This window comes from Eurosta solidaginis, chromosome 2 (assembly GCF_040869045.1).
Source record: "Eurosta solidaginis isolate ZX-2024a chromosome 2, ASM4086904v1, whole genome shotgun sequence".
NCBI classification, from domain to species: Eukaryota; Metazoa; Arthropoda; class Insecta; order Diptera; family Tephritidae; genus Eurosta; species Eurosta solidaginis.
In genome coordinates this window covers 148,874,164-148,946,252 of record NC_090320.1, presented here as the reverse complement: position 1 = coordinate 148,946,252, position 72,089 = coordinate 148,874,164, and the positions used below count along the sequence as shown (strand labels likewise).

The window sequence follows — 72,089 nt, the reverse complement described above, 5'->3', positions numbered from 1 at the left end:
TTTACCTACTATTAATTTTTTTGATACTGTTTTCTCATTTTTTGTTTTCATCACTCACACAACTTGAATTGGAATTCTGTTTTACATACATATACATATATTCACGCAAACATATTCGAATCTAATTTTTGTTCTAATCATTTTAATACTTTATTTTTTTTGTTACATATATTGACATAAGCTTCATTTCCTTATTATTTTTTTTAATATTTTTTTTTTTCTTAGATCCTAATAGGCGCCTAACTAGGAGCCGTGCGCGAGCCCTAGAAAACCAGATCGCTGGTTCCGTGTTCAATCAAATCGACACTGGTATTCCCAGGGCTGTTGACTTTGTGCCTACAGATTACTTCAATAGGTGCGCGTCGCGGATTTTCGGATCGTTGGCCCTGAACGTCCAATTAGGGTCTCTTTCGCGAACGGAGTGTCGTTTAAGGAGACAGGGGACAGTTTGAACTTCTCGCAGAAAATCGATTTGGTGTGCCAAATGTCCGATAGCGAGAACGTGGGTGCACAGGGGGCGATGTTCATTCGCGAAACGCACCAGCAATGGTTCACGGCGGCCTAAATGCTCCTCGCACCGACGCCAGTGAGCACGCAACCAATGTTGAACAGCTGAGCCGCATGATGGCGATGATGGCGCAACAACAGGATTTTGTGGTGCAAATGGCGGGTGAAGTGCGGAGCATCAAGACCAACGTCGATCATCTTGGTGGTCGCGTGGCAGAGATGGAGGCATCCAGTCACGCGGTGGGACATCGGTCCGCTGTGGCATCCACGCCAGAGCCTCAGAACCGTAGGGGGGAAACTACTGCTCGTGACGGTACGCCGAATACCAATCGGACTGCCGATCGAGACGGTGGTAACCCTCCCAGGTGGAAAAAACTAGACTTAGAAAAGTGGCACATCAAATTCGATGGGACCAATAAAGGCATAAGCGTTGAAAGCTTCATCTTTCGGGTAGAGAGGATGCGCGAGCAGCATAATATTTCCTTCTTCCAGCTTTTCACGGACTTTCATTGTCTGGTTTCCGGCGGTGCCTTGAAGTGGTATTGGCAGGTCCTTGAAGACCATGCGGAGGATCCGAACTTTGGCTACTTTGAGCTAAAGTCCGAGCTGCTGAGCCATTTCAAGACTGCCGAGTCCGACTATGAAATCATCCGTGAAATCATGGAGAGGAAACAGCTGCCCGCGGAAGCTTTCGACGACTTTTATGCCGAAGTCCATAACATGACATTCCGTTTGCGGAAGAGAATCCCTGAGAGAGAATTGGTTGGCATAATTAGGGGAAATCTTAAACCGTACCTGGCCAACTTGACCTTCGCCATAAAAATGGACTCGTTGGCGGAGCTCAAGTCGGAATGCAAGAGAGCCGAAAAACTCATAAAAGAAAATAAGAGCAGGTCTAAAGTAGTCAGTGAGGTAGGCTTCGAGCTTCCAGAACTGTTAGAGGAAGCAAAAATAAAAGCATTTAATGGGAAACCTCAACACCAATCCCGACACCAATCTCAACATCAATCCCAACCTCAACATCAACACCCAACCATATCCCATCCCAATAGTGTTCGTCCTTCTGTCAATACGTCCGCGTCCAAGTCCACCGTAAATTCCTTTTGTGCTTCTCCCTTCCACTTAATGTTGTGTTTTTCGTGTGGTATGCCGGTGGATCACTTTGTGAAAAACCCGGCAGAAGCACAAAAACCAAATAAATGTTCGTCCTCTTTCCACAATATGGTATGTTTTGCATGTGGGAGTGATTCGTCCTTTTGTGTATTCAAATCCAAATCGGGAAACCCGAGACTGGCGGAGTTGACCGGGGACTCCAGCCAGGAGACACGCAACCCGGCAACCCATCAGTAACGATTTTGAGGAAGGAAAAGAAGGATAATGTAATTAGAATAGAGGGAAGGGTGACCGGAAGGCAGGAAATGAAGAGCTTACACCAACGGAAATTAGAATATGAGGAAGCTAGGCGAAGAATATTTTGTGAGTCGATGAACAAGGACAGGAAGGAGAAGAGAAATTTCAAGAAAATAGAAAAGATGAGGGAGAAAAGGAAATTTTGTAAGAGACTAAAGAAGAAATTGGCGGCCACCGTGGTGTGATGGTAGCGTGCTCCGCCTATCACACCGTATGCCCTGGGTTCAACTCCCGGGCAAAGCAACATCAAAAATTTTAGAAATAAGGTTTTTCAATTAGAAGAAAATTTTTCTAAGCGGGGTCGCCCCTCGGCAGTGTTTGGCAAGCGCTCCGGGTGTATTTCTGCCATGAAAAGCTCTCAGTGAAAACTCATCTGCCTTGCAGATGCCGTTCGGAGTCGGCATAAAACATGTAGGTCCCGTCCGGCCAATTTGTAGGGAAAATCAAGAGGAGCACGACGCAAATTGGAAGAGAAGCTCGGCCTTAGATCTCTTCGGAGGTTATCGCGCCTTACATTTATTTATATTTTTTTAAAGAAGAAATTGTTTCAACCATAGTCACCGTGAAAGGTGATAACAGGTTTTTTGCTAAAACTAATATAGGAGGTCACGAGGTCCTGGCTCTCTTGGACTCAGGGGCGAGTGCCAGCTGCTCAGGCAAAGACTCAGCTGCACTCCTTCGGGGAAAGGAAGCCTTGATTGTGCCAATCAGGGGCCAAAATATCCGAACCGCGAACGGGGAGGAAACCGCCGTGGTAGGGGTCATAAAGTTACCAGTCGTGTGGGATAATACGACCAGGGAATTAGAATTTTTGATAGTTCCTGATCTGCAACAGGAAGTATATTTTGGGATAGATTTTTGGCAGGCTTTCGGTATGAGTGTTGTGAGTAAGGTTGTGAGTGGTAGTGTGAATGGTGCCAGTGTGGTGGAGCTCGTGCCCGCCGAGGGTGACTTGTCTTTCGATGCTGTGCAGCACGTTTTGACGCCGGAGCAAAATAATAGGTTGGAGCGTGTAAAAGCCCAATTCCCGTCCTTCGCGGTATTAGGGTTAGGCCAAACAGATAAGGAGGAACACGTCATCGAGGTGGTTTACGAGAATCTGCCAGTAAAGCAGCGCCATTACCCGATTTCACCAGCTATTCAAAAACTCATATACGCAGAGTTAGATCGAATGTTGGACATGGGAGTCAACGAGGAGTCCAACAGCAGCTGGATTTCGCCGGTATCGCTGGTAATAAAAGGGACAAAAAACCGCTTGTGCCTGGACGCTCGCAAAGTCAACGAACGAACAATTAAGGATGCCTTCCTCTTACCCCACATTGATGGAATCCTCGGCCGACTACAAAATACCAAGTTTATCTCCGCCATAGATTTAAAGGACGCTTTCTGGCAGATTTCTCTGGAGAAGAAGTCAAGAGAAAATACTGCTTTTACTGTCCCTGGCCGACCCCTTTACCAATTTACTGTCATGCCTTTCGGGTTGTGCAATGCAGCACAACGAATGTGTCGTCTCATGGACAAGGTCATTCCGGCCGCTTTACGGGAATGTGTTTTTGTTTATTTGGATGATTTGTTAGTGTCTTCTGAAGATTTTATGTCCCATATGTGTCTGTTGGAAAAGGTTGCTCGGTGTCTTCGTGAGGCTAAGTTAACTATAAATGTAGAAAAGAGCAAGTTCTGTTTCAAAGAAGTTCGATATCTAGGATACGTAGTCGGGGATGGTTGCATTAGAACAGACGCCAATAAGGTGGTAGCTGTGAGGGACTTTCCGGTTCCGAAAACCCCGAAGCAACTACGACGGTTCCTGGGTATGTCGGGCTGGTACCGACGTTTCATACAGGAGTATGCGACTATTGCAGCTCCGCTGCACGACTGCCTCAAGAAAGAAAAAATTAAGAAATTCGCTATGACTGACGAAGCGATGAAATCTTTTGAAATTTTAAAGCAAAGGTTGATTTCGGCACCGGTGCTTACGCACCCGGATTTCAATCGAAAGTTTTACATACAATGCGATGCATCGACAGACGGAGTGGGAGGGGTTTTGTTTCAGTTGGACGATGACCAGAACGAAAAACCGATTGCCTACGTTTCGGCAAAACTAAAAGGAGCGCAGAAGAACTACAGCATAACAGAACTAGAATGCTATGCTGCCATCGTGCGTGTCAAGAGATTCCGACCTTACGTGGAGGGAACCCCGTTCACCATCATAACTGATCATGCCAGCCTCAAATGGCTCATGAATCAGAAAGACCTTTCTGGGAGGTTGGCAAGGTGGAGTTTGAAGCTCCACGGTTATGATTTCGATATCCAACATCGAAAAGGTGCGCAAAACGTGGTTCCCGACACATTCTCACGAATGCACATGGACGAAATACTGACGAACGACAGAGCCCTAGACGTGTTAAAAAAGACGGTGACCGAGAACAAAGATAAGTTGCCAGACTTATGCATATCGGACGGTTACGTTTATAAACGGACGCAATTCGACAGAGGGGACGATCTTCTAGCGGACCAGACCTGGAAGCTCTGGGTTCCGTCGGAACTGCGACCGGGGCTGGTAGAGTCGTCTCATAGCTCACCGTCCGCTGATCATGGTGGCATCCACAAGACACTGTCCCGACTACGTCAAAAATATTATTGGCCAGGAATGGTCACCGACGTATGCGCCCATGTAAAAGACTGCGAAACCTGCAAAACTAACAAAACTCAAAAAGTTTTTAAATAACCCATGATGGGAAAGCAAAAGCTCACAGAGCGACCTTTCCAACGTTTGTTTATTGATTTTATGGGTCCGTATCCGCGTACTGTATATGGTAATGTATATGTCTTTGTTTGTCTTGATCATTTCTCGAAGTTTGTGTTTTTAAAACCGATGAGAAGGGCAATTTCAGCTGAAGTCATAAAATATTTAGAGAGGGATGTTTTCCACACATTCGGCGTGCCCGAATATGTCCATTCGGACAACGGAAAACAGTTTGTATCTGAGATCTTCAACAACTTTTTAGAAAAATATGGCACCAAACATATAAAAACTGCATTTTACTCGCCACAAAGCGCTGCGGAGAGGGTAAATATATCTGTCTTGCAAATCATAAGATCCTTTATAAAGGACAATCAAAAGAATTGGGTCAAGTGCGTCAGTGATGCCGCATTTGCACTCCGCAGCGTCACACATTCTGCAATCAACATGTCGCCATATTTTGCCACTTTCGGTATGCCTATGATACAGCATGCTGCATCATATGAGCTATACCGATAGCTGGCGGCGGTAAAGGATGTTGATTGTGAGGTAGAGGCAACAAGCGATAGAATGCAAATGATTAGGAACAAGATTATGAAAGAGCTGAAGTTGGCCCATGATAGGAGTAAAAAGATATATGACACTAGAAGTAGAGATGTAAAGTTTCAGACAAGTGGTATACCGCAGAAACTTTAAGCAAAGTTCCCAGGTCGATAACTACAACGCCAAGCTAGCTCCGAAACAAGTAAAATGTATCGTACTTAATTCTATAGGTAATTCAATGTACGAGCTTGGCGATAGTAGTGGGAAAAAGATCGGCGTATACCATGCTAAAGACATTTTTGGCAAAATAGTTTAATGTTTTTCGTAGAGCTAGTACTTTTGTTCTGTGTTATTTATTTATTTATCGACGTATTTTATTTATTTATTTATTTATTGACGTATTGTAGTCATTAGATTATTAACGTATGTGATTATATTATTAAATTATTTTTATTTATTTTTTTTTTTGACCTTTTTATTTATTTGATTATTTTTGCAGTTATTTATTTTTTTTAATTTTATTTATGTATTTATTTTACCTACCTGACTATTTGATCTGTGATATCTTTTTTTTATACATTTTTTTTTTTGCCATCTGTGATATTTTATTTTATAAATTTTTTATATAATTGTTCTGCTAACTGTGATATGTTTTTTTTATTTATTTTTTTTTTATCTGTGATATTTTATTTACTATTAGATATGTAGAGTAGTATCTGTGATATAGGTTTAGGTAGTAGCATTAGCCCAGTGATTTAGTTTGTAAGTAAACAGAACAAAAGTTTAAAGGCGTGAAAAAATAGGCCCGGCATTGAGTCGTGGGTCGAGGCCACAGGTTGGACGCGGGAAATGATACTCGTCAGGCCGCGTTGAAAACCCTTTACGCACACGCTCCATAGTGCAGGCACCATCGGCGGTTGCGAGCCTGTAACGACATCCTGTCTCCATACTGACTTGAATGAGTGGCAGCGTGTATATGTGACTATGTGTTTAGGTGTTTTGTGTCCAGGCAGTGCCTTAGCCGCAATGTTGCTATCAACATAATATTAACATAATAACATTAACATTGACAACATTGTACCGATAGTGAACACAATGTTGCAGCGGAAGTAAGATGTTGCGCTTGGCATCATGCTGTTATAATAAATAAAATGTCACCATGCTGCTAATAACTTAGCAACATTGATGAATGCCATGCACCTATGTGTTTGTTTTGTTCTGTATTATGTATGTGGATATGTATTTGTGCAAGGCTATGAGCGTGTGAATGCATCAGTGTGAGCGGTCAAGGCACGAACCAAATGTATATGTGTAGGTGTTCGTTGTGTGGAGCGGTAAGCGTATGAATGTATGAGTGCATGATTGTATAGATGGAAAATACGGGAAAGCCGAAAAGAAAGTTTGGCATGTATAGGTAAAAATTTTCCGCTCCTGGCTAACGTTCCTGATCACGGCGGTGGTTATAAAAAGAGGAAAAATAAGTCAACGGGCCAAAGTCTTGTTTCAACAGTGCCCAGTGTAGTTAAGAAAAAGTTGTAAAAAAATAAATAAAAAGTGAAGTACGCGTTTTCAGCCGTAATTGCCAAAGGTAGTAAATGTTGTAGTGCGCGAATTAACACTAGTCGCAAAAAAAAATAAAAAATATATAAATAAAATTTGAAGCGCACGTTGGATGTGTCCGCGATCCGTTTTAAGGGAGTTCCAAGCAGTTTCCAGCAGAGCATGGAGTACCAGAGGTAAGAGAAGATGTACCTTGTTTTTATCTTTCCCCAGGCATGCTTGACGGGAGCTAGGTCTTCAACCTGGCCTATCTCCCAAGCAAGACGAAAGAAAACGTGCATCAACCTATACACCTCGGCGTATATGGCCATACAGACATGGAATCTATAGAAAAATGTAGCTATAGATGCCTAGACACGCCTACTCTTTTGAATTTGTCTTCATAGATTTTCTTTTATATTTAATTACAGCACACTTCACACTTGTTGTTTTTCCTGGGAAGGATCAACTGGGCACAGCCTTAGTACCGGCGACAGACCGGTCAACAACAACAACAAGAACTTGGGGACGTACTTTCATTGGCGGGATAGAACACAGCGGTAACAAAAACCATAGCCACCTCATATTTTGTACATTGGCAACATACAACAACAACAACCACACATCCACAAACACCACTCTACGTTTTTGTTTGGCCGACGGCACACAGCTTCCACAACAACACAACACATTTTTCTTTTCAATGGCACACCAGTTGCTTTCACCAGCAAGGAATCGTTATTCCCTTATTTGGTCATCAGCGGCGCAACGCCAACAACAAGTACGTCACCTTTTCTACTGGCAATAACAACTCCCACCTGCGGCCACATATGTTGGTATCGGCAATATATTGTCACAACTACCACGCACTACACGACATTTTTAATTTGGTGGCGCACACTACAACAACAATCCCAACAGCATCTGTTTTATATTGGCGACGTACCGCTCTACAACAACGGTTTTATATTGGCGGCATAACGCTCAACAACAACTACACCATTTTTGCTATATTGGCGGCAACACCAACCACAACCGGTATTTACTTTTTTTCTTGGCGACATACCGCCCAACAATACTACAACAACGTTTGTAAATTGGCGACAAGTACCACACACACCCACAAGCACTACACGGTATTCCTATTTGCCGGCGCACACCACAATAACAACCACGACAATACCAGGGCTTGGTGACATCGGAAATAACATTGGTCACCAAAGGCGTTGGGCTGCAACAACCCCAGTCACGACATCAAATATAACAAAAATCGAATACAATTTTAACAAAGCGGACAACCCCAGCAACTACGAGTATAAAAACGGTGGCAATAACCACAACCAAGTTTACGGCAACACTCATAAATTTATTTGGGTGGCTCAGCTGACTCTGATAACAAAAGCAACTATCAACACCAGCAGAGGGAGGAGCTTTCCGGCAACACTTAAGTTTTGGCATTATTTTTTTAGCATATTTCTATATATTATTATATTTTTTATTTAAATACCGTCGTAAAGGGCACGATTTTGATAGGGAATGGGCCAAAGGGTCATTAAGTTTCCGTAGACGAACATTCTGTGTGGTGATAGCATATAGTTGTTGGGTCCACCTTAACTGCAGTCTCAGGAGTTAATGGTGGCATTTTCACATCCCACCTTTATTTTTTTTGGCTGCCTCGTTTATTCGTTTTTTCGTTTTTTTTCACTTATTTTCTGTTTGACATTCGTATTTTTTTTGATCCTTTTAGATCTTTCTTTGCGATATAGGTACACATTTTTTTTGGCACATGTTTTCCGCTACCTATGGTAGTCGTACGATCTCAAAAGTATCGAATTTTGAGCTTTAACTCTTTTTACAGGTTTAAAGTTTTATTTATTATTGGCAAATTAAATTCCTGCCAACCTACCCATCTATTATCAGCATAACACTTGATCGCGTGTGCACAGTGGCCCTCAGCCCCAAAACAGTGTTTAGTTGTCGAATATACATTTTTTTACTTCACGTTTTACCACCACGTTGGTAGAATTACTACTAGTAAAACTTAACTCAATGTCCAAGATCACAAGCGAGTGATCTGGCTGAGTATTGAGAAAAAAAGTAGTGTGCCGGATAAATGTATGTGCATTGAGCATATATGTTTTGAGTGTTTTTCTCTTTACAGCTCGCGAGCTCAGCTTCATGCAGGCGCCTTCAACGGAGTGAGTGACACGGTGAGTGATAATATTTAACATTTGGAAGAGTATATATGCACGTATGTATGTATGCACATATATTGCCAGGCAATTCCTAGTCTTGCAAAAGTAGAAAAGGAATTGGCGGTGACAAAAGAAATCAAAATAATATATGTGCATCCATAATAATTTTTTTCAAACATACAATTGCACCTACATACTTTTTCTATTCCTTTGATGACCTACTTCTGCTTTGTAGAAAATTTATTTCGGATTTGTTTTGATTATTGAGATAGGTCAGGAAATAGGGTTTCACCTCTTTCGCGTTTTATGTTTTTGTGCTTTGGCTTGCCGACCTTAGGATTTTGAATTGACCCCTAGTAGCAGCGGTATATTAGGGTGGGTCAGAAACCAAGTGGGATTTGTACTTTTAAGCAATTATAGGATTTCATATCTGCTCCTATAGCTAATTTATAATTGAAATTGAACTTGAATTACTTCTAGTTATAAGTTAACTTAGACTAAGTTTTTGGATTCTCTGTAAATTTTTTTATTTTAGCCAATCGATAGTAAGGATAGGGGCATTAGTATTAGGGAGAATTACTGAAAAATTAAACCTAGGCTATTTGAATTTTCTTGGAGTCATAGTTTATCTATACATTTTTCTTTTCGTTATCTGTACTGATTGCCTTAAACATAGCTGAGCCTCTACTCGGAAATATCGGAATTGTTAATAAATTATAAGAATTATGTTTGGATGAAAAATTTTAGATCTTTTCATAATGCAGGGCTAAAGTTTTAAGTTTGGTGTTGGTGCTGCGCTTGTGCGCGGAGAGGTTAGGTGAAGGTGAGTGTTTAGGGAAAATGACTGATTGACAGGAGATAGACTAGTGTCAGGCTTGGGGGCACTGTAGGTAAATAGGAGCCAGTACAGTGCCCACGGTGCGGTGCAGGTTGCACTGCAGAGGGAGGGTAGACTCCACCTGACAGGACAGGCCTCCAGCTTTCTCTGTCCCTTATGCTTTCCCCTTCTAACTTTGCCCCTCACGTTTATTTCTATCTTTTTCAGCTTTTCTCTCCTTTCTATACACATGCAGGTATGAACCCTCTTTTTTTCATGTGGCTGCGAGTGAGGTCGGTGGTGCAATACCCCGCCCAAGACGACGAGCTAGCCTGGGCCCGCAAGCATACCTGCTTACCGCCGCTCCTCACCACCCAAACGGTCAGCCACGTAACAACATTTATGTGTACAAAAAAAAATAACATTAAGGTGTGCAAAAAAATTATTATAAATTGAGAAATCAAAAATTAAAAAAAAAAAATTTTACATACAAATTCAACACAAAAGTGAACATAACATCTGAAATACGAAAAAAAGAAGGAAAAGGAAAATTTTAGAAAAAGTAAAACCTAGAAGGAAAAATTTTTTAAGAAAAATTGAGAAATCAAAAAAAAAAAATTTTTAAATTAATACAGAAAAGAAGCAAATATTAGGGTGGTGAAAAAAAAGCGCAAATTTACACAAAAAGTCCTAACAACAAAAAGTGTTACAAACAAAAACTGTTTCAAATAAATTGGACAAAACATACAACATACAAGAAAAAGAAAAAATTTTACCTTAAGGAAAAGTGAAGTAAGAAGGAAAATAATATCCTGGAAAAAAACAAAAGAAAAGATAAAAACTGAAAATTTTCAAAAAAAAAAACCAAAGGAAGATAAAAGTGAAAATTTTTGAAAAAACATATAAAATTTATTTCACGAGAACATAAAAAAGAAAGAAAAAGTTGGGAAAACCGGAAACTCAAGTAAAAAGGATACAGTTTTGAGAAAAAAAATTATAAATAATAATAATAGAAAAAGAAAAAAAAAATAAATACAATTGAGAAAAAATTTCTTTTGGTTGGAAAACTTAAGTGGAAAAAAGGCACACAACACCAAAGAAGATACAACAACACATCAACCACGAGGAGCACATTACATTAAAGGAGCACAAACTACATACTTTCACAAACTACTTTTACGGAAAAATTTCTGAGTAAGTACTCTTGTTACCCAAATATATTCCCCGTATATATTCCCTCCGTCTAAAGTACGGACCCGAAATCAAAAATCCCCCAATTTTAGACCCTCCGATCTAAAGATTTGGACCCTGGTGATATACCAATATCATAAAGCCTAAACGGAAAAATATTTCATTTGTCTATCCACTGGTACCAAAAGGTACAGTCCCGTCAAAAACCATAATTTTTTCTATAAATAAAATTTCATTCCCGTACTAACGGAAAATCCACTGCCCGGTACCCAAAAAGTTCGTTGCGCTAAATACCTACTTAATTATAAAATTATATACGTATATATGTAATATATGTATATACCCACTTAGTTCGGTAATCATCCACGAGCTATATATATTTTTCCAGCGTGAAATTCGCCGCTGCCCAAGTTACCCATATATACATATATTACATAAAATATATTTTACAAAAAAACCCATATCAACGAACTTTGCCAAATTTAGTCACTTTTCCTAAAGTTTATTTTACCGGTGCACCCAAGATTAAATTTGCATACAAATCTACAAGTATATGCACCCATAAAACCCACACGCACTTGCATATCTTTTTGCATAAGCCAAAAACCCACCCTCAACAAAGTAATTGCATGACCATATGTAACTACATAATAGAAGGAAGCAACAAAGAAGATCATCGATCACATATTGGCATACATTTACTTTGTTAACAATAGATCAAGTGCATTGGCACGGCAACAAAAGGTATTGTTGGTACACCACAGTTTACCGGCAAATATATTTTACCCACTTATATATATACATACATACGTACTATATACCCATATTACTTGTGCTCAGACGCGCTGAGACAAGTACATATAACAAAGCAAAAAGCCGGTACACATTAGGCCGGTCTCAAAAAATAAAAAATAAAGTCCCAGTGAACACAAATATTATAATATTTACATTATTATATACCCACATTACTTGTACTCAGAAGCGCTGAGACAAGCCCGTATAAAGATCCAAGCGTACATTAGGCTGGTTTCAAAAAAAAAATTATTTTTTTGCCCTTTTGACAACATTTTTTTCGATTTTCACAGCTTAATAAAAGCTCCCATTTCTGAGTAAACCAAACTAATTTATAATGCCGAAATCGTCGGACGAAACCCAAAAATTGGCCACTGCAGACCAATGCCTGCAGAAATTCATATATGACGGCAACCAAGTAGAAGTTTACTGCTCAAGATGGTCACCCTCCCAAGCTACCGATTTATCAGAGTGTATGCTTAAGGTCAAATTAGAAGACCTAGATAAAATATGGGCAAAGGTGCTAGAGTCCCATCGAGATGTAAGTTTCTCTGATAATTATACAGATGTCAGCGGCTCGGTAAGCAAAAATTTGCTAAATGCATGGAAACGTACCAAACATGCAAATCAGAAATTTTAGAAGCCTTACAGCTTTTTAATACTGCTAGCACCAACCAACAACAAATACCCGCCCACCCAATAAACAATTCAAACGCAAACGGTTTTTATTTAAAAGTACCACCATGCGACACCGAAGTATTTCATGGTGGATACGAAGACTGGCCATCTTTTTGAGATATGTTCACGGCAGTCTATAAAAACCACCCTAAATTATCACCCGCTCAAAAATTATACCACCTGCGCCTGAAAACGAAAAGTCAAGCAGGACTTATTGTAAAGCAATACCCACTGAGCGATGATAATTTCGAGCTTGCCTGGGAAGCGCTCAGATCTAGGTACGAGAACAAAAGGATACTCGTCGACAACCAACTGAAGACGCTGTTCAACCTACCCACAATATTCGCAGAAAACGGAGAACAAATACAGAAGATGCAGACAACAATCAACAACTGCATGTGAACCCTTAACACCCAAGGAATCCCGACAACGGACTGGGACCCAATCCTCATTTACCTCTGCTCATCCAAGCTGCCAAGTGAAAGCCTTTCACTATGGGAACAATCCCTCAGCTCCCGGAAGGAGCTGCCCCTTTGGGAGGACATGAATAAATTCCTCACCAGTAGATAGGAGGTAGTAGAAAGACTAAGTACCTATAGACCAGGCAAGGCGAAACCTCAATTTTCGAGTTTTACGCCACGAATGGTGAATCAAATCTCGACCCAACCCAATAATAATAAAACCCATGCATATCACACCGAGTTCAATAAAACGGCTTCGTGTAGATTATGCAACCAATACCACGCAGTAAAATCTTGCGTCAGGTTTAGGAATTTATCGGTATCAGACCGAATCAAATTTGTGAGAGAAAATAGTTACTGTGAAAACTGTTTATCAACGTCACACCCCAAGAACGAATGTAAAAGTAGTTTCACGTGCGTTTATTACCAAAAGCGTCATCATTCGCTACTGCATTTGCAGCCCAAACCCCAACAATCACAACCAAACCCCAGAGCTCAAAATGCCCAAGCCGGGACCCCTAGGAGAACGGACGACGAGCGAGCCTCAACATCGAAAGCCGCCGCAAGAGCCACCTCCTCCCTACAGTCTCAAGACAAAAACCCGGCTTCTTCACTCTTCTCTAGTAATCATGGTACCACCCTACTACCCACAGCAATAGTATCAGTATACTTTGCTGGTGAATTTCATAAAATTCGTGCCCTAGTAGACCAAGGTTCACAAAAAAACCTTTGTATCATCCCGTATACAAAAGGTTCTTGGTCTACCCACAAAAGAGTCTCTCCACCAGATATCTGGAATGGGTGGAACGGTTGTGAAAAATGCCAATAAAGTCTGCCAGATAACATTCTGTTCAGCAGACTTAACCCAAATGATAGACGCACAAGCAATAATTTTGCCGAAACTAACTAAGTTCTTGCCCACAGTCAGAGTTTCAAGCATCGATCTCGAAGAACTGTCCCATTTACCCTTAGCCGATCCACAGTATTCGATACCATCTAAAATCGATGTGGTAATCGGCAGCGATATCACCCCGCAAATCCTCACCGAAGGGGCCTACGAAATGTGAGTGGAACATTACTTGCCCAAAACACAATATGCGGATGGATATTAAGCGGCCCTGTAGCTGAAAAGGTATCAACCTTCAGCACTCATGTCACGGAATGCACCGATGACCCCATCAATCAACTTTTGAGACAATTTTGGGAACAGGAAGAAGTTCACCAAACCCAACAACGATCAGCAGATGATGAATACTGCGAAGCACTCTACCGGACAACCACAATTCGCGAGGAAGATGGACGCTACAGAGTCAAACTACCCTTCAAATCGGAATTTCCAGCCAATCTGGCACTCGGTCATTCACGACCCGCAGCACAACAGCAGTATATCAGCATCGAACGAACCCTCGAAAGAAAACCCGCATTAAGAGACCAATATTTTGAAGTCCTTAATGAATATTTAACCATGGATCACATGGAACCCGCCTCCCAACAAGAGATAATTAGAGATGGTAAATATCTATCGTTTTATCTACCCCATCATGCTGTCATAAAACCCGACAGCAAAACCACAAAAGTGCAAGTCGTCTTCAACGCATCAAAAATGTCGCATTCTGGCAACTCGTTGAACGACGTGCTTCAAACAGGCTCCATTCTACAAAATGACTTGATGCTCGTCATACTTAAATGGCGACTTTATAAGTTTGTTTTCAACGGCGATATTGAGAAAATGTATCGCCAAATACTCATCCATGAAGAAGATAAAGATTTTCATCGAATCGTTTTTCGGAAACACCCAACTCTGCCGATACAAGATTTTCGACTAAAAACAGTTACCTTTGGTGTAAATTGCGCGCCATATTTGGCGATTCGAACCCTACACCAACTCGCCCACGACTGTCAAGGCGAATATCCGCTCGCTAAAAATATTTTATTGAATGAAACTTATGTTGACGATATTTTGTCCGGCGGTCATAATATACAGTCCACTTTGAACTGTATGACTCAAGTTATCGAAGCCTTAAAATCAGCAGGGTTCCCTTTGAGGAAGATGTCGGCAAATCACCCTGAAATTTTAAAACCCGTTCCCGACCCTGATTTGCTAGACGTCGACTTCCTTAAATTCCATGATTCGAGTTCCACAAAAACCCTTGGAATTCAGTGGAACGCGCTAACCGACACCTTCACCTACACGTATGATCCACCATCAGCAGAAAACACGACTACAAAAAGGCAGATTTTATCAGCAGTTGCAAAACTGTTTGACCCCGCAGGATGGCTTTCACCAATAATGATTCTTGCAAAAATGTTGCTGGAAAAACTCTGGATGGAAGGAACGGATTGGGACGAAGACGTGAAGCCCAGAGCTCTCCAAAAAAAGGCCGCAATTTATGAAAATTTACCTCATATCAGAGACATTAAAATCCCTAGGTGGGTACAGTATTCCCCCGATAAACTAATCCAGCTGCATGGATTCTCAGATGCTTCAGAAAAAGCATTTTGTGCCTGTATATATTTACGAGTACAAACCCATGAAACTAGTTATTCATCCCATTTGCTAGCTGCTAAAAGCAAAGTAGCACCCCTCCAAACCGTGAGTCTTCCACGGTTGGAACTCTGTGGAGCAGTTTTACTCTCCAAGTTAGTGAAACAGCTGCGAAGTGAGCTGAATCTACCCCAACACGAACTCATTTTCTGGTGCGATTCTGCCATCGTACTGGCCTGGTTAGAAAAACCACCCCATACCTGGAAAACGTATGTCACCAACAGAACCTCTGAAATTCTTAAGAACGTCGACAACGCCACTTGGAGGCACGTTTCCAGTAAGGATAACCCAGCGGATTTGGGCACTCGAGGCTGCAAGCCTCAGGATTTAGTCCAATGTCCATTATGGTGGGAAGGACCTAATTAGCTTATCAATCCATCAACTTCGTGGCCAAAGGATATTTCTCACCACCCAACTCCCCCCGAACAACGACATGTGGAAGTATTCCACACCCTGCAGGAAGAAAATATAGACATACTCGACCGTTTTTCGTCATTTTCTCGAGCGCTTAGAGTCGTGGCCTATATGTTGCGGTTTATCCGAAAAGCAAGAAAACTAGAAGTTCCAGCCACGCTCAACCTCACCCATGCCGAAGTGAATGATGCCAAAATCAAAATCATCACTCAAACTCAACGAAAATATTACGGATATACGATAGAGCTGCTTCAAACGTCAGGACCCTTACCCAAAAAGAACACCCTTCTGACATTAAACCCCATGCTAGATGACTCAGGAATCATGCGAGTTTCTGGAAGATTAGCATATGCCACTTATAGCTTTAATGAGCGGCACCCAATTATAATACCCGAAAAATTTCGATTTTGTTCTCTTCTGTTGGACTTCCTCCATTCGAACCTGCTGCACGCCGACAAATAGCTGATGATCCGAATGGTACAGCAACAGTACTACATTCCACGTTTGAAGCAAAAGGTCAAAAAGCTCATCTTCGACTGCAAAACCTGCACCATCTACAAACAGCAGATGAAAACGCAGATAATGGCACCCTTGCCACCCGCGAGGTCAACATATTCTCTACCCTTCCATACAATAGGAGTCGACTTTGCCGGACCATTTTTGGTAAAAACTTCCTACCTTCGCCGAGCTTCGTATGTGAAAGCTTACGTTTGTGTGTTCGTCTGGTTTTCCACAAAGGCTGTTCATTTAGAAGTGTGCTCTGATCTCACCACGAATGCCTTCAGCTCAGCCTTTGCCCGATTCACTGGCCGCCGTGGCCTAGCCCACCAGATATATTCTGACAACGGAAAGACGTTCGTCGGCGCACAACGCGGATTACAAAGAGAATTCACCACATTCCTCAAGGAAGTCGCTACAGACGTCGCCGAAAAGTATGCAACTCACGGATTCTCATGGAAATTCATCCCATCATACGCTCCCCACATGGGTGGTCTATGGGAAGCGGCCGTGAAAAGCTTCAAGATACACTTTATGAAAGTAGCAGGAAACCAGAAGTTCTCCTTCGAAGAGCTTACTACCCTCTTAGTACGCATAGAGGCGGTCCTCAACTCCCGACCGCTCTCCCCTATGTCCGAAGATCCCCTAGTCCTAACCCCAGGGCATTTCCTACGTGGCGCGCCGCTCTTGTCGTTACCGGAGCCAATTGCAGAGCATCTCACCTTGGTCAACAAATGGCAGAAACTGAAAGTGCTTCACCACCAGTTCAGCACACGATGGAAGAACGAGTACCTCAAGGAACTGCATAAGCGGTACAAATGGAAATGCCCTCAACGCAATATTCAAGTTGGAGATTTAGTCGTGGTAAAGGATGATTTACTACCCCCGAACGAATGGCGTTTGGGACGGGTAATCACTTTACACCCTGGATCGGATAGCCATGTTCGAGTTGTGGAACTCAAAACCCAAAACGGAATAATAACCCGAAATATTGCCAAACTGTGCGTGCTACCAACTGCCTAGTAGTGCCAACCCTACCTCTGGTACCCTCTGCTTCATGCCCCTAGCAATCTGGAAAGATATCTAAGCTACCCTCACCAACGTATTTTTCTAACCCATTTTTTTGAAAAATACGTATTTTTCTTTTCTTGTCTTTACAGGACCCGCAGATGTACGGAGATGCCAAAATGTCGGCTGTGTGGCCAGCGACACGCGCTAAGGCAGTGCCGGGCGTTCCTCCGGATGAAGCCGGAGGAGCGCTACGAGTGCGCGAGGAACCACCGGTACTGCATCAACTGTCTGGCAGTGTCGCACAGCACCGGGGCATGTGACTCAAAATCAAGCTGCCGCAAATGCTCCCTCGGCCATCACACGGTCCTACACCGAGCTCGACCCACGCCCACCAACCCGCGTCGCACCGACAGCGGACCACAGCGCGCAACAGCCCAACATCGCCAACGGGCAATTCAAAGCCGGTCGGCTAGACAGCGCGACGACCGAATACGACAATTAGTAGCCGAGGCACGGGCGGCCCTGGACAGGGTTGATGCCGCCCTTAACCCATCAACGCGTCGGGCGGGGGCGGGGGGGGGGACATGTTGAAGACATGATCGAGTTTTCGGAATAAGTCCGCCCCCTCCGTCTGGCAACACCCGGCCAGTGCGGCCAAGCGCAGGCAGTGCAGCTCAGCTGTGGCTTGCCAACCACCACCGCGCTCACTCTCAATTGTTTTTAAGTTTACAATAAACTAACCGCCCACCCGCATCGTCAAAAACAGTTGTCGTGATTATTTTATCGCCCGCACGCCGTCTCGCAAAGCTTTTAAATATTTAGTTGTACCATCTAAATTAAATTCCCTTGTGCATTTAAATTTTGGTTTATTCCTTTTAATAGTAATAATCATCTTTCTATTTAACTCAAACCCGTGTCCTATTTTTAATTGGGAAACAGTTCATAGAGCTAGTGCATAGTGCAAGAGTTTTTAAACACGTTTTTAATTTTGTACGTGGTAAAAGCATACGTGTTTCTTGTTTGTTTAAAATAAATAGTTTTATAAAAATTCGAGTTCAGAATGTTCAATTTTAATTCAGAACAACATGATTAAATCGGATAAACTGTTCTCGCATACATGAAATTCCGTTGAGAATTATGTATCTGTCTCACATGCATAATGGTATCTGCTGTATGTTCTTTTGTTCTGTACCAGGTGTCCGAAGCTTCCCCAGTTTGAGTCCTTTTTAATGATTATAGGCTGTCGTCGGGAACATGCGGACACGCGTGAGCGAACAAAGGAACATACATAAATTTGAGTATCAATGTTTACGTCATCGCAGGATCAGCATTGTCAATTACAAGTCTGAGTGTATTAGTAAAACTATCAGCGTTTCTTAACTTTTATAAATGTTTTGTGGCTCCTTGCTGTTCACGCCAAAGGGCGTCCCGTAGTCTACGCCTCAGTGCCCCCACTACCTCCCAGCAGCTCTGCTCCTCAGCAAACCACAACAAGTACCAGTTGCTGCTCGCGCCCTACGGCGCCACCAGCTCATACGGCGCTTCCACTCAAAACTACAATCTCCGTAGTAGAGTCGGTAGCAATGTCGAGCATCAACCCCGCCCCGCCTTCTTCTCCCCTCTTTTCCGGTAGCAATCGTGTAGGTCGGGGAAACAGACTCTTAGTCCCTACCACCTTTTGCACCGTTTGCCAGCACAGAATATATACGTTCGCAACATCCACCCAATGCAGTTCCTGCCTTGGACGGTGCCACTTTCCTAGATGTTCTGGTCTCCGCGACGACAGTCTCCCGACGGGTTTCATTGCACCATGTTGTCAGGCCGCAAAGCCAACTACACCGGGACCCCAATTGAATCCTGGCTTCCCTCAACTCAGGCATAGTCACCCGTCTCTTACCCCTATAGTGACGACGTCTCCCCCATTGCGCATCAGAATTCTGCAATTAAACTGTAATGGATTAACTGGAAAGATCATGGATATAGTCGATTTCATGAAGCGGCAAAACATCGGCTTCGCTGCGATTGAAGAGACTAACTCACAGCACAATCTGCTCTGCATAATGTATAATGTCCACAGATGAGACAGGGACAGTGTCCTAGAACGTCACGGCTTATCTGTCCGGTCAGGCGATGTAAACCTAGAAATGATCAACATCTACATCCCTCCTGCCACCTGTTGCCCCAGTCGATACCGCTTTATTATCAGAGCACTATTCACTGGTTTTAATCGCATTATATAGGCGATTTCAATGTCCACCACGATCTATGGCATTCAAAGTTGCAGGCGGACAGCAGGGGTGAGATGTTGGCGGATCAAATAGAAGAAACGACGATCTGCACAATAAACGGAGACACCTCCACTCGTATGGTAGGAAGCTGTCACAGTTCGCCAGATCTGTCCATGGTGATTGCAGGTCTGATAAGGTGTAACGGCCCAGAAGGTTTCATGTGGTCATACCAAAATCCTTGCCGAGATGGTCGGGTTAATACTTTAATGGTGCTTGTTACCGGAGCGTACCGCATCTGCATCCGGCAAAGGACCATCAACATTGATAACATTCCCCAGGGCCTTCGGGAGTGCCCTTATCGCTACAACAACAACATAACACTACCCAAAACCTTCCGGGAGTGTCTTTGTCGTTGAAACAACAACAGCAACAAGGGCAATATTCCGTACATGGACACAAAGGAACAGCTAGCCGACATATATATACACCAAGTCAATAAGCAAAGAAAAGTTGCTTCGTCTTGTCAATAAGTATGTTCAGTCATGCCAATAAAAAAAATTACGTATTACTGATGAAACTCAAATCTTTAAGTATTCCATAACATACCGCCATAACCATGCCTATTACGATATCCGAAGGATGCCATTTACTCGAATGTCATTCGATTCGCACTCTTCTCACTTCCCTAAAAGAAACGCTGATAGTTTTACTAATACACCCACACTTGTAATTCACAATGCTGATCCTGCGATGACGTAAACATTTGCCGTCTTTCAGTGAGTTTTACAGCTCCGGCTCACGCTCAATTCTCACGGGAATGCTCTGGATCATTGAGAGACTTGAGAAGCAGATGTCGTGAAATTTACGCACACGTGAAATGTGATAGGCAGATGTCGCCGCTGTTTTTCATTTAACTTATACGGCGAAAGGCTAAGCAGCGACATCTATTTTTGAAAAAATAGGTATATTAAAGGCCGCGTTGCCAACCTAAAAAGAAGTGATTAACAAATTATCTGGCTCACAAATTGAACCAGACTTCTATCTGGATTTATCTGGCTCAAATCGTTGTTGTTGTATTTACATGCAAAATTATTTATCTGGCTCAGGATTTTGCCACCGGATGATAGCTATTGATACTCAAATTTATGTATGTTCCTTTGTTCGCACACGCATGTCCGCATGTACCCAACGACAGCCTATAATCATGAAAAACGACTCAAACTGGGAAAGCTTCGGACACCTGGTACAGAACAAAAGAACATACATCAGATAACAGCAGATATAAGGAGACAAAAACTCACACGTACACAGTTGTTTACATCACATTTGGGCAAGTCCCCTTAAGTTTGTGATAGAAAGTTTGTATGAGGCGCTGATCGGTAGGTTGACATTGCTGACCATCAGATGATAGTCATATGATAGTCAGTATTCTTGTAGGGTTGTTGAAATTTATACCATTCTCATAAACGCCGAATGATTGCTTTACCGACTTAACTAGCGGAATGTGTCAAAAGCTGTTGGGCATTTCTTTAAATAAATCAAAATTGTTTGTTGTGATTAAATTGTGCTTGGAAAAAATAAAATAGTAAATGTATGGATTCAGTTGCTTTTTATTTTGACACCCATGAAGCAGAAAACAACACGGCATGCGTTAGAAAGTTTGAGAGGAATAGGGCACCGGACATTCTCGAGCTGACCGACATGGAGTTAGTAGGTAAATTAAGAAAATTTAAATACACTTGTATATGTGTACATGTTTTATTTAAAGGTTCGTTTCACAATTTCGAATTAAAAAAAACGCTTATAGGCATCTTTTAAGCATAATTTGCAGTGATATTCCTCCTGTGATTAAATCCACAGCAATAAGTCGCCAACAAAAGCGTCCTTATTCTTGCGAATCTTAGCCAAAAGAAGATACCAAAATGCAGTCGGTAAAGACTAAATGCTAGGAATGGCTCAACCAACAGTTGTGAAGGTGTTTTCAGAGGTTGTTAATGTTACAGTATTTTCTCGGCAAGAAAAAGAAGATTGCTTAGTCCAATTGAAGTGGCTGTTTATTTCTTACTTAGTAATTATTACTGTTTTACAAAAGACTTTTATTTAGCTGACTTAGCAAAAGCAAAAATACTAAAAGATTATTAACAGCGCGCTGCATAGCTGATTTGCAAAATTATATTGTATGAAGAAAAAAAAAACCGAGTGTAACGGCATGGGCCGAAAAGTATGATGTACATACATATACACATTTCAGTGTCGTCTACTTGCTAAATTTTATATACAGGCTAATTTAACTTGGATTAACATTATTTTATTCAACACTTTCCCTTGTTAATTAAAATTAAATAAACGTATAATATTACATAAATAACAACGCTTCTTTCATTTCATATAAGTCCCATCTTCAGTGAAAGAATCTTCAATCGTGTCTTTGGCAACGATTTAGTCATAATATCTGCTAATTGGTGGTCTGTAGAAATTTGTTTAATATCCAATTTGCCTTCTGTCACCTTTTCTCTTATGAAAAAGTGCTTCATCGATATGTGTTTCGTTCTACGATGATATTCCGGGTTTTGAGCCAGTCTTACTGCTGCAGAGTTGTCAACTAGGATGACGGGGACATCTATCAGCTTCAACATACCTTTAAAGAGCCTGCTCAACCAAATTGCTTCTTTGGCTCCCTCGTTTGCTGCGATAATTTCTGCTTCAGTTGTGGAAGTGGCCACAATAGCTTGACGTTGACTCATCCAGGAAATTGCTCCTCCTGCATATTTCACAATGACTCCGGAGGTTGAGCGACGTGTCTTCATGCATCCTCCAAAATCAGCATCACTAAAGACTTCCAAAAGTCCTACATCTTCATTATGCCGATAGACTATTCCAAGATACAGAGTGCCTGCTATGTACCGAAGAACTCTCTTGACACGTACGATGTCGTCCTGAGTGGGATTTTCTAAGACTCTGGAAAGAAACCCCACACTGTACGCCATGTCAGGTCTTGTGCCAAGCATCAAGTACATCATTGCTCCAACAGCTTGTCTGTAAGGAAATTTTGTTGCTTTGTCATCTTTCCCTGGTCTGGAAGTTTCTGTGTCTTTGATCATTGGAGTTGAAACTGGTTTGCAATCTGAAAAATTAAAACGTTCTAAAATTTTCTTTGCATATGATTTTTGACTTATTTTAATAAAATTTTCTTTATGTTCAATTTCAAGCCCCAAAAAGTAGTTTGCAGTAGACTATTTTAGACTCTGTTTTCAACTCTCCAATGAAAGTATCCATCTCACGTGGATCTGTTGCGGCTAGGAGACCATCATCTACGTAAATCACAAGTATGAGTTTTTGACCACGTCTTTCTCGAACATTCAAACATGGATCAGCGCAACTACCTTTGAATCCATACTTTTCAGGAAAAGCTCCGAAACGTTTGTTCCAGCATCTAGGTGCTTGCTTGAGACCATATAGGCTTCTGTGCAACTTACATAGCTTGTTGGTTCCGTCCTCATACCCCTCTGGCTGATTTATAAACACGGTCTCTTCGAGCTCACTTTATAACAAGTAAGGAAGGCTAAGTTCGGGTGTAACCGAACATTACATACTCAGTTGAGAGATGTGGAGACAAAGTAAGGGAAAATCACCATGTTGTAAAAAGAACCTAGGGTAACCCTGGGATGTGTTTGTATAACATGTGTATCAAATGGAAGTGGGCCATAGTTTTATAGATGGACGCCATTTAGGGATATCGCCATAAAGGTGGACCAGGCCTGACTCTAGAATTTGTTTGTACGATATGGGTATCAAATGAAATGTGTTAATGATACTTTTAAAAGGGAATGGGCCTAAGTTCTATAGGTGGACGCCTTTTCGAGATATCGCCATAAAGGTGGACCAGGGGTGACTCTAGAATTTATTTTGTACGATATGGGTATCAAATGAAAGGTATTAATGAGTATTTTAAAAGGGCGTGGGCCTAAGTTCTATAGATGGAAGCCTTTTCGAGATATCGCCATAAAGATGGACCAGGGGTGACTCTAGAATTTGTTTGTACGATATGAGTATCAAATGAAAGGTGTTAATGAGTATTTTAAGAGGGAGTGGGCCTTAGTTCTATATGTGGACGCCTTTTCGAGATATCGCCATAAAGGTGGACATGGGGTGACTCTAGAATTTGTTTGTACTATATGGGTATCAAATGAAAGGCGGTAATGAGTATTTTAAAAGAGAGTGGGCCTTAGTTCTATAGGTGGACGCCTTTTCGGAATATCGTTATAAAAGTGGACCAGGGTTGACTCTAGAATGCTTTTGTACAATATGGGTATCAAACGAAAGGTGTTAATGAGTATTTTAAAGGGGAGTGGGCCTTAGTTCTATGGGTGGACGCCTTTTCGGGATATCGCCATAAACATGGACCAGGGGTGACTCTAGAATGCGTTTGTACAGTATGGGTATCAAATGAAAGGTGTTAATGAGTATTTTAAAAGAGCGTGGGCCTTAGTTCTATAGGTGGACGCCTTTTCGAGATATCGCCATAAAGGTGGACCAGGGGTGACTCTAGAATTTGTTTGTACGATATGGGTATCAAATGAAAGGTATTAATGAGTATTTTAAAAGGGAGTGGGCCTTAGTTCTATAGGTGGATGCCTTTTCGAGATATCGCCTTAAAGGTGGGCCAAGGGTGACTCTAGAATTTTTTTGTACGATATGGGTATCAAATGAAAGGTGTTAATGAGTATTTTAAAAAGGAGTGGGCCTTAGTTCTATATGTGGACGCCTTTTCGAGATATCCAGGGGTGACTCTAGAATGTGTTTTTACGATATGGGTATCAAATTAAAGGTATTAATGATGGTTTTAAAAGGGAGTGGCCCTTAGTTGTATATGTGAAGGCGTTTTCGAGATATCGACCAAAATGTGGACCAGGGTGATCCAGAACACCATATGTCGGGTACCGCTAATTTATTTATATATGTTATACCACGAACAGTATTCCTTCCAAGATTCCAAGGGCTTTTGATTTCGCCCTGCAAAACTTTTTCATTTTCTTCTACTTAATATGGTAGGTGTCACAACTATTTTACCAAGTTTTTTCTAAAGTTATATTTTGCGTCAATAGACCAATACAATTACCATGTTTCAACCCTTTTTTTCGTATTTGGTATATAATTATGGCATTTTTTTCATTTTTCGTAATTTTCGATATCGAAAAAGTGGGCGTGGTCATAGTCGGATTTCGGCCATTTTTTACACCAAAACAAAGTGAGGTCAGATAAGTACGTGAACTGAGTTTAGTAAAGATATATCGATTTTTGCTCAAGTTATCGTGTTAACGGCCGAGCGGAAGGACAGACGGTCGACTGTGTATAAAACTGGGCGTGGCTTCAACCGATTTCGCCCTTTTTCACAGAAAATAGTTATCGTCCTAGAATCTAAGCCTCTACCAAATTTCACAAGGATTGGTAAATTTTTGTTCGACTTATGACATTAAAAATATCCTAGACAAATTAAATGAAAAAGGGCGGAGCCAAGCCCATTTTAAAATTTTCTTTTATTTTTGTATTTTGTTGCAACATATCGTTACTGGGGTTGAATGTTGACATAATTTACTTATATACTGTAAAGATATTAACTTTTCTTTTAAAATTTTAATTTAAAAAATTTTTTTTTTAAAAAGTGGGCGTGGTCGTTCTCCGATTTTGCTAATTTTTATTAAGCAGACATATAGTAACAAGAGTAACGTTCCTGCCAAATTTCACCATGATATCTTCAACGACTGCCAAATTACAGCTTCCAAAACTTCTAAATTACCTTCTTTTAAAAGTGGGCGGTGCCACGCCCATTGTCCAAAATTTTACTAGTTTTCTATTCTGCGTCATAAGTTCAACTCATGTACCAAGTTTCATCGCTTAATCCGTATTTGGTAATGAATTATCGCACTTTTTCTATTTTTCGAAATTTTCGATATCGAAAAAGTGATCTGAGATGAGTGCCCAGGAACCTACATACCAAATTTCATCAAGATACCTCAAAATTTACTCAAGTTATCATGTTAACGGACAGACGGACGGACGGACATGGCTCAATCGAATTTTTTTTCGATACTGATGATTTTGATATATGGAAGTCTATATCTATCTCGATTCCTTTATACCTGTACAACCAACCGTTATCCAATCAAAGTTAATATACTCTGTGAGCTCTGCTCAACTGAGTATAAAAAGGCTGTTGATACATCAAATTGTGTTAAATGCATCCTCTCACTTGCTGCTATGCTAAGTATTGAACGAATTGTGCTCATTCGTGCTACTGGACTGAAGGTTTCGCTGTAATCGATGGCTTGACGCTGATTGAAGCCCTTTACGACCAACCTTCTTTTATATTTGTCGATGCTTCCATCCGGATTTTTCTTAACTCGGAAGACCCATTTGCATGGAATTGCTCGTGAACCTGATGGCAGTTCTGTTAAAGTCCAAGTTTTATTTTCTTTTAAAGAGGCAAGTTCGCGATCCATGGCTTTCTTCTACTGAATCCTCACTCTTTAGAGCATTTCAAAGGTATCAGGTGTTTCTGTCAATTGGTTGTGAACTTCCTCCACAATCATTGCATAATCTTCAAGATGTTTGGGCTGCTTTAGGGTCGATCTCTCCCTCAATATTCTGGGTGTCTGCTGCGCTTGTTCTTCAAAGTCACTTTCAGACTGTTCTTCATTTTAAGACTGTTCTTCAGCGCCGTTTAGTGGCTCACTCTCATCTTTTTCATCGGTCTTTGCCCCAAAATCGTCGTCACTTTCATCTTCTTGTATTTGATCTCGATCGTCTTCATCGGAGTCCTCCATTGGCAGCTTGACTACACTTTCACATTCTTTGGGCCTTTCGTGGAATTGAACATCTCTCGATAGGATTACTTTGTTATTGCTCGGAATGTAAATTCGATACCGCTCATCTCCATCGTACCCTACTAGGAATCCTGTTTCTGCCTTCTTATCCATTTTCTTTCTCTTCTCTGCTGGTACATGCACATAGCATGAGGACCCAATAATGCGCAAATGTTTGATTCTTGGCTTCTTCTTCATCCATAGTTCGAAGGGGCTGACTCCTTCTTCTGATGTTTTTCCGGTTCTATTAAGAATTTAAATAGCTGACGTCACAAGCTCCGCCCATATTGCATCTGGAAATTTAGCTTCACAGTTTGAATACTTAAATGTCCTTGCCATCTCGACAATCGTTCGATTTTCTTGCTCACTACCGCCATTTTGCTGTGGTGTGTATGGCGCTGTTAGTCTATGTACGATTCCTTTCTTTGGTAGAAAGCTTTTTACTTCTTCGCAATTGAACTCTCCGCCGTTATCACTAAGTAGTTCCTGAATATTGTGCCCAATAGTCTTTGCATGTGCTATAAACAGCCTTAAAACAGTTTTCACATCTGATTTTTGTTTAATTGCAAAATCATAACGAAACTTGGTGTAGCTGTCCTTGAAAACAACTAGAAATCGTACCTTGCTAAACGATTCACAAAATGGGCCTACAACATCAGTGGAAACAAGTTCGCCTGCCTTCTTAGCCTTTACTCTAGTGCCGAATGGTAGACGATGTGCTTTGCCAAAAACACAGGGTTCACATATTTCTCGTTCTAGCTTAACTGTGATGCCCAACTCTCTCTTGAGCATATCTCTTACGTGTCGCCTGTCTTGGTGACCCCACCTCTCGTGATACAACTGCAGCGTCGAGCTTCCTGCTTCAGCAATACTGACTCTCTCTACGTTTTCAGCACTTAATGGTTCAATAGCTGCCTTGTACAGAGTTCCGCCTCTCTCACGATTTCCGCACAGCACCGTTTTCCCATTTACCTCCAGCCAGCATTTGGTTGAAGTCGAATGAAATCTGCTATTTTCATTTCTGTCTTGAGCTGCTAAAACTGAAAAGAGATTTTTAGAAATTTTTGGAACATACCAGACTTCGGCTAAGGTCATCTTTATTGTGTTGTCTTCAGTAAATGATGTAACTTGAATAGTTCCTTTTCCAACAGCTTTGAGAGCTTCTTTTCCAGCGGCGATGATGACATGGGGATCATGAAACTTTTGGAACTCGACGAATTGGTCCGGGCAGTTCGTTACATGTCTCGTGGCTCCATTGTCAATCCACCATCCCGATGAACTAGTCTCAACTTGATGATTTTCTTCACTGATGGTACACAGGGCTACATTGGTAACTAATGCAATGCTCTGAGGGGCGTTCTTTGGCGGTCGTCCATCAGCAATCCATTTTTTGCATGTGGTTACCCAATGTCCCTTCTTTTTGCAATAGTTACAAATGTCGTTCTCTTTTGACCTTTGTGATCCTCTTTCTGGCTCAACTTTTCCGCTTTTCACAAGAAATGCTTCTCCGGTGATGGCCCAGTGGCCTTTCTAAAACTTCTTTCGTACATGCATAACTGCGTAATTAGTTCTTCAAACGTTCTTTCTTCATTCTTCGACAATAGCATCCAACTGGATCTGAAATTCTCGAAGTCACTAGGCAAAATTTGCAAAACTTTACAAACTAGAATAAGGCCGGAAAGTTCGTTCTCATTTTTTAATCTCCAACCATTATTTAGTTCGTTCCATAGGTTTCTTAACTTAGCAACGTGCGTCGAAACATCTTCGCCATTACTCCAATCAAATGCAAACAATTCTGTACATATTTGAAACAGTTGATCTTTTGACGATGATTCAAAATTTAATTTAAGTGCTTCCCACGCCTCGTGCGCTGTCTCTTTATCCATTATTTTCTGATAAACGACGTCTGCTACTGAACTCGAAGTCATGGATTTTGCATAACTGTTTGCCTTTCGGTACAAATCATTCTCCTGCTTATGTTTCTTGACTTCGCTTTCTGATGCACCTTCTTCCAAGTACTGTGGTTTCACCAGTTTGCCATCAATTGCATCTAGAGCACCTTCATGGTAATCTAGCAAATCTCGCACCTTCCTTTTCCAGATTGGCCAATCTGCTTCGCCAGTCAGAGGTTTGATGTGTTTTGCGCTGCATAGCTGATTTGCAAAATTATATTGTATGAAGAAAAAAAAAAAAAACAGAGTGTAACGGCATGGGCCGAAAAGTATGATGTACATACATATACACATTTCAGTGTCGTCTACTTGCTAAATTTTGTATACAGGGTAATTTAACTTGGATTAACATTATTTGCTTCAACACTTAACATTATGGAAAGGGATTTGTGTGAGAAAAAGATTAATTTAAAAATGAATGACGATGAACAAATGGAATCCTTCAAAAAATCTAAAATTCCTGGTATTGTAATGTGCATTGATGGTACGCACATAAGGATAGCAAAACCTTCAGGAACGAGCTCCCATATATTTTATAACTGAAAAAGTTTTTATAGTAGCCGTGTTTTTTATACACGCGTATACGTTTACGTTTGCGCGTAAAAAAAAACGCCTATCCTCGCTTAGATAATGCTTACGAGACCCATCTAGCGGCAGTGGTTAAATAACTAGCTACAGCCACAGGGTGTACCGAAAAGCGGAAACACAACCCTCTGATGGCCATAGGGAATAACATATAGCCAAATCAGTTGCGATGATTGTGGACACACATAGAATACATAGAATTAGTGTAGAGGGTGAAACAAAGACACATATTTCAGTTACATATGAGTATAATTCGTATTGAAATTAAGTAGGACAAATTTTATGCGCAGCAATTTCAGAGGTGTATTTAAAGTTTGTCGCTTAGCAGTCCATATAAAGTTTAAATGTATAAACGTTTACGTGTAAAAAAAAAAACACGGCTAGTCTTAACGTACTGATTTTAATTATGCTAGTTATTTATTATCTTATTTTTATTAAATGTATTTAATTTTTCAGATATATGATCATGAACAGCGTTTGGCGGTCTAACAGTGACGTATCACAATTCTTCTAAGCACAATACGAAAGCGGAAATAGAAGTCTGTGTCTATTCGGTATATGAAGTCTTTATAACAATTTACTGTTCAGCGATAAATTTATACCAAAATTATAGGTTGACGCAGGATACGGTCTTGCACCCTGGCTTATAACTCTTTTTCGCAACCCTGCACCTAATACTCCTCAAAACCGCTTCAACAAATTGCATAGTTCTGGGCTAAACATTATAGGTTATTATAGAGAATTGGAAGATCTGGTGTAGATGTCTTACATACTTGTTTTTTTTATTTTTTAAATTTTTTCACTTGATTTGTTATCTTTTGTTAGTTGTGTCAAATTCTTTCTAATTTTTTGCTGGATAGGAACTGCTCCGGCCGATGGGTTGACAAAGAAAAATAGAAGTTTTTACTTTTTCCCTTTATGTATTTCATCGCTTTCGCGTCTTCATCAGAAAGGTCTACATTTTTCATTTCCAAACAGAAAACATTAAAATACAAAACGAAATATAAGAACACAAACACAATTAATAGACATAAAAACCAAACTTTTCAAAAGTTAACTTAGATTAATATAATTACACCCCTAAAGGTAAACGATTTGGTTTTAATATGTGACACTCTTCAGCGTAGCCGCTGGCAGAAAAGAGGCGTTGTGAAGGTATTTCCTGCCAAGGATGGGCAGATAAGGTTTGCTGAAGAAAAACAGCGGCAGAAATACTGCGTCGACCATCCACCAAGTTGGCAGTGCTTCTTTTAGATGGTGAATACCTAGGTGTTTCACGGGAGGGCGGGGTGTAGAGGCAACCTGTGCCTAGCGTTTCATTTTAATTCATACTGTAACGTAGCTGTTGCACTTTCACGCACGCTTTTTTCGTTTTGAGATTTGAACAGTTCGAAAAAATTATTAAAGCAGGCGGACACAAAAACTAATTTGGAAACAAGCCCAATAGAAGTCATAATTATCATTACTATACTCGAATAAGTACACATATATTTCTTAAACGATGTATCGTATAAAACTTTAAGTTGTCGCATATGTAATACGCCTAAACTAATATGGCCAAATCATTAATTCGTGTATGTCCGTAGCATGGCGGAACGATACAAGGTGGCAGAATGGTGACATACCTACAAAAATAAATAAAAATTCCATGTATTTTGTTTTTGTAAATTCGATGGACAAATGTCAAAATGTACTGCGCCGGAAGTTGATGTATTAAATGAAATAAAAAAAGTATATAATAAGCTGTACCATGCTGCCACCTTGTATCGTTCCGCCATGGTCCGTAGTAAGAGCCATTGTAAAGATCTACAAGTAGGATATGTAGCAGAACGCACATACACAGCCACGCTCACCTGATAAAATGTTCTTCGTTTTTTTGTGGCTGCTATTTGGCACTATTGTACTTCTTAGGTCCAAGAAAAGTGTACTAGCTGCTAACGAAAACAGCCTAAAATTTTTATTGTAAAATTACAAAGAAATATCCTTATATATTTTCAAACGAGCACTTAAGGTAAAAGTCTAGTAGAGGCGTCGACTGCTAATACGCTACCAAAAATATCGAAAGACGCGTACTGGCCCCGACAACAACAATCCGAAGGCGGAAAAGAAAAATGTTATATCCGTCCGGAGATATTTTCAGTTGAATTTGGCGATTTTCATGTGGTTCTTGTTTTGTTGTTGTACCCACAAAAAAATTGTGAACATAAGTGTTTTGCACGGATATAGTTTTGGTCTCCAAACCGGTGTTGGACCCACCCAGAGTAATTTTTTTAAAGCGCGGCCGAAGGCCGCCAGCGCAGAAAGGTGTTCTGCGCAAAAATACTATGGATATCACCACCGGTTTCGGAGGGGCCGCGGGTAATTTTTCAGTTTTTCGTTAATATCTTTTGGACGAGTGAAACATTTTATTTTTCGCCTTCGGATTATTAATACTGATGTCAAGACGCGTCGTTTGACACCTCTCGATATTTTTGGTAGCGTATTAGCAGTCGACCCCTCAACTAGACTTTTACCGCATTTAATTACATCTCTCTTTAAAATCCATATGTTTTGGACAATTTTAATTAACAAATTGTGATACCTTATTATCGGGGACCATTGCTAAAACACGACCAAAACCGTCGGGGGAGGTATTAATAGATGCGTTTTTGCCTCGCTTCCAATAATTCGAATAGTTTTTTACCTTTGGGCTATTAATAACAGGATAAAACGCGTCTTTTCATTTCTCTTTCCACATTTTGGGACGGGTTATTGCAGTCGACTTCGGTTTCAAACTGTTTTTCGCGGAGAACTTTTAAGCGGGTAGTAAAACTTAGCACCCGGGTTTGAATTCTTAATAATGGAATACTACCCGTCCTCAGATACCCCAATTCAAGACTTTTGTATAATTTTCTGTAGGACAGATATAGGTGCACTACCTTTTCATACTAAATTCGTTCAAAAAAATTTACCATCACAGCAACCCATATCTGATATTCCGCTCCTTTTTTTGTTTCCCTGCGTCGCTTTCACGACAGCAACCCCTGTAATTTTGCAACTTTGTTTAGTGTCAAACGCATGTTCCACGCAGGTTCCACTGGTTTCCAAGCTAGTTTGACACTACCGAAGTGTCAAACTACAGTGTGTTAGAAAGAGAAAGTAATTGTTTCCTTCTCATACGTATCATACTTGTAAACATGGCGGAACGATACAAGGTTGCAGCACGGAACAGCTGATTATAAACTTTTTTTATTTGTTTTGTTACATCAACTTCCGGCGCAGGACGAATTTGACATTTGTCCATCGAATTAACAAAAACAAAGTACATGGAGTTTTTATTTATATTTGTAGGTCTGTCACCATGCTGCCACCTTGTATCGTTCCGCCATGCTTCCAAACCTGTACAATAGGGTGGCCCTTCATTGTATGGAGGGATAAAAGTCTTTGGATTCTTGATCTCACCCCCTTAAAATATGGGAATAGCTCAAAAACGAATATGCAAAGTTTTAGGCCAATCAAAAATATTTAGAGGTGGCGCAAAGAGCTTGAAATCCTGAAAAATTACAGATTTTTACAATTTAGAGTACAGGCTTCCATATTTCTAAGCCCTACGAAAATTTACTGCTTTTCCATATCGTAATAAGATCTGTATTTTCTTACTTTTCTAAAATGACCACAATCTTCAAAATCGGTCATTCAATAACAGGGCAAAATATATAATGCTTTCAACAAACAAATATGAAAAGTAAATTAAGTCTGTGCAAATGTATTGCACGTGCATGATGAAGCGTCACATGCTTGTGATATACCGTTATGACCGTTACCTTTATAAAATGTGTACATACAATTTGAATCACATAATAAATCACCATTAATTAGGAAATAATATCATATTATATATGTAAATAAAAATAAAATTTCACAAGATGTATTTTCAAAAAAGTTTATAATACAAAAAATTTGAAACAAACTCAACTGAAGTCGGGTTGACCAAATTTAAGAAGTTGTAAAAATTCATAATTTTTCGGGATTTCAAGCTCTTTGCGCCACCTCTAACCCTTTTTCGATTGACCTAAAACTTTGTATATTCTAGTTTTTAGGATATTCGCATATTTCTAGGGGGTGAGATCGAGAATCGAAACACTTTGGGAAATAGGGCCATTTTAATATTCATTTACTATACATATAACAACAATTTCAATTGCATAATAACTTTATTAAAGGTACATAATACAATTTCAATTTAACTTTTACGGTCTCTAAGTACCTATTGGCTTTTTTGTTGCCATTCCTATTATACATAGTTTAGTTTGTAACGTCCTTCGATAGCAGCCTTCTCCACTTTCGGGAATCGTCCGTAAGATTTCGAATAGTGCAGCAACATTGTCGTTTACGTTTCATATATTAAACCAAAGGTAGGCAAATATTTTCCTGGGAGTCGAAGTATGTTCGGCCGTCTCACGTACACAGTTCGTAATTACACGCACACAACACGAGCGTCAACAAGCAGAGCACAAAAAAATCAAATTTTATTCAGTTTCATGCAAGCATTAAATAAAGCAGGTTGATATCGCATTGCTTGATCATTTAATCATTAAATTTAAATTTAATGGTATACTGAGCATAAATTCAAACTATAAATTATTGATCAGGAAGATGGAGTTTGAAAACGATTTTTTGTTTTGTCTACATATTTTTAATGATGCTGAGTGTCTTGTATGCAGCCAAGTTTTAAAATGCAAAGACGAATTTCACCTTAAGCGCCATTATAACGCTAGTAATCCTGATCTCCAGTTAGTAAGATGAGTAGAGAGAGATCAGTTGATTGCTAAACTTAAAGACTGTTTTAGGATAATATATATTAAATTATTGAATACAGAGCATGCTGACTATAATGCTTTGGAAGACAGTCAACTGAAGGCAACATCCCTTCAAAAAAGGCGAGTACTCTATAAATAATGTAAGGAATACTCCTTTGGGAGTATAGGACTGCTCCAAATCTAATCTGTATTCATACAAAAAATGTGCTCCAATTAACATTGCGATGTCCTAGGAGAGGAGTAGGTGATCCCACTCTCGCTTTGTTTGTGAGTATCCATAGAGTACATACGTGAGAGTACATTCCAAAGTACTTTCACTGTAGTACTCCATGGAGCACCCACAGAGGATCATATGCCAAAGTACTAAAGAGGTATTGTGTTGTCGGAAAGAATTATCGGAGTGAATTTAATTTGAAATGAAAGTAAATGAAGAGGGGCAATACAACTTTTATATTTTATTCTACGAATATTCTTATGTTATTTAGCATTTGCGTGAATAAAGAAACTAATATTTCTCTATACTATAGTATGTATACATAAAACCAGTTCGCATTTTATCAGAGTTGCCATAGTAAAATTTTATTATCAGTTATTTGTATGCAATATTTTACTTTTGGCAACTCTGTTCGGTCGTCATCGTTGTCATCACGGTCGTTAAAAAACGAGCAATGATTGGCTGATGGTGGTCCGCAAACGCTTTGCAAAGGAGTATTGTTAGGTACTCCAACATGAAGAAAATGGAACACGTAATCCAACAATTTTTGCAGGGAGATGCAATAGCTTTATGCGGCAGTTACCCACCGACGTGTGCCGTACGTAAGGACGTTTGTCGTACGAAGCACGTTTGACCGAACTCTCAAGCCCGTAGGCATCAATGTGTGCGTCTGTGTACATGTACATAACATATATGTGTGTGTATTGTTTACAGATAAGCACTGTTGCCATTGACCATTTTGCAAGTATGCTTATGGAAACGTCAACTTTTTCCAATTTAATTTTTGATATTGTAAAAGGCCGGAATACATATTAAATAAGTATAAATATATTAAATATTTATAATCAGCACTTTTACATAATTATTTCGAATTATTTCCACAATTTTTCAAACTTTAATTAGGCGTTTTTGCATAAAATTGCAAACGGTCAAAAATTAGCGCACAAAAGTTTACTAGGCAACTCTGTCTAGTGAGAGAGCGATCAGCTGACACGTTCTTACGGAAAAAATCAAAATTGTTTTGATTTCTACGTTCCGGGCTACGTACGTACGGGCGTTGCACGTCGGTGAGTTTTCGTTTACATTGCACACTCATAAGATAGGTCGTGTCAGCTGACACGTTTTTTCTACGTACGTTCGTGGGTAACTGCCGCATTTGCGTTAGCAAAGAAAGGTAGGCCTCTGAAGATGGGGGTTTTTTTTTAAAGAAATGTGCCTTGAAATATTTCCGTTTTTCGGAAGCGTAGGGAAGCAAATGATTGCAATCATAAATGGTCCTCAGTTGTCAGCCAGAACTAGGACTCGAAGAAGTGAAATTATTGGGAATTTCCCACAAGCGGAGACCAAAGAACGTATAGAAAATGCTAAATATGTATTGGTTTGCTTTGATGAAAGCCTCGATATTTGCGACACTAGCCAGATGATTGTATGCATAAGATCAGTTGACAACTTTTTTAATGCATCTGAAGAGATTTTAAATCTGCAATCAATGTATGGCAATGTTACTGGGGACAAAATTTACGCATCTTTCGAGCGCAATGTTTTATCAATAGTAGGCAAGGAGAAGCTTTCAGCTATATGTACAGACGGAGCATCTGTTTTGGTTGGCCGTAAGCGGGGTTTTGTAGGGCAATTAATTAAAACTGAAATAAATGTTCCCACGTGTGGCAAGGCCATCAAAGTCGATATGTTAATCGATAATGCAACATTGTTGGGTGTAACAAGTATGATCTCAAATTTTCTGAATTAAAAATTTCATTGTATTAACTGACAAGAACGCGTGCTTAAATTGAAATAAAACTAAGTTTTTTGAAGCGTTTCGCTTGCTAATACCATTAAAGTAAAATAGTTTAATTTGTATAGAGCAGCAGTGCTGTTAAAATTAGTTATTTCTAACAATCTTCAAAAAACTTAACTTAATTAAATTCCGCGAGTAAGAACAGCTTTCTTGGTGAAATACTGTTAAATACTTAATGAACTATGAGCGAAGCAACACAAATCATAAATGCGCAAGAGAAAGGTGATGGTACTGATGTCACGAACGAGAATATGCAAAATGAAAATACAGGTAAATGCGATGATTTAATTAGTTTGAGAAATGAGTTGATGGAGTTGAAAAAGCAATTGTGCCAACTACAAAAGGAAAACGAAATCTTGCAATGTCGACAGAGTGCCGAAAATATAAGAGCAGCTGAGGTTACCACCGCGCCAATCACGAGCATGATATGACACAGTCAATACGCTGACCACGGGCGCACAAGGTAACACAAGTGCACGGTACGAATGCATGAGGGCACAAAGCAATTTCCATGCGCCAATCACGAGCGTATATGACACAGGTAATACGCTGACCACGGGCGCACGAGGTAACACAAGTGCACGGTACGAATGCATGAGGCCACAAAGCAACTTCCATGCGCCAATCACAGGCGTATATGACACAGTCAATACGCCGACCACGGGCGCACAAGGTTATGCAAGCGTGCAAAGAAATTTGTGTTTACCATCCACGCATAAGCTGACCACGGTCAATAAGAACATCCCATTTCAGGGACAGCCAAATATGGGTGCATATATTGACACTAATTATAATTTGAATAATAACCTTTTCAGGCAAGAGCATGACGGTGGTGTGTATGGTGGCTTCCAGGGCAGTTTCATGGGAAACGGTCAGGGTACAGGGCGGCAGCAAGCGAGCCACAATTTGACAACGATGCAAATACAAGCAAGACAGGCCTTACCAAAGGAGTTGCCACAGTTTAGTGGCAAGCCAGAATAGTGGCCAATGTTTATAAGTAGTTATGAAAATTCGACTCGCATATGCGGTTTCTCCGATGATGAAAACTTACTTCGACTCCAGCGCGATTTGAAAGGTAAAGCACTTGACTACGTGCGGAGCCAACTGTTGATACCAACATTAGTACCTGACATTATTTCAACACTACGAACAATATTCGGCAGACCTGAACATATAATCAATAGTCTTTTAGAAAAAGTCCGAATAATTGCGGATGTAAATGTCAACAAACTTGAAATGCTTATAACCTTTTCACTTGAAGTAAAGAACTTGACCGCGACAATTGTTGCTTCATGACTCACGTCACATTTCAATAACCCTATGCTTTTAAAAGATTTGATTCAAAAACTCCCTTCGCAAATGCGCTTAGATTGGGCTATGCATTCAGGTGCATATTCAAATATAAATTTGTTACTCTTTAGCGAATGGTTGTCTACCCGAGCCAACGCTGCTACCACTATTATAACAATACCAGTTGGTGGATATCAACACGAAGAAAGGCGTAAAGCTCATCGTGTTGGATTTCATGAGGAAAAATGTGACGTGGCAAGTGAGCAGCGTCAGCAAGATTGGCGTAAGTGCTCGGCGTGTAATGAAACTCATTTTATCGTAAACTGTGGCAAGTTTAAGGTAATGTCATATAATGACAAATGGAATATAGTAAATCACATGAAGTTATGTCGGTCGTGCCTTAAGGCACACGATCCCAAGTTTTGCAAGGAACGACGTGAATGCGGCGAAAACAATTGTACGGCAAAACATCATTTTATGTTGCATAAGCCAGAGCAAGAAAGCAAAGACTCTTCGGAAAATGCAGTGGGAATTCATATACAGCAGACATCAAATGTTTTGTATCGAATCTTGCCGATTACCATTCACTCTGGACATGCTACGGCGGATATTTACGCACTTTTGGATGATGGGTCAGGCCCCACGATCATCGAGCAAGACGTACTCAAAAAGTTACAGCTGAAAGGGAAAGAAATTGAGCTTCGTTTGCGTTGGACGGATGGTTCTGTTCGAATCGAAGAAAATTCCGCTTGTATCAGTTTGCAGGTCTCAGCTTATGCAAAAAATAAAATATATACATTGTGCGACGTACGCACTGTCAACAAACTCGATTTGCCTCCACAAAATTTGATAATGCCAGAACTAGCAAATAAATATAAATACCTAAGAGGGCTACCAGTGGAGTCATACCAAAATTTGGTACCTCAGATGATAATTGGTTTGAACAATAAACATGTAGCGATGCCCATGAAGTTTAGGGAAGGCAAGAGTGACGAGCCAGCTGCAACGAAAACACGTCTGGGATGGACAATTTACGGTGTTCTGAAGCAAAGCCTAAACGAGAATTTACAACTACACATTTGTGAATGTGACGACGACATAGCACTTCAAAAACTTTTAATAGAAAGCATAAGACATGAAAGCTCAGACGCGCAAGTATCAACATTGAACTTAAAGTATAGATTTGATGAAAACCAACTTGATAAATATGTCCAACGTACGGCCAAGCTACTTTGGCGATCAAATAATATATTACTACCAAATAATTACAATATGGCAAAACGACGACTTGAGTGTTTCGAGAAGAAGCTCAGTAAAGACCCTATGCTAAAACGTAAGGTAAGCGCACATATACAGGATATGGAGAAAAAGCAATATATTCGAAAGCTTGATCAAGGCGAGGTCGACGCATACTATCAGCGAAAGTGGTACTTACCAATATTTACGGTAAAAAATCCAAACGAGCCAAATAAGACAAGATTAGTTTGGGACGCTGCTGCGGCATATAACGGACTCTCACTTAATGGGTGCTTGGAGAAAGGCCCTGATTTATTAAGACCACTCACGAATATCTTGTATAACTTTAGAATTGGTAATATTGGAATTTGCGCCGATATCTGTGAGATGTTTCACCCGATTAGCGTAGATGTTGAACATCAACACTCACAAAGATTCCTTTGGCGCGATTGCAACGACGAAAGAAATCCAGATGTCTACGTTTTAAGGGTGATGTCGTTCGGGGCCAGTTGCTCTCCGTCAATTGCGCAGCATACCAGAAATAAAAATGCCGAAGAGTTTAAAAAATATTTTCCAAGAGCCGTAAAGTCTATAGTTGAAAGACATTACGTGGATGATATGTTGGATTGCGCTGATAGTCCCGCAGAAGCTATTCAGCTGACCAAAGGCGTAAAAGAAGTCCATAAACGCGGAAACTTTCACATCAGAGGATGGGTTTTTAACTGTGAACAGCTGGTTCAAGCGTTAAATAATTCAGATACTGTGAGTGATTTTTGCAAGGCTGGAAAAGTAATTGAACAAGTAATAGAGCCGGAAAAGGTGCTCGGATTTTGGTGGCAAACAAGCAATGACGCGTTTACATTCAACATAAAGTTTACCAAGGCCAGTAGCGCCATTTTACATAACGAAAAGTTACCGACAAAAAGAGAACTACTCCGGCTACTAATGTCGATATATGACCCACAAGGCTTTCTCGCGTTTTTCACAGTGCGTATAAAAATTTTGCTACAAGACATATGGCGAAGTGGTATCAACTGGGATGATATTATACCTGAAGAGTTTGCAATTCCTTGGCAACAATGGCTCTCAAACTTAAAACACGTTGGTGAGGTCCAAATTCCGAGATGTTATTTTGGTAATTTCAACAGACAAATTTACAGAGTCGAACTGCATGTATTCGTTGATGCAAGCAAACAAAAGTTGCTCCTTTGCGCCCAATATCAATACCAAGAATGGAACTAACTGCTGCGATTCTAGGATCACGCCTAGCCTGTGCAATTGTCAAGGGCCATGACATCAAAATAAATGACACTCATTTTTATACCGATTCAAAAACGGTGTTGACATGGTTGCACTCTGACCCACGTAAATACAAACAATTTGTTATGTTTAGAGTGGCAGAGATACAAGAAAATAGTGACATATCCAAATGGCATTTCATACCCACTAAGCTAAATGTAGCTGATGCCGCTACAAAACGACACACTATTAAAGAATTCGCTCCGAATAATGTTTGGTTCACCGGTCCTGAATTTTTATGTCTGCCACAGGAAAGGTGGCCCATTTCCGAAATAGCTGAAATAAATACAAATCCTGTAAGGGAAGAAGACAATCAATATTTACAATGCGCATTACAAGCTGCTGTACAATCAGTCATTGACATTAGTAGATTCTCCAAATGGGAACGCCTTGAGGGATGCATGGCTTACGTAAAGCGTTTCATCGAAAATTGCAAAAGCAGAAAAAGAACACAATCTAGCCTGTCCGGCAAACCAACCAACCTGACCGCCGACGAGCTTCTCTTGAGTCGTCATGCCTCTACCGTTTTGCTCAAACCGATGCCTACCGGAACGAGACCGCCTGTCTACGAAAAGACCCTCTATGCATGTTACCCAAAATTAGCCCCCTTAGAAAACTATCGCCAGTCGTCGCCGATGATCGTATCGTTCGAGTGCGCAGTCATATAGAAAATGTCCCGATAGAAGATGTAGCAAAAAACCCAATTATTTTACCAAGAACTCATAAGATTACGCAACTAATAATTGATTGGTATCACCGAAAATACCATCACGTACACCACGACACGGTCATCAATGAGATGTTCCAAAGATTTTATATTCCTAAACTTCGCCAAGCCCTTCGGACAGTGCGCAATAACTGTATAACCTGCAAGTTGCGAAAAGCAAACCCAACTCCTCCTGAAATGGGATTACTACCTAAGGGACGTCTGGCGCCACATACAAGACCCTTTTCGTATGTAGGCATTGACTTCTTCGGCCCGTTCTTCGTAACTATAGGAAGGCGTACGGAAAAGAGATACGGCGTATTATTTACTTGCATGACTTGCCGCGCCATACACATTGAGGTGGCAGACTCGTTCGATACGAATTCCTGTGTAATGGCGATAAGAAATTTCGTTAGTAGAAGAGGGCAACCAATAGAAATATTTAGCGACAATGGTACTAACTTTATTGCTGCTGAGAAAGAGCTATGCAAGCCCTATAGAGACATAGAAGTCAACGCTCTGCAGGCAAAACTAACAACGGCTGAATGTAAGTGGAATTTCATCCCACCAGCAAGCCCTCACATGGGCGGCGCCTGGGTGCGCATGATAAGCTCAGTAAAGAACGTACTATACCACATCGTTACACCAAACACAAAGCTCACAGATGAGAAACTTCATAACATGCTGTTGGAAGTGGAAAGTATTGTCAACGGTCGCCCGCTTACTTATTTATCGCTGGATACAGCTGCCCAGGAAGCTCTTACTCCAAACCACTTTCTAATGGGAAGCTCTTCTGGCAACAAACCACCAAGTAAATTCGAATCGACAGATGCGTATGTTAAAAGTTCCTGGCGACACTCACAGTACCTGGCCGACATGTTTTGGAAACGATGGGTGGCCGAGGTACTCCCAACGCTGACTAGAAGGTCAAAATGGTTTGGCCACACAAAATCAATCGCAGAGGGTGACGTGGTGATAATCGTTGGTCCTAATCTTCCTCGTCATGTCTGGCCAAAGGGTATCGTAACTAAGGTGTACCATGGACAGGATGGGCAGGTGAGGAGTGCAATTGTCCGTACGTCGAACGGCGAGTATCACCGACCAGCAGCAAACTTGGCTCTATTGGACATTCAACAATGTATCACTGACAATGTCGCCTAGATGAAGGTATTTCCTCCCTACCGTCCTAATACCGGGGGGGGGGGGGGGGGGGAGAATGTGGCAAGGCCATCAAAGTCGATATGTTAATCGATAATGCAACATTATTGCGTGTAACAAGTATGATCTCAAATTTTCTGAATTAAAAATTTCATTGTACTAACTGACAAGAACGCGTGCTTAAATTGAAATAAAACTAAGTTTTTTGAAGCGTTTCGCTTGCTTATACGATTAAAGTAGTTTAATTTGTATAGAGCAGCAGTGCTGTTAAAATTTGTTATTTCTAACACCACGTTTCATTGTATTATACACCAATAAGCTCTATTTGCAAAATCAATTGGCCTTGTCGAAGTAATGAAAACTGCTGTGCAAATAATCAATTGTTTGAAAGGTGGACACAACGCTCTTACACATAGGAAGCTGGTAGCGTTTTTGAAGGAAATAGATTCAGAATACAAGGATGTGTTACAATTTACAGAAGTCAGGTGGCTCAGTCGGGGAAAAAGTTTAGATCGTTTATTTTGTCTTAGAGAATAAATAGCTCGTTTTTTGGAGTCCGAGGCTCTTCCAAAGGATGCTCAAATAATTAATACCATTAGATGTTCCGAATTTTTATTACAGCTAGCTTTTCTTACAGATATTACGTTGCAAATAAATAATTTAAATCTAGTTTTGCAGGGAAGGAATAAAAGCATATGCGACTTGCTTCAAGCAATAATTGAGTTTTCCACAAAGCTAATTAGTTTCAAGAACGAAATGGCTTGCCAAAACTTTGTTAACTTTCCAAAAGTTTCCGAAATATATTCAAAATTTCCAAGTCTCCAAAAATTAGATAAATTCATGGAAGAAATAAATAATCTTATAACAAACTTTGACAGTAGATTTAAAGATGTTTTTCAATGAAATGGGTTATAAACATTTTTAATAGTCTATTGACATGCTCACTGGAGAATATATCTATAAATATTCAAGATGAGCTATTAGCAATGAGGGAGGATTTAGCTATTCCATTGGAAACCGGCATTCCTTTTTGGAAAGATATTTGCGCTAACAAATACAGGGCCACTAGGGACCTTGTATTAAACATATATTCAATGTTTTCGACAATATATATATGTGAGTCTACATTTTCGTCAATGTCTCTCATAAAACGCAAACATCGAAGCCAGCTAACGGACAAGCACTTGGAAACATTGCTCAAAATAAAGTGTTACGATAAGGAAATTCAAATTGAAAAATTATTAGAGTTTCACAATTTATGTAAATAGTTAACTTTTTAAACTTTCTGTAGTTTGTAATTATCAATATCATCAAATTATTAGTTTATATTTCATCAAAAATTAATATTGATTTTAAAATGTAAAAAACTTAAATAATTAATACATACTCCCCTAAGGAAAAGTTTACTACGATCCACAGTATTTCGTGTAGAACAAGCTAGCTGGACAAAAACAAAGTTCTTATTCCAAGAAAAGTGTAATGAGAAATGAAAGAAAACAAACAAAATAACGGGATTTTTGCTTTTTTTTGATATTTTTGCTCATATATATTGAGTAATTGAAGTAAGAAAGCAGGAGTGGCCGTAAAATGCATTGATTAATTTGCAAAATTCTTGTTGAATTTTAAGATTCATATTTGTTTTAAGTGAACACTTTTACATAATTTTTTTGATGGATTCTAAGCTCGAAGGTAAGTAAAATTTTTTAATAGTAATTCTTTCATAATTAGAGTATTTTCAATATATTTAACATTCCGTTATTAAGAGGAAAAGGTATTTTTTCCCTATATTTTTAACTTTAGGGACAAAAAAGTTACATACATCCGCGGACATCCGGGCTTAATTTTACATATGTTATAGTCGCAAGTATTCTCTAATAGTCAAAAGAAAAAACCATTGCGAATTCTTTGCACATCTATTTAAAATTTTTTTTTTGTAGATTTAGTTATATCTACATATCAAATAGGATGTATGTACGTACCAGCTCCGACGAGATATTTGAACCTTTAAAGCTGATCTACAAACGGCAAAACCAATTCCCTGGTACAGGGAACAAACACGTAGCCATAAAACATACAAAAATAAACGCGCAAGGTCAACAAGAGCACACCAAAAGCAAAAAGGCGAAGATCATTGACTTCAACCTGCCACAACCTACCGCACCAGTCACCAAGGCATAAAAACAGGTACATACAATGGATTGATGAAGATAAACCAAAACCAGGTTTCGGCAATACCAATGACGGCAACACTGCTCCTAGGTTTTTCGAAAATTCTGAGGCTAGTGCTGAGATTACGGGATTGGATGTAACGCTCATCAAAAGATTCGACACTCCTTCGCGCATTAGCATCTGGGTGCAATATAAATATCCAAAGATTTGAAAAATTTGCGGTCGAGACTAAAAACGTACTCATAGATCTCTATCCATGGTTTAATATGCCTGTTACAGTTCATAAATTCTTAGTGCATAGTACTGAAATTATAAAATCAGCAATTTTACCTATTGGTCAACTTTCCGAGGAAGCACAGGAAGCCCGTAACAAAGATTTGAGACGATTCAGGGATTATAACACACAAAAGCAGACGCGCGAAGCCACGAATAGAGATCTTATGAATATGTTGCTTATAACATCGGATCCTTTAGTTAACAGTTTTAGGGAGATACCTAAGAAAAAATTTTAAAGTCTGACTTCAGAAGTTTTAAATTTACTGTCCCCCGATAATGTTGAGGAGTCAATAAATACCCCAGTTGTTTCAAGCTTTCACAGTAGTGTTGCTGACATTCATGACTATTCCACAAGTGACTCATCCAATGAAAGTGATGATAGCGAATAATAACATAATTATAAAAGATAACCTACCCTATAACTTTTTGTTGGATCAGGTTTTATTCAATTTAAATCTATTGCCTTTTCTACTTTGTATGATACTTTACTTTTAAGTTTTTGTAATAAGTAATTTTGACATAATTAATTTAATTATTTACATTGTTGATATTATTATTGTAATTCACTTTTACATTCCTGACTGGTACTATAAAATAATTCTGTAAAAATTGTAGTGCCAGGATAAATACTCAAATAAATACAAAATATGTATGTACATATGTACAGTCACTCACATAAATAAGTAAACACCCCTTTTTGGATAATTCTTACAATTTTCGCTTTCGCAAATTTATTTTAACTAATTTCCCATAAGAAAATTTGTCACGATCTATAACAAAAACTAAATTTTAAAAAATGTTTGAAAAATTCTACGAATTTTCATATTTTAACTAATTTCCCATAAGAAAATTTGTCACGATCTATAACAAAAACTAAATTATATTTAAAAAATGTTTGAAATATTCGACGAATTTTTTTTCCGAATTTTCCGAATTTTTTAGAGTATTGAGATTTATAGTCCATTAAATTTAAGTACAATAAAGTAATATTCTTAAGTCCTTTAAATTTTTTTGGATCTATGTCACTCATTCACATGAGTTACTGTATATGAAATAAGCAAATGTATGCATATGAAGTAACATTTTGGAAAAAAATAAAAAAAAAGAACATATGGCTGAAAAAAATGACGTAGTTGTAATAAATGACTGCATATGAAACGGAAAATTTCATAAAATAAGTTTGTCCAGCTAGCTTGTTCTACACGAAACACTGTGCGATCACGTAAAAATTACATATACATTTGTAGGTATGCTACTTTCTTTTTTGAATTACCTAACTTATTTTGAATATTCATAGTAGGTACACGAAGTACGTTAGTTTTATTTTTCTGAACACCCACATATGATTTAAAAAAAAAAATTTATATTTAATTATTGACAAAAAAAAAGTAAAAAAAAATCAAAAAAATTTCTATTAATATTTAGGTATTTTTATCTGTTAAGTTATGCCTACAACAGATATTTTTCGTATTACAGAACTTACTTAAATTCATAGTGCTTGAAGCACTCGCTTTATTTCCTTGAAAACACATATTTTAATTTAACAAAAAAAGTTATTTATTTAATGATAAACAACTTAAAAAAACTAAGCACAAAGCATACACACATGTTTTTTTTTTTTTATTAATATCTAAGTTAAGCCACCTTCATAATTTAACTATTAATACAACAGATACATAGGTACATTTTGAATTCCGAAAATGTGCTTGAAGCACGTTAGCTTGATTTCTTTAAAAACCCACTATGAATTAAAAAAAAATTTAATTTTCAAAAAAAATCACCCTCCAAAAAACTTGAAAAAAGTTCAAGTAGACACAAAACATAAGATTTTTATGTTTTCCTGTCAATTTAAGTTACGTCGACCACGTCAAGATTTATCTGTTAACTTATACAACATATAAATTTTTTCCAGTGCACTACCACCAACAGATAAGCATTTCTGAGCGTAACACACTAATATTCCCACATATTGCGTCCTCTCACCGTGCCGGCCTCTGTATTAAACGCTGTGGTATTCTAAAGTTTAAGCTTACATATATTTTCACTTAAGCTTTATTCGAGATTTAAGGCTCCATTACTGATACTTAGCATAGACTTGACTTGACTTGGCGTAAGCTTGGCAACTTAGCCACGATTATACTCCACTTAGCGCATACAATCTGGCATCATAATCAATAAATGTCTATTTGTATGACAAAATGAAATGGAAAAAAACAAATGGCATCTCCAAATATAAACGTCACTTAGAACTTACATAGAAAATCAAAATTCAACAGACTTCTAAGTCAAGTTAAGTGTTGCGAGGTTTTGAGTAATCAGTAACATGCAATGTTCATTTAACAGAACTGTAAGTGACAGTTCTCAAGTTAAGTCAAGTCTATGCTAATATCAGTAATGGAGCCTTTAGGCATCTGAATTTTCGATACGCAGGAGATTTAAGTTAAATCTTCAATTGTTACAATATTTTAGGTACGGCAATCTACAATTCTTATGTTTTGTAACTTAATTTGTAGAACGTGTGAAAACATGTGTTTAATGCAAAAATTGTTTTTTTTTGTGGCTGAAAAACTTCACAAAAATTTAATGCGTCAAATAAAGTTAAATTGAGACAATACAGATTCATAGATTTAATAAACCTTAACAGTTAAAGTGCCAGGCGGCCACCGTGGTGTGATGGTAGCGTGCTCCGCCTACCACACCGTATGCCCTGGGTTCACACCGAGGAAAGCAACATCAACATTTTAAAAATAAGGTTTTTCAATTAGAAGAAAATTTTTCTAAGCGGGGTCGCCCCTCGGCAGTGTTTGGCAAGCGCTCCGAGTGCATTTATGCCATGAAAAGCTCTCAGTGAAAACTCATCTGTCTTGCAGATGCCGTTCGGAGTCGGCATAAAACATGTAGGTCCCGTCCGGCCAATTTGTAGGGAAAATCAAGAGGAGCACGACGCAAATTGGAAGGGAAGCTCGGCAGTAGATCTCTTCGGAGGTTATCGCGCCTTACATTTTTATTTATAGCCGTTAAAGTTACCTTTGTATTAGCTGAAACAGCCGTGCGATTTAGTTGCAACTCCTGAATACGGCGTCTCAAAGCATCCACCTCGTCCTCGATTTTTCTTCAAACTGCATCATTTTTTTCATTGTGCACTAATGCGCAATGACAAATCCGTTGCAATGTGTGCAGACATTTCGGATTTACGTCCCTCTTGCGCTTCCAGTTGAGATATCATACACGTCTTCTACTCTTCCAATTGTGTTTCTATTTTGGATGTCACACGTCTTCTGCTTCAACACTACGTTATTTGTGACGCCATTTCTAAAATCCTCCAGGTTTTCATTCTTGGGTTTTATTTCTGATGACACTTCTGAAATAAGTGTATCCTGCGCTTTAACCTGTGAAGATATTTTGGAGTTTGCATGTAATTTTTCAGCCAATACCAAGTCCAGGTCTATGTACTGTCTGCGTTCTATTACCTATACGTTATGTTGTTGTTGTTGTAGCAGTGCTTCGCCCCATCCAATAGGTGCGACCGATCAGAAATTGTCATCAATGCCCTCTAACAGTAGTCCAAGGAAACTTGCTGTTTCAACGGGTGTGGACCATAGCGAGAGGGGTGTTAGAGGCGTTGGTTCCACAATACAATTGAAGAGATGGTTGGTATCATGTGGGGACACGTTACAAGCAGGACATATGTTTTATATGTCGGGGTTGATTGTGGATAGGTAAGACTTTAACCTGTTAGAGTACCCAGGTCGAGCTAAAGTAACGCGCGTTTCCCTAGGGAGAGTGCGTTCCTCCTCTGCTAGTTTTGGGTATTGTTTTTTGAGTAAAGGATTCACCAGGCAATTCCTGGCCTGTTTGTGGATATCACTGAGGACCTGCTTGTGTTTTTTAGCTTCATACGGCTGTGTTATCAGGTGTCGTATTTCCTCATAATGCTTACAGAGATGACTTCTTAAACCCCTGAGCGGTGTAGGCTTATCAATCAGATGTCTGTTGGGATGCCCAGGTTTCTGGGTATTCAACAGAAACTTCTTGGTTAGCATTTCATTGCTCTCCTTAATGGGGAGTCTTCAATCAGATGTCTGTTGGGATGCCCAGGTTTCTGGGCATTCAACAGAAACTTCTTGGTTAGCATTTCATTGCTCTCCCTAATGGGGAGTCTTCAATCAGATGTCTGTTGGGATGCCCAGGTTTCTGGGTATTCAACAGAAACTTCTTGGTTAGCATTTCATTGCTCTCCCTAATGGGTAGTCTTCTCGCCTCATTATGTAGATGGTGTTCTGGGGAAGTAAGAAGAGAGCCCGTGGCGGTTCTGAGAGCGGTATTTTGGCAGACCTGTAACTTCTTCTAGTGGGAAGTCTTTATGCTTGGCGACCATGCCGGGTACGCATAGGATGCAATCGGCTGGCCAACTGGTAATGAGCGTTACTTTATTTTTACCCTAAGTACTGCCACCAAGAGATTAGAGGATTTTATTTCGGTTCGGGATTTTCGGTACAATTGCGGCTGCATGCTCACCAAAATGTAGATCCGGATCGAACGTCACAACCAAGATTGTGGGATGTAAGACAGTCGGTAGCGTAGTGCCATTGACGTGGATAATCAAAATGGTCGACATTTGCGACATTTGTTTTGACTTAATCCGCAATTTATGTGAGTACTAATGGCATTAGCGCGGTGGTCGTGCTATGTAATTTTCTGAAGCCATGCTGATGATTGGCTAGTTGCAAATTTGCTTTTAAGTGGGGCAGCAGAATGACTTCTAGTGTGTTGGATACTGGCGTTAAGAGAGATATCGGGCGATAAGAATTGCCTATGTTAGCTGATTCCCAGGCTTTAGTAGCGGGACCACCTTGGCCATTTTTCGAGAATGAAAAAGGTGGAAAGGGACAGGTTGAAGAAATGTGCTAAATATTTAAATCCCCCTTTACCTCGGTTTTAAGCACCGCCATGGCTATGCCGTTTGGGCACACTGCTTTAGATGGCTAAGCATGACCGATGGCATCCGCTACCTCTTTGGCGGTGATGGTAATTGGATACGTGCTGTATTTATGTTTATGTGTGCGTCTGGTGGCCCTCTGTCTATCTTTGTCGACTGTTGAATGCATTATATATTATCGGCAGAAAGCGCTCGAGCATTTTTTTGCATCCGACAGCACTTTATCGCCGTAGGCGATGTAAATGTGAACAAATGTCAGTTGAAGTGAGAGGATGCAATAAGCTGAGCTTGGTTAAAACAATTAAATTTAAAGTGAAGAAAGGCAGTTAAAAGATTATAAATCCACAAAAAGCATAAAAACTCAAGTGCCTTTTTTTGCAAAAGTGATTTGTGCACCATATTCCGCAAACACATAAAAAAGCAATTACATTTTTGGTAAAACAATTAATACTACGAAAGACGGCGATAGAAAAGTAAGAAATGGCGCCGAAAACAAGAACAAATAAAAAACATAATAACAAAGAAATAGATTTAACTAGAAGCGATTCAAGCGACAACGAAACTACTTCTGTCAACTTAACTGCAATAATAGAAAAGTTAAACAAAGAGTTTAAAGTGCAAGAGCGGGCGTTGAAAAAAATAAGAGAGTCCCAAGACCACATAAGTGATGGCTTTAATGCACTTAAGAAAGACATCGATCGATTAACAGAAGAAAACAAACAAATAAGAAAAGAAATGAAAGAGATTAAACGAATGGAGAAAATGTCAAATTGAAAATGAAAATATTAGAACGTAATATGATGGAGATAAAACAAGAAAAAAACAAAAACAATTTAATAATAACTAATTTACCACAAATAAAAGACTTAGCCTTAAAATCGGTTATCATGAAAATTGCCGAGCAAGTTAATGCCAACATCACCAATGGTAGTATTGTAGATGTGTTTCAAAATGAAAATAAGTTTAGAACATATCCCATAATTGTGAAAATGAAATGCGACGAGTTTTAAACAAAATGCTGTGAATTTAGAAAGAAAGGTGGGCAGATAGATGTAAGCAAAAAACTTGCCGACGTTGATATGAAAGGAAAGAATGTAAACTTTCATCAGCTGATGGAGAAAGAGCTTAGCGATCTCTTGAAGAAGGTGAAATCAGAAGCATACAAAAAATGCTACAAATACGTGTGGGTGAAGGATACGAAAGTCTTTGTAAGAAAAGACAACGACACTGCTATAGTAATTAAAGAAATTGATGACATGAGAAAACTTGAGTAATTAGCTACTTAAGTATATATATATATTTTTCTATCTACAATTATGGATGCTGTTAATGCAGCACTTGATATCAATGTGAAATATGATTTAAATAAATTGATTTTTAGCAATAATTATAAAAATATTAATATAATGTATCTAAATATTCAAAGTATTAGAAATAAGCTGAATGACCTTGATATGCTGATACAACAGAATACGATGGAGGGTAGAACTGTTCATGTAGTTGCGGTAAGCGAAATTTGGATTTACGAAAATGAAAATATGTATTTCAACTTGAAAGATTATACTGCTTATTTTGCAAATCGTATAACAAATAGAGCAGGAGGGTGTGCAATTTTCGTACACAAATCAGTTCCATCTTCTCTCGTATCTGTAATTGAATATGAAGAAAGTAGCCTTTTGACAGTAAAATTAATTAAAGCAAATATACACATCTCATGCGTCTATAGATTCGGTGCATCTGATATCAGCCTCTTTGTTGACAAATTAGAGAACGAAGTATTAAAATGTAAGAGATCCATCATAGTTGGTGATTTTAACTTAAACTTATTAACTTCATATATATAAATATATAAACAACTATATTAATATGGTACTAGGTAGCGGGTTTCTTTTTCTTAACAGTTTGAGCAGAGAGATGTATACGCGAAGAGGAAGCGATTCCAAAACCATCATTGATCATGCTCTAACGGATTTATTTGAATTTTCATACACTCTATCGTTAGATGACAACGAAATTTCTGATCATAGACTCCTAGCTTTAACTTTTAATAACTATGTACTAAATAAAGAACCTCTCAAGAGTGAAATACAAGTTTTTGATTACGCATTATTCGAAGAAAATAATCATATACACGATTTATTAGAACAGCCTCACTTTTCGGGATTTCATACACAGCTATGTCGCAGCATTGAAAAATGCACTAAGCGTATTAAAAAAACGAATAAAAATGTTTAGAAGCCGTGGTTAAATAACGAAATTTTAGCCGTAATTAAAGAAAAAACAAATATTACAAATTAAAGAAGAGCTATATTAACAACTTATATTTTGAAAATATGTTTAGGTATTTTAAAATTCAAGCACGTAATAAAATTAATAATGCGCGAAAACAATTTTATGGGAGACAAATTGAAGATAATATACAATCCCGTGCCAAGACGTGGAGATTTTTAAATCAGCTTATATATGGACAAACTAATGTATCGCCTCTAGCTATCACGCAAATAGATTATAATGATAGAGTTCTTACAACACCAACGGAAATAGCAGATGCTTTTAATCATTATTTTATACATATTATAAAAACGCCAGGAAATTTTGAGTACTCCCCTGAGCCTGTAGATGGAATAACACATCCTTTTGTTTTGAGTCAGTGTGATTTTGAAGAAGTAAGAGATGCAATCCCTTCCCATAACCCAAAGTCGGCCAATGGCCCGGATGGCATTTCAGTCAGATTGGTAAAAAATATAAAGAATAATTGTCTGGTCTGTTATCAAAGTTCATTAACGAATGTTTTCAAAGTGGTCAGTATCCAGAAGAGTTGAAAATCGGATCAGTAATTCCAATGCACAAGAGTGGAAATAAACTATAGGCCAATAACGAAATTGAGTACGATTGACAAGGTATTTGAAAATATTTTATTAAATAGATTAAAACAATTTATTATATCTAATGAAATAATTAGCGATAATCAGTTTGGATTTACGGAAAAATCTAGCACGCTATCTGCTTGTATCAACTGCACCGAGTTTATTTATGAAAATTTAGATAAAAAAAGTATGTTGGAATGTTGGCAATTGACCTCAGCAAAGCCTTTGACTCAGTGAATCTTTCAATCATGATAGAAAAACTAAGGGAGTTGGGGGTTGATGGCATTGCAATTAAACTCTTTGAAAGCTTTCTCATTGGCAGAAAACAATATGTAGAAATCAAAAACTGCAAAAGCTCAATCAAAACCATTAGAACAGGTGTTCCACAAGGATCCAAATTGGCAGCCACCTTATTTTTAATATATATTAATAACATTCTAAAGCTCAATTAAAAGGGTATGCCGCAATTCTATGCTGATGACGGATCTTTCCTGTATGCTTATGATATTCTTGATGAGCTTTTAATCTATATACAAGAGGATATAAAGATTATATCCCAATGTTTCGAACGAAATTTATTGAAAATGAACTTAGCTAAAACCAATTTCATAATTTTCAACAACTATAGGGATATCCCAGCATTCATGATCTGAAAGGAGTTCATTTAGATGGTAGTTTCATATCGAAGGTCGATACATTAAAATACCTTGGCATTTGGTTTGACGCAAATTTAAGCTGGCGAGAACACATAAACAGAATTAAAATGAAATTATTACCTCTAAATTTCGCTATTTTGAGAAATCGTAAAGTGATTCCACAAAAACATTTATGGCTTCTCTACAACTCTGTGTTCATGTCTAAAATGCATTATTTGAACCCTATATGAAATAACTGCTCTGAGCAACTGACAAATGAAATTCAGAGAATATAAAATAAAGTTATAAAAAATATTTTGCATTTGCCTAGAGGAACGGCAAGCGAGCTCTTATATCAAAACAGGTTGGATATTCGGAAATATGCTATATTGCAAACTTTAGAAGCATTTTACAAAGTTAAAAATAATTTAATTAAACATAATTTATCTCTTCCAGAGGAACAAAATCTCGAATACGCGCTACGAACTAGGTCGAACATCAGACCGCTATTCTTTCGAACGGAGAGAAGTGCGAAATCCTTAAGGCACTATGGTGTAAAATTATTTAATAAGCTTCCGGACGAAATAAAAAATGCTAGAAATCTCCAATGCTTTAAAACGAAAGTCAAACAGCTACTTCTTAATAATTTTAATTTTAATATATAACTTTAATATGGCAACTTAATTGTTATGAGTATTACCGAAACCTGGATTGGAGCGTTGGGCGCTTTTTTGATCGCGACGTCTCCTTTTGACATATACTATTTTGTTAAGTAAGATGGATTCAATGTGATCAATAAGCACCAAACGCTCCTATTTCTAGGCTCGGATGAATTTAAAACATTTTTTTTGGCTTTTTACTTTGGGTAATTATAATTAGTATTACGTTATATTGTATAACTTATGCCTTTTAATTTTCTAATTCTTTTTTATTTTTGTTCCATTTTATTCCTTTATTTCCTTTATTATTCTTTTTTTTCTCATCTTATTGTAGTAATTTACTCTCACAAAAATAGATGGCAAAATTTATTAAAAACAATTAAGCTATCTTCTCGTACAAAAACAAGTTTTTTTTTTAGAAAATCTGTATTAATCTGAATGCTGTTATCAATAAAGAAAAAAAAAAAATTTGGTCATTGTGCTTAGACGGCTTCGATAGGGACTTTACGGTGGACCAAAGCTTACCCACACTGGCAGAGAGGTTACAATCCCTCAAATGCTCCACCCATTTCGCCCGCTTGTGTTCATCCACAACCAATCTGATACTTTGGTTTATCTCCCTTATTTGGGGGCCGCCGGGATCGAGCTTTCTTACAAGGTCACGTTTTCTCGCTAAATTTACGGCCTCCCTTGAAAATAAGGCGGGATTTCGGGAATTCTTCCGGCGGGAATAAAACGAGCCGAGGCGGATTAATGACCTTGCGGAAAGCACGTTCCCATTGGCGAGCATCAATCGGGATAGGGAGTGCAGCAAAGCGATTGTCTGCAAAGGATTTGTACTCATCCCACTTTCCTTTCTTAAAGTTTATGAATGTATGGTTTTTCTGTGACGTTGAAGTCGGCGGTTCGCACGAGCGAAATAAGTATAGGCAGGTGGTCAGATGCCAATGTTACCATCGGCTGTCATTTGTCGTAGTTTACCAGATCTGTCCATCGTGAGTGCTTGTGATGAAGATATAATCGTGCAAGTGGTGGCGCCGGAATATTTCTGCGCACACGTCTTTGGTGGAGACAGCTGCCGCTATGCGGTGTGCGCTGGCGATGGCGCTTGGGTGGTGATTGCGGACTACTGAGCAGCGCAATTGATGTGGTGGCCTCAATGGTCAGGGTGCTATTACGGATGGCGCTCACTGATGGCGTGGGTGCATCTGCTCGAGCACACCCCCTCCACTACCGTCCGTTGTCTTGCTTCGGTCCACCAAAATCGTTGGCGTGGCGGCTACTGTCTTGTTGACGGCGTAGCCCGATACTTTCGTAATGATGATATCCCAATTATTTTTCACAATCAAATGATCTTTCCTTTTGATTGCGGTCCGAAATAAACGCAGGGATTTATATCTCTCTGCTTACTGTTCCCGGTGAGTCGCTGGTGCACCTGAAGTTTCTGTATTCTTTGTGGGATGCAAAAAATGTGTGGTTACTTTTTTTTTTGGTTTTCTACCAGCTTGTGTGTGACGAAAACAGCAAGAGAGTTGGCTATGTTTGGTGTATGACAGCTCTCATTCATGACATGGCAGGAAAGCGGAGGTAGATCGTGTTTTGGCCCAGCCCCATAGGGTGATCGCAACAGGGAAAGTGCTGCAGCTGAGCTCCCCTCGGCGATGCTTTCGAAAAGACGGTCGTCCAGCCAATCTTTCCCTTATCGCCGTAGGTCCTTGGCATGGTAGAATCCCACGGATCATCCCGACGAGTCTCCTAGTTCATATAAGGCATTCGCTTTGGACGCTAGCACCATAGAGCGGAGGTCTTTCGGAGCGAGCTTCGCGTTATAGCCTTCTGTCGCATTGTTTAGTTTGAAGTTTCACCGATACACCATCTCTCCTTCTCGGTACGTAACCGGTCGAACCCACGAATTGTATATTTGGTGTCTGGCACATAGTGACTCTTCTATACTACGGATCAATCCTTCGCGCATCAGGCTCATGTGATCTCCCCTATGCAGGACCTTAATGTCGCTCTCTCGCAACGCTTCTAATCGCCGTAGGGTCTCGTTGGATTTCCCATGCTGAACCATCGCTTATACGAATACAGCTCTATACATTCGCCTGTGGCGCGTAGGGTGCGGTTTTAACGTGCTTCAACCCGTATGTGGCGAGAAATCCCGCAAAGAAATCCGCCATGAATTGTCTACCATTGTCCGAGTGCAGGGTCTATGTCACGCCAAAGGTATGGAATATGTCCCTTTGTTTGATTGATTGATTTATTTGATTTTATTCATCCTTTTCTTACCGTGTAACATTTCATCACATGACATCATCATTAACATCATTGATATTAATATGCAAGAAAATAAGGTAAAGCATTCTTTAAAATATAATAGGGGGACTCATGAAAGCTTATAAACTTATAAGGTGTAAAATTATATCCATTTACACACGCTGTTATATGAACGCACCTACTAATACTCTGATAAACTTGATTGTTTATCAGCTGTATTATTGCTAAACAAAATTTTTTTGATTGTTTTACAAATTAAAAAATGCCAAGATTAAGTGAAAAATCAACACTAAAACGTCTTTACTAAAATATACTTGTAAATAACTTGCTGATGATGGAGATTTCTGATGAAAATGCCTGCTATAATGTCTGCAAGGTTGCATTCCTTTGAGTTTACCGCGTTTACACAATGAAATGTGCGCGTAAATTTATACAAATTGTGTAAATGATTTTTCATACAAAATTTGACAGCTCGTTTACGCACTAGATAAATTTATACGTTTACACGCTTTATAAGGCATTTAAAAGGTTACATGAGTCCTCTAAATATAATAGTGTGGAATGCTATACATAAATCGAATACATAACTAGTGTGTGGGGTGATAATGGCATTTAGATAAGCGATTATAATATAAATATACATATGTATTAGGCAAATTATTACAGATCCAAAGTCAAATTAAATACTAGGGTCCAGCAAAACTTTGATATCGTTATGTGATTACTCGAGTAGATATGATTTTACATATTTTAAAAACTTGTGCAAATTTCTTATGAAACGTATATTAGCAGGCAGGGCATTGAGAAGCTTACAGGAGACGATCGTGAAAAAGTTATTGTAATGAGATGTACGATATGCAGGAATAACAACTAGGCCGTGGGTGTTTGTCCTCAGATTATAATTATCTGAAGCTAGGCTATGTAAATAACCGCATCGAATAAAAAATATTTTTAATGTCTATCGGCAGAATTCCGCGTTTTGTAAAAAGCTCTATATAGTGATGAAATCGGTTGACATTGCAGATTTTTCTGATAAAATATTTCTGACTAACTAGAATGGGTTGAATTTTATTAAACGGTGCCCCACCCCAACAGCTTATGCCATACTGAAGTTTAGAGTGGACTAGCGCATAATACAGAACCTTGAGGGTTGCATTTGTACAGGTTTTTCTAAGATTATAAAAGTGTCGAGCCGCGCATCGCAAATATGTTTTTAAACGCGAAATATGTGAAGACCAGTTAAGACTTGGATAAAGAGACACACCCAAATATTGAAACTCCTTCACTTTTTCAATTGTAAAGCAGGAATCGCTACAATGAGCTCTGCAATTGAAAGATCTCATTGTACCAGATAAGCCATGTAGGGGAAAATACGTGCAATTAGTGGAATAAAAAACAATATCTCCGTCCGACATATCTCTAGTTTGTAGATTAAATTGATCATCTGTGTTTTTCTACTTACAACAAGCTTATGCTTAGCAAACCATGTTCTTAGCAGATACACATCACGGTTGATACCTGCCACCAAATCTAAAATATTCGTTGAACCGTATGCAATCGCGAGATCATCCACGAAGGCATTAACTTTTCCGTAGAAAGGTAATGAAAAAAACTGAGTTTATGTAGATTAAAAATAATATTGGGCTTAGTACAGACCCTTGTGGTACTCCCATCTTAATTGAGACTGAATTACTTAAACAATCATTGACTCTAACCCTCTGAACTCTTCCTGTAGTAGGAACTAAACCAATTATGAATAAACCCACGAAAACCGGCGTAATGCAGTTTATCTAACAAGATTTTATGATCAACCATATCAAACGCTTTGGTAATATCCACAAATATACCAGCGCAGTTCATTCTCTTGTCTAAGTCGGCGTTTATAAGAGAACAAAAGTTAAGCAAAGCATCTTCAGTGGACCGACCTGATCAAAAGCCGAACTGCATCGAGCTAAAAAAGTTTTTATTTTCCAAAAACGAAAGAATCCTATTTTTAATCAGGTTCTCAAAAACCTTTAAAATAGAAGACAGCAAAGTGATAGGTCTATAATTGTTTTTGTCTTGTTTGTTGCCCTTTTTAAAAAGTGGAATGACAATAGCACATTTCAAGTCGGACGGAAAAGTTCAAAAGAAAACGCTAGAATTAAAAAGGTGTGCAAGGATATCAATCAAAATTAAAGCCACATTTTTCAAAAACTGGTTTGATATTCCATCATAGCCACATGATCTTGAGTTGTTCAAGCACTTAATGGTTTTTACAATTTCTAAGTCGGTAAAAGGTTCGAAGAAAAAGCTACTGTCCATACTTGACTCCACAAACTCCAGTTTAAGGCATTTACATGAAGATGTCATTGCATAAGTATGCTCAATAGATAAAAAGTATTCGTTGAAAATATTAGATACCTCCATAGAGTTAGTAATTACCTCATCACAATTTGATAGGACAATTGCCGTGTCTCTTGTCCTGCTTTTCCGGTTTAATATACTGTTAATGACATCCCATTCTTTCTTTGAGTTACCCTGAGAAGCAATTAACTTTTTGCGATAAAAATTATCGCGTTGCAAGCGAACTTCTTTTTTCACAGTATTACACAGGACTGTATAGCGTCTACGAAGTTTGTGATTTTGGGCATGCCTATTGCACTTCTTCGCAAGTTTATTTTTTAGCCTTATCTTAGAAATGAGTGACCCGCTAATCCAAGGTTTTAGACTTGTAGACGATTTACGGGGCTTAATCGTATATGTTGAGGCTACGATATGATTTTGTAAGATGCTTAAAAAGTTGCTGTACGCCATGGATGGATACATTAGTCTCATTATAAACTTCTCTCCAGTTTTCAAATAACAGTCTTTCCTTCAGAAGCCTGAAATTGATTCTAGTTTTATTCGAAATCGCCTTTTTGCTTAAAACACCTTCCTCAGAAAGTTTGTTTATAATCAAATCAGTCATTGTGTGATCCGTAATATTGAGATCAAAATTAAGACTATTAAATGAATGGGTATTGGAATTTTATCGACAAAATACATGGCCAAGACTAGTAACAGAGACGTAGCGCGTTGGCTCATTCCAGTAAGACACAAAACCATTACTAGCCAAAAGAATTTGATAATTATCAGCTACAGTGCTCTGCTGTAAGATATCTAAATTAAAATCACCTAAAATAGAAAGATTAGCCGATCTTTCACTCTCTAGGACAAGTGAAAATTCTTCCATAAAGGAGTGAATGGAAACGGATTGTGTTCTGTAGACACATATAAAACTAAAGACCTTACCAGAGATACTTAACATCAGCTTCAATATATCAGCGCTCGTTAAGTGATAGCAGAAATACTCATAATCATACGTATTACGGGCAAATGCACCTACTCCACCTGCAGAATACTGCTCGTTAGTATTTGCAACGAACTTATAATTAGGCATATAGAAATCTTGTATTTCATGTGCATATATCCAGATTTCAGACACAAAAATAATATCTAGATAATTTTTAAATAATTCAATATTACAAAGCAGTAAATCAAAATATTGCCGAAGACTGTGGATATTTTGATGTACGATAACGAAGGAGTTGTTAAGATTAGATAAGATACCAAGATCGTTAATGGGACTAATATTGACGTTGTTGTTTGTTTCAAGAAGATTAGGAACATTCATAATTATTAATATATATAAAATAATAATACATCAAAGTTAAGTTGAATTAAGTTACTTTTAGCAGATCATCAAAAGTTCTTAAATCAACAACACTGCCATTATCGTTCTTTTTAATAAGAATTTTATTATTACTAATCCAAATATACTTATTTTTTTATTTTTTGTGTGCTTTTTCGCAGATGCAAACAAAGCTGCGTTGTATGCTGTTAAGCTTTCATTTATATAAATATTCCTCTTCTTGGTATCTCCAAAAAGTTCACCCGTTAATTTGCCCTTTGCCTTCCTTTTTATTTCTATTACTTTTTTCTTCAGCTTTTGAGGTAGCTTATGACGTCCGACGCCGTCGCCTGCCGCATTGGTTTAAAGAATATGAATTTGGTCAAATGGCCCAGCACCACGAATATGACGGTGTTTCCAGCCCGTATGCGCGGGTATGGTCCACAAAAGTATACGTATATTGTTATGGAATCGCATTTTCAGTGGAGCAGCAAGGAAGGCAGTCGGCATGATATCGTGGTGCACAGTGGCTAGTCATGTCGGCTGGGCTCGGTTCTTGCCAACCTTGCTGTCCTGCGCCATAAACAGAAAAAGTTCATATTATAAGAAATTATAACACGGCGGATTCCAGCTAAGCGCCGTTAAAGTAAAGTTTTATTTGAGCACATATATAGAAAATAGCGATGCGTTCCGGTATACGGTTAACAAAGGACTGTCAAGAATATTAAAGAGCAATGTTTCATATTAAAGTTATAATGAGAGAAATGAGTATACTTTTACATATTGTTGTTTGTTACATTTCGTTATAAAGGGTGTTTGGAACTGAGCGTAGTCGAACTACTTGGATATTCCAAGACCTCCCCTCCATGTCGTGAGACTACATTACATCGATAGAATGCACAGGGCTGTAACGCATTTGTGATGCTTCACAGCACTTAAGCCTTTGGTTAACACGTCTGCTGGCATATCTTCTGTTTGTAGGTATTCCAGACCGATTTTCCCACATTGATAGCATTCTTTGACGAAATGGTGACGCACGTCGATGTGTTTTGTTCGCGAACGATAGCCTATGGACTTAATAAGTTTTTGCCCGCTTTGGCTATCATTAAAAAGTAAAATTTGATGGATTGGCACGCCTAGGTCATTTAAAATTCCCCTGAATATATAGCGCTTCTTTTGTTGCTTCGGAGATAGCCATATATTCAGCTTCCGTGGAAGATAATGCGACTGTGCGCTGTATTCGCGCTTCCCAGCTGATTGCCGCACCCGCCAACACGAAAGAATATCCCGTATACGATCTTCTATCGGCAAGGTTTGCTCCCCAGTCAACATCAACGACACCGTATATTTCCTTGCTCGTAAAGTAGGTCGTAATCTTTAATACCATTTAAATATCGAAGGATTCGTTTCGCCGTCTTCCAGTGTTCGTCGTTGTAATTTGTATTGAACTGACTCATATAATTTACAGCATATGCTATGTCAGGCCTCGTTGTTACAGCCAGATACATTAAAGCACCTATCAGCTTTTGAAACGGGTACTTTGCCATGACCTCTTCGTTGGCTTTCTCCGGCTTTATTAACTTGCAATTGATTTCCATTGGAGTACACGCAGGTTTGCACTGGCTCATGTTAAAGCGTTCTAGAATTGTTTCAGTATAGGTTTTTTGAGATAAAAGTACATTGTGCGAATTTAAGTTTTGTTTAAAATCGATACCAATACAACGTTTGACGGGACCAATGTCTTTCATTTCGAATGATTTGCTTAACTCTCTTTTCACTTCATTAAGCCACACCTTATCATTTGAAGCGAGTAATATATCATCTACATATACCGTGATCATTAAAACTTTTATACCCCCGCGCTTAATAAATAGGCATAGGTCTTGTTTTGTTGCCTTCAAACCCATAGTATGTAATTTCTCGGTTAGCTTGTTGTACCACATCAAACCGGACTGACGCAAACCATATATCGCCCTCTTTAGGAGGCAAACTGGATCTGAGTACTTCTGCAAGCCTGCGAGCCATTTTTTGGTCTATTTTTAAGATCTTGAGTTATATACGTAATATTCTTACTACCCAACGCGTAGCCGGATTCAAGTTTGGTTAATGTTTCTACGAGCATTTCTGGCACTTCCATGAATACGCTTTCATCGAGTTCGCTGATAAAGCTGTTAGTAGACGGATTGACAATGAACGTGCTACTGGTGAATACGTATCTTGGAAGTCTTCGCCTTGTCGCTGGGCGAGACCCTTTGCTACTAGGTGCGCTTTCCTTCTCCCATCATCTTTCGTCTGGAGCACAAGACGATTGCTGACGACTTTTCTTTGGGAAGGACGCTGGGCGATATCCCAAGTTTTGTTCAGAATTTGCGCCAAGTATTCGTCTTCGGTTTACCTAGCTGAGCTGTCAATTGCTTTCCCTACGTTCGTGAATACAATTCGCGCTTTTTGGATTCTAACTTGATTGGAGAAGGGTGCTTCTTAGCACGAAAAAATATAAGTATTTTAGATTATTGGAGAGGGTGCGAATCAAATCAAAAAACGTATTTTCAGCGTATCCAATTGCTGGTAGTAATGCTAAAATCTATATTTATTTAATTTATTAACAGTTCAAGTATATGTATATATTTTACAAGCTTCTTACACTTATATTTTTTCGTGCTAAGAAGCACCCTTCTCCAATCAAGTTAGAATCGTGCTGCTCCGCAGAGTAGCGCAGTGGAAGCGTGCTGGGCCCATAACCTATAAGAAGTTATAACACGGTGGATTCCAGCTAAGCGCCGTTAAAGTAAAGTTTTATTTGAGCACATATATAGAAAATAGCGATGCGTTCCGGTATACGGTTAACAAAGGACTGTCAAGAATATTAAAGAGCAATGTTTCATATTAAAGTTATAATGAGAGAAATGAGTATACAGTTACATATTGTTGTTTGTAACATTTCGTTATAAAGGGTGTTTGGTACTGAGCGTAGTCGAACTACTTGGATATTCCAAGACATTTAATGCCTTTAACAAAAAACTTACAATAGCGCAGAGACAACTCAAAACGCTTACATTTCAAAATAAGACGACATCCGGTCAAACCGGATGCCACGGACATTCAAAAATTTAAAATTCAAAAGAGAAATCTAATGCCAAAAATTTAAACCGAACCGGCATTGACCGTTTACTATTGGTGAAAATCAAAAATAAAGAAAGACTGAAAATTAGAAAAGGCAAAAGGGCTGAAAGTTAAAATATACATAGGGGGCGCCGCGTGTATTGTTGCGACGCCTGGTGCTTGACCCACCCTCAAATCCATGGCCACCGACGCACCTGTATTTCGGTGTCCCCTTACCTGAATACCCTATGTGCCTTCTAAATGAGAAGAACCATCAGCATTCCCATCTTTCAAAAATTTATTGACAATTCATTAAAAAAAAAAAAACAAAAAAAGGAATCGTAAATTACAAAATACCTTGTACACTATATGTATTAACCTCTATATAAATTACAAATGTATATGAAACAAATTTTACTCTTTTTTTTCTTTACCTTTGTTTGATATTCATTTTTGATATATAAATAAAATTATTAACTCCCCGATAAAAGGAGCTTTAAATGATAAAAAAATGCAAATTTATGCATAAGATTTGGAGGTAAGTGTGTTTATACACCTTAGATATATGTAATTAAGTGATATGTTAGCTAAATTTTTATCGTATTTTATTTTACTTCATTCTATTTTATTTTATTTTTGGTATATATAGAGTAATTTTTATCGTATTTAATTTCATTTTATTTTATTGTTATTATTATTTCATATTTATAATATTTGTTATTTCATCAAATTTTATTTCATTATAGTTTGTTTTATTTTTGTTTTATTTTATTTTATTGCTTGCTTTTTCTTTTAGTTGGATTTATTTATTTTAATGTAATTTTATTTTATTTCGATTTATCCCATTTTAGGTAATTTTATTTTATTTAAATTTTTTATATAATTTGAATGTTACTCGATAACAAGCTGATAGCTTGATTGCTTATATGACACTGATTTATTAAAACAGAACAAGACATAGAAGAAAGACAACAAGCAATTAATACAAATACAGTGATGCCAATTGAAATATTACAAATGAGGGAATTAGATAACTTTGCATGACTCTTAATTTTGAAGCCGGAACACCATCTAAATATATTTAAAACGTATACGCCCTTACATAGATGTACATATGTAGCATGTAAAGAATACATTTTATGCAAAAAAAGATTTAAATGAAGTTCATATAATTTAATGTAATTCTTTCTACGATTCGTGCGTACACATACGTCTATGTATGTATATTTTAAATATGTAGTATTATTTCAAAACCAAACAGTGGTTTATTAAATTAAATGTAAATAGAAAAAAATTTGGTTTCCGTATTACGGAACGAACTCACAGCTTGTTGTTGTTAAATTGGGTGTTTGTTGATATTGGTAATATGTTGTTGTTGCCGGTAAGTTATTGCAGCTGGGTGGTTGCAGCAAGCCTATATTCGGCGGTCCTGCTGTTGTTGTTGTAGCTGGTACTGTTGCAGCAGGCCTATATTCGGCGGCCCTGATGTTGTTGTTGTAGCTGGTGCGGTTGCAGCAGGCCTATATTCGGCGGCCTTGCTGTTGTTGTTGTGGCTGGTGCTGTTGTTATAAGTTGTGGTCGTTGCGCTGTCGATGATGTAACGCGCGGCGATGGCGCGCTGGTGTTTGTTGCGCTGTCGATGATATAACGCGCAGTGATGGCGCGCCGGTGGCTGTTTCGCTCGTGGGTTGCACGGTTGGTAGTTGTAGCGCGCAGTGTTGGCAAACCCTCTATATATATGTGCTCGAAATTTCTTCACGTTTACGACCGCTGCTAGACACTCAAGTTCGGTGATTGTGTGGTTGCACTGGGCCAAATTTAGTTTTTGAGACATGAAGGCGATATGTATTTCGTTGCCTTCCTCATCCTTTTGAAATAGAAGCTGTCAATGCCTTGAGTCGACGCGTCACATTGAACATACAAGTGTTTTGTGAAGTTAGGATTGATCAGCAAGTCTGTGGAGGTTAGCGCCGCCTTTAAATCGTTTAACGCCTCTACCGCTTGTTCTGTCATTGTGAACACCTTTGCTTTGCGCAAGAACTCCGTCATCGGGCGGCGATGGTGGCGAAATTTGGTACGAATCGTCCAGAAATCGACGCAACTGCTTTATGGTCGCGGGTACCGGAAATCCGACAATCGACGGAACTTATCCGGATCAGTCTCCAGTTCTCCTTTCCCACTATAAGACCGAGGAATTTTAGCTCTTTTTGGCAGAATTTCGAATTTTTCAAATTTATTGTGAGGCCGGCATTAGCGAGACATTCGGCAACTTCCGTCAGGTGTAGCGTGTGCGCCTGAAAGTCTGATGTGCATACCAAGACGTCATCTATGTATACAAACACGTTCTCCCTCAGGCGCGATGAAATAACTTTATCCATTAATCTACACAGTTGCTGGCTCGCATTACATAATCTGAATGGCTTACTTTGAACTGGTATAGCGGTCGCCCGGAGGCCGTGAATGCTGTTTTCTCCGTTGATGATTCCTCTAGCGCAATTTGCCAGAACGCATACTTGAGATAGATGCCCGAGATAAAGTGCGTTTCCTGTAGCCGTGTCAAAATCCCTTCCACGTGCTGCTCTGTATAAGCGTCTTTTTTGTGCGCTCATTAAGCTCTTTCAAGTCCACACACAACCTCCTCTTTCCCGGCTGCTACACGAGCACTATAGGCAAACTCCACGCACTGTTGCTTTCTTCGATGACATCCATTTTCAGCATGCGATCAATTTCTTCATACGCGTAATTTTGTTTAATGGGCGACATCAGGTAGTGGCGCCGCTTTATCGGTATGGTGTCATCCGATACCTCGATTATGTGTTCCATTAGGTGATTTCTACTGAGGCCAAGTTCTTTGAATGACGGAAAAAGTCTCTTCTCCTCTCCAGTTCACTGTCTTGGGCCGCCAACAGCTCAATCTGCCCCTAGGTTTCCAATTCCGAGACAACCATGGTCGCCACCTCAAAGCTGTCCCAGAAATCGATCCCCAGGTATAGCTCTTGCTTGAAGCTGGGCACCAAATATAGTGTCTTCTGTTCAGTTTTTCCCGTCATTTTATGTCTACTTGAACTTTGCCTACAACGGTCTGTGCTTTCCCATCCGCCGTCTTAAGGTTCTCTCAGCTTTAGCAACTTGCTTCCCATCTCCTCCCAAGCGCGTGCCACTGACCCGAAGCAGCTAATTGACGTGCCGCTGTCCAGCAACCCCTGTACCTTTTTTCCTTCGATCTCTACTTGCACGTATGGTCGCTTATCGGTCGCATCGCGGATCACGGTCTCCTCAATCGCTTTCGCCTCACGTCGCTTCTCGCACGAGCGTCTACGGCTCGTTCCAAGTTTGAACGCAATAGGTTCGCTGCCTTTATGGCGTGAGGATTCAAATTTCGGCAAAACCCCGAATATCCGATTCCACGCGGCATCGTATATGGCTTTATGGAGGATCCATCGTTGGACCTACAAAATGTCTGGCGCGCACACTTGTCCAGCGCGCACACTTACACCCTTGGGCTCTTTACAGCCCTCACGCACAAATAATGAAAAATGGACTATTTGCATTAACTTTACTTTAAGTTTAATTTTTTTTATTTTAATTTGTACAATAGAAAACTTTCCTTATGTTTTATTTTCACTCCACAAAAATTTTAGTTCTTATATCTTTAATTCGCAAAAACTTTAGATCATATATGTTTAAGTTCACAAAACTTTACTTCTCATACTTTTCAGTTTCATTACAATAAAATTACTTTTCTTGATCAATTTAGTGTTCCTTAGTCTTTAATTTTTCTTTAATAAGCACATGCACCGGTTTCATAATTTTTCGGTTCACAATGCCCGAGTGCGCGTTAACCAAGTGTCGTTGTTGGCTGCGTGCCGGCTCAATCCAAACTCAACTCAAACTGAAAACTGCTGACGCTTCAAAGCAGCCCTGACGCAAAAGCAACCCTGATGCATGGTTGCATGTGGGGGTGATGCCAGCTATTTTAGTTTTTAGTTTTGCAACGACAGGTTGCTTTCGGGATTCCCAGGCTACAGGCCCACCAGCGATCAGAATAACATAGCCCGTATATGATTTCCGGTCACAATTATCACTGCCCCAATCGGAATCTGTGAAACATAAGAATTCTTCAAAATTAGCAGAAAATGTTAATTTACCATTAGGATTCTTCGCCAAGTATCTTAATACGTGTTGAGCGGCATTCATATGTTCATTATGTGGATGCGCATTAAACTGTGACAATTTGGATACAACATAAGCGATGTCTGGCCTTGATATCACAGCTAACTACATAAGAGCACCGATCAAACTTTGATAACGATTTGTTTGCAGATTTTTGCACTGCTTATCGCATTTCTTTAGCGCCGTACCAGGAGCCCATGGAGTCGCCGCTGGCCTGCTGTTTACCATGCCCCATTGTCGAAGAATCTTATTTGTGTACCGCCTTTGATGAATAGTGATTTCACTTCTATCACCAACGCGTTCAATTTCCATGCCCAAATAAAATGATATCGGGCCACGATCGACAGTCTCAATAAATTTGTTTAAATTTGATATAATATTCAACATCTCATTTTTGCTCGAACATGCCAACAACATATCATCAACATATAGACCAATAAGGCTGATGTTATCAACATCACGACGAATATAAACGCTTGTGTCGGACTTGCACCCCACAAAGTTCATTTTCAATAAAATATCTGTTGCCTTGCGATTCCATTTGCGACCAGCTTGCTTTAGCCCGTACAAAGCTTTTTTCAATTTACACACCTTATGCGAATTAATCGGGTCCTCAAACATAGGTGGTTGCAGCATGTATACATCATCATTTAGTTCACCATTTAAGTAAGCTGATCCTATGTCAACATGATTGATCAACAATCTATGTTTTGCAGCTAACGCCAAAATCAAACGTATTGTTGAGTGGCGAACTACCGGTGCAAAAGTTTCATGATAATCCACATTATATTTTTGCGAGCACCCTAATGCAACTAGCCTGACTTTATATTTTTCAATGTAACCATCGGACTTTCGTTTCAATGCAAACGCCCATTTGCACCCAATCACATTTTGATGTTTGGCTTTTTCACCAACTCCCAGGTGCCATTACGCAACAACGCTTCATATTCTGCTCGCATTGCTGCTTTCCAATGCTTTGCATCGCTTGAGCTCAAAGCTTCAGCAACCGAATCCGGATTTTCAATTACCGAGTTCAACATCTCAGGACCAGCCTCAGAGCAATACACCTTACGCGGTCTTCCTACGCTACCCCTGCGTACTATTCTTGGACGCCCTCGCTTTCGTCCGTAAACAATTTCTACCTCTTCTTCACTCGAATTTTCACTTGCGTCTTCGATGTCGTTTGCATTATTTTGCACACTCACTACGTTGTCTGCTGCTGCCATGGTATCAATATCGCTCAATTTATTATTAGGAATTGCTTCAAAATCAATATAAAATGGTTCCCCGTAGTTTTCGTCACTACATTTAGTTTTTTCAAATGAGTCCTCAAAAACTATTACGTCGCGGCCGATTGTAATTTGCTTGGAAGTCATATCAAATAATCTATACCCTTTAGTTACATCATGGTATCCGATGAATTTAAATTTTTTGCCTTTTGGTAAAAATTTACTGCCTCTTGGTTTTGGGCCTTTTTGTAGAACCACCACATCACAACCAAACGTTCGAAGTCCGATACCGTCGGCTTCCGCCGATGCCATTTTTGATATGGTGTCACGTCACCCAACACTTTCGTAGGTGACCGATTTCGTACATATGTCGCCGTACTAATGGCTTCTGCCCATAATGCTTGTGACATACTCGATGCATTTAGCATACACCGCCCCATTTCCACCAGGGTTCTATTGGCCCTTTCAGTAACACCATTTTGCTGTGGGGTATACGCTACTGTAGTTTGATGCCGAATACCTCTCTCGGCGAAGTATTTCTTAAACTCAGCGTTAATAAATTCTTTTCCGTTGTCACTCCTTACCGTTTTAATCTGGCGGCCTGTCTGCTTCTCCGCTGTCGCAGCAAAAAGTTTAAATTTCTCAAGTCCTTCCGATTTCTTGGTTAAGAAATACACCGCCATGTATCGCGTGAAATCATCGACAAATGTAATAAAATAAGATGCTCCACCAATCGAACTAGTCCCAATCGGCCCACATAAATCCGTATGTACAAGTTCTAAAATGTCTTTTGTAAAAACACTACCATACTGCGGATATGGTTTGCTATGAATTTTACGTACAGCACATGTGAAACAGTCCAAAGACTTCGATATTTTCACATTAAAACCATTTACCATATTTAAGTTTGATAATTTATGTAAATCTCTTACATTTAAGTGATCGAACCTCCTGTGCCAAGCGTTGGCATCATCACTGATTACACAATTTATGCTTTCGACTGCTGTACTTGCAATTAAATCTGCGAAATAAATACCGTTCGTAAACGAAGCAGTCAAAACAGTCTCTTTATTACTATTTGTCATTATAGCATTTGATCCAGAAAAAGTATATACGTTTGCACTCTCAATAGCTTTGCCTATGGAAAAGAAATTAGAGTGAAGGCCTGGAACGTACCATACGTCACGCAATTTAATATTGGAGTACTTAGTTCTCAATATTACTGTTCCCTTCCCATATGCATAAATGCTTCCACCTGATGCTAATACAATCTTATGCTTTTGGCGACTAAGAGAGCTGAAGTAATTAGCATTTTTACACATGTGTAAAGTCGCGCCACTATCAATAATCCATCTACTGCTTAGCTTAGTTTCTCCGTCAACTAATGACCATGCTTTGTCGCTTGATGCATTATTATAGCTAGCATTCGTGCACTGAGAGCGAATATGGCCTCTCCGCCCACATCGATAGCATTTAATGTTTTTTGACTTGTTATTTTGGATGCTCTTATTTCGCATACCAACCTCTTTTCGTTCAATGTTGCTGTTGTCGCCATCACTTACACCTCCTCTCAAGTTGCTGCTGGCGCTCCCGCCACTGCTGCTGTTGACTCTGAATTTTCGGTGCTTGTAATTTACTGAAAAAACGCTTTCACCGCTGTCTTGCCGGACTCCTTGCCTACGTTCTTCTTCTAAAATTTTGGAAATAAGTTGATCGTAAGTTGGCAATGTATCGCGGCTCTCAATCGCCACCACAAAATTTTCCATTTCGTCCGGTAATGAACAAAGTAATAAAACAGACAAGATATCACCGTTTATTGTCATACCAATTTCCTTCAACTCATCTACCGTAGAACTAAACTCATTTAGTCGAACCGAGAATTTTTCGCCGCTTGTAAATTTAAAGCGCACCAATTTTTTGAATAAATTTACTTTTCTACACGCTGTATCAGACTTATGCAGAGCAAATAAAGCATACCATGCACTTTCCGCTGTTCCAGAGTGCTTGATATGTATAAGTTCACTGGGTTTAACAGTCAATGTAATAGTAGCTAGGGCCTTTTTGTAGATGCTAAGCCAAACCGCCTTTCCAGCTTCTTCTTCTGGACAAGCATCCACGACTGCACTCCATAAATCCAATGTGATGAGTAGGCTCTTAACCTGGATAGACCACGTGCCATAGTTATCGCCATTCAGCTTTTCTACATTCGCGATTGAATTAGACATTTTAATTTAATAACTTTATTTATTTAAACCGATATATTAATTTAACTCTTTAATTTACACTTTTCTTTAATTTTTATTGTATACCGACTAGACAAAGAACCAGAACGATTTCTGGGCCCATAACCTTTGTAGAAGTTTTTTCGCGCAGAGGAAATAAAAACGTGTCCGTTCGCTTGACAATATTTATTTAGAGTGCCGTTTGAAAAGTGGTATGATCTTATGTCTAATAGTTACATGTATAAATACATAAGGGTTATATACAACTAATATGTCGGTATGAGTTTAGGTTTGTAGAGTTGCATTTAGAATGTAACAATCTAGATATGCACGTAAATTTTCGTTAAAGACTCTATGGTTTCTTTCAACAGTACCAACAGTTTCGTGGTGATAAGCTGTTGAGAAATCATGATTAATTTTTAAAAGTTTTGTTAATTCCGAGAATAATTCATTTTTGTATTCCGTCCCTAAATTGGATATAATGGCTTTTCATTGTACCATATGTTAATATGAAGCTTTCAAATATAGCACATGCGATAGTTTTTGATGATTTGTCTGGTACGGCTACCATTACCAGGTATTTAGAAAAGTCAAAAATCATAGTAACAGCGAACTTGTTACCATAGTTTGATTCTGGAAGTGGGCCTATTGTATCGACAATTACTATATCAAATGGTTTACAGGGTGTTGGCGTAAGGACAAGAGTTTCTTTTGTTTTGGGCCTCACTTTATTTAAAAGACATTTATTGCAATTTTTCACAAATGTCACTATATCACGTGTCATGTTTTTCCAGTAATATTTAGTTCTTAATTTGGCATATAACCTTTTTGTACCGCAATGACCTCCTAACACTGGATCTTCGTGATAAATTGTCATAAGTTTTTGTTTCTGTTCATTGTCTGTTACGGTCTCTACAGGGTCCGTCAATATTATTTGTAATGATTTTAAAATTTCATTTCCGCGGATTTTAAAATTTGTAATTGTATAATTGTTGAAAAATATATAATTTTTTGGCCATTCTAATTGTTTAATATTGTGATTGTCGGCTGCTTTTTCCAGCCTCGAAAGTAACTCATCTAAATTCGTTATTTCGTTAACAGTCACGAGATTAAGTCAATTATATTTTTCAGGTTTTAAGTGCGCATAAATTTGTATATTGGAGATTTCCTTATTATACTCAGTTGAGCAGAGCTCACAGAGTATATTAAGTTTGATTGGATAACGGTTGGTTGTACATATATAAAGGAATCGAGATAGATATAGACTTCCATATATCAAAATAATCAGGATCGAAAAAAAATTTGATTGAGCCATGTCCGTCCGTCCGTCCGTTAACACGATAACTTGAGTAAATTTTGAGGTATCTTGATGAAATTTGGTATGTAGGTTCCTGAGCACTCATCTCAGATCGCTATTTAAAATGAACGATATCGGACTATAACCACGCCCACTTTTTCGATATCGAAAATTTCGAAAAACCGAAAAAGTGCGATAATTCATTACAAAAGACCGATAAAGCGACGAAACTTGGTAGATGAGTTGAACTTATGACGCAGAATAGAAAGTTAGTAAAATTTTGGACAATGGGCGTGGCACCGCCCACTTTTAAAAGAAGGTAATTTAAAATTTTGTAAGGTGTAATTTGGCAGTCGTTGAAGATATCATGATGAAATTTGTCAGGAACGTTACTACTATTACTATATGTACGCTTAATAAAAATTAGCAAAATCGGGGAAGGACCACGCCCACTTTAAAAAAAAAAATTTTTTTAAAGTAAAATTTTTACAAAAAATTTAATATCTTTACAGTATATAAGTAAATTCTGTCAACATTCAACTCCAGTAATGATATGGTGCAACAAAATACAAAAATAAAAGAAAATTTCAAAATGGGCGTGGCTCCGCCCTTTTTCATTTAATTTGTCTAGGATACTTTTAACGCCATAAGTCGAACAAAAATTAACCAATCCTTTTGAAATTTGGTAGGGGAGTAGATTTTACGACGTTAACTGTTATCTGTGAAAATGGGCGAAATCGGTTGATGCCACGCCCAGTTTTTATACACAGTCGTCCGTCCGTCCGTCCGTCTGTCCGTTAACACGATAACTTGAGTAAATTTTGAGGTATCTTCATGAAATTTGGTATATATGTTCCTGGGCACTCACCTCAGATCGCTATTTAAAATGAACGATATCGGACAATAACCACGCCCAATTTTTCGATATCGAAAATTTCGAAAAATCAAAAAAGTGCGATAATTCATTACCAAATACGCATTAAGCGATGAAACTTGGTAGGCGAGTTGAGCTTATGACGCAGAATAGAAAACTAGTAAAATTTTGGCCATTGGGCGTGGCACCGCCCACTTTTAAATGAAGGTAATTTAGAAGTTTTGCAAGCTGTAATTTGGCAGTCGTTAA

At 39.0% G+C, this 72,089-nt stretch overlaps 1 long non-coding RNA gene across 3 annotated transcripts; it reads left to right on the top strand.

Moving 5' to 3' along the window:
- The first annotated feature begins 21,031 nt into the window (after positions 1-21,031).
- On the top strand, positions 21,032-53,369 carry LOC137242401 (uncharacterized). 3 transcript variants are annotated; one of them, XR_010950223.1, is made up of 5 exons: positions 21,032-21,283; positions 29,426-29,523; positions 29,583-29,697; positions 52,349-52,719; positions 52,812-53,369. It is a non-coding gene; the product is annotated as an uncharacterized lncRNA (long non-coding RNA). The 3 variants fall into 3 exon arrangements; XR_010950222.1 differs by having other exon boundaries at positions 52,349-53,369; XR_010950221.1 differs by lacking the exons at positions 52,349-52,719; positions 52,812-53,369 and having other exon boundaries at positions 29,583-30,402.
- Positions 53,370-72,089: the final 18,720 nt, after the last annotated feature.